The sequence below is a fragment of the Oreochromis aureus genome, linkage group 3 (assembly GCF_013358895.1).
Source record: "Oreochromis aureus strain Israel breed Guangdong linkage group 3, ZZ_aureus, whole genome shotgun sequence".
Classification (NCBI taxonomy): Eukaryota; Metazoa; Chordata; class Actinopteri; order Cichliformes; family Cichlidae; genus Oreochromis; species Oreochromis aureus.
Genome location: NC_052944.1, coordinates 5,963,880 through 6,024,827, shown reverse-complemented (window position 1 = coordinate 6,024,827; position 60,948 = coordinate 5,963,880). Strand labels below are relative to the sequence as shown.

The 60,948-nt window shown below is 42.3% G+C and overlaps 5 protein-coding genes across 8 annotated transcripts; 2 read left to right on the top strand and 3 right to left on the bottom strand.

The window, feature by feature from the left end:
* Positions 1-672: 672 nt before the first annotated feature.
* LOC116321165 (chromatin complexes subunit BAP18-like) lies at positions 673-5,238 on the bottom strand. Of its 3 annotated transcripts, none has more exons than XM_031740941.2 (5): positions 4,879-5,238; positions 3,969-4,063; positions 2,592-2,836; positions 2,333-2,440; positions 673-1,712 (listed from the first exon to the last, which is right to left on the bottom strand). In XM_031740941.2, exons 1-5 carry the CDS (start codon positions 4,897-4,899, stop codon positions 1,648-1,650), a joined length of 534 nt encoding a protein of 177 aa, XP_031596801.1. In that variant the 5' UTR covers positions 4,900-5,238; the 3' UTR covers positions 673-1,647. The 3 variants fall into 3 exon arrangements, with proteins under 3 accessions (XP_031596801.1, XP_031596802.1, XP_031596803.1); XM_031740942.2 differs by having other exon boundaries at positions 2,592-2,818; positions 4,879-5,235; XM_031740943.2 differs by having other exon boundaries at positions 2,592-2,815; positions 4,879-5,235.
* Positions 5,239-6,844: 1,606 nt separating this feature from the next.
* Positions 6,845-14,961, top strand: LOC116321171 (ribonuclease kappa-A-like). Its single transcript, XM_031740947.2, has 5 exons — positions 6,845-6,982; positions 7,101-7,257; positions 7,884-7,966; positions 13,202-13,328; positions 14,601-14,961. Exons 2-5 carry the CDS (start codon positions 7,183-7,185, stop codon positions 14,616-14,618), a joined length of 303 nt encoding a protein of 100 aa, XP_031596807.1. The 5' UTR covers positions 6,845-6,982; positions 7,101-7,182; the 3' UTR covers positions 14,619-14,961.
* Positions 14,962-15,186: 225 nt separating this feature from the next.
* On the bottom strand, positions 15,187-30,027 carry alox12 (arachidonate 12-lipoxygenase). Its single transcript, XM_031740922.2, has 15 exons — positions 29,901-30,027; positions 26,788-26,934; positions 26,298-26,499; positions 25,059-25,140; positions 24,816-24,938; positions 24,598-24,704; positions 23,456-23,628; positions 23,160-23,303; positions 21,322-21,525; positions 21,019-21,105; positions 20,768-20,937; positions 18,553-18,674; positions 17,290-17,390; positions 16,925-17,095; positions 15,187-16,514 (listed from the first exon to the last, which is right to left on the bottom strand). Exons 2-15 carry the CDS (start codon positions 26,932-26,934, stop codon positions 16,335-16,337), a joined length of 2,013 nt encoding a protein of 670 aa, XP_031596782.1. The 5' UTR covers positions 29,901-30,027; the 3' UTR covers positions 15,187-16,334.
* Positions 30,028-35,005: 4,978 nt separating this feature from the next.
* pelp1 (proline, glutamate and leucine rich protein 1) lies at positions 35,006-48,604 on the bottom strand. Of its 2 annotated transcripts, none has more exons than XM_039609240.1 (19): positions 48,428-48,604; positions 48,155-48,219; positions 46,658-46,763; positions 46,373-46,522; positions 45,968-46,039; positions 45,588-45,647; positions 45,348-45,504; positions 44,321-44,453; positions 43,250-43,337; positions 43,072-43,160; positions 42,839-42,952; positions 42,049-42,199; positions 41,103-41,256; positions 40,954-41,009; positions 39,908-40,041; positions 39,529-39,631; positions 37,670-39,289; positions 35,699-36,016; positions 35,006-35,562 (listed from the first exon to the last, which is right to left on the bottom strand). In XM_039609240.1, exons 1-19 carry the CDS (start codon positions 48,566-48,568, stop codon positions 35,470-35,472), a joined length of 3,804 nt encoding a protein of 1,267 aa, XP_039465174.1. In that variant the 5' UTR covers positions 48,569-48,604; the 3' UTR covers positions 35,006-35,469. The 2 variants fall into 2 exon arrangements, with proteins under 2 accessions (XP_039465174.1, XP_039465175.1); XM_039609241.1 differs by having other exon boundaries at positions 35,699-36,013.
* A 50-nt stretch (positions 48,605-48,654) lies between these two features.
* On the top strand, positions 48,655-51,382 carry med11 (mediator complex subunit 11). The gene is made up of 3 exons (XM_031740950.2): positions 48,655-48,895; positions 49,509-49,639; positions 50,910-51,382. Exons 1-3 carry the CDS (start codon positions 48,826-48,828, stop codon positions 51,060-51,062), a joined length of 354 nt encoding a protein of 117 aa, XP_031596810.1. The 5' UTR covers positions 48,655-48,825; the 3' UTR covers positions 51,063-51,382.
* The last annotated feature ends 9,566 nt before the right edge of the window (positions 51,383-60,948 follow it).

Here is a 60,948-nt window from a genome sequence, read left to right as displayed (position 1 = left end):
CGGGTTTGAGTGCCTACAGTGCTGAGAAGGAGCTGAATCACTTTATTTTCAGCTGCGCTCCAGTAATGAATCTTTACAAAACACAAATGAGTGTGTCATTATTTCCACTTATGTGAGCACACAGAGATGGTGCTGCTGGTCACTGTGTTCCTATAAATATGTCCTTGATGGTTCATAACTATCCCCACCTCCCAAAGTCACCATGCCAGCCTCTCGTCAATCACATCCACCGTCAGCACCTTCACAGCTTTTAGTTCAAGGGATATTTTTTAAATCATCCTTTTGCAGAGTCTTACTTTTCATTCTCCAGGAGAGAATTAGCATCACTTTTCTTAGTGTCTTAATGCGTTAGAGTGCACTCACAGGCCGGCAGATGAAAACTAAAATAGATGTTTTCTTCTATTCAGACAAATACATTTCTTTGGGAACTAAACAGGATGAAATGAAACAGGAGCATGGAGAAGATGCACAAGCACATTCAAATTCGCAGCTATTGCATAACCCCAAAAATATCCGTTTCTTTTAAGCCAACGCGTTTACGCAGCTATGCTTTGCTGCAGTTCACAGCTAAAGCACTATTATGCAAAATGATACTGATGAAAATTCCCCGTTTGCGACACTCCTGCAAAAGCAATAAAATAAATGAAAGAGATGAAGTCGAGAAAATAAAAATCTTGTATCACCTCAACTTTATGTTCCACTGACATGAATATAAAGAAAAGATTAAACTAACAGCATGCTTTCAAAAGCGCTGTAGTAACGTGAAACACACATGATGCTGTCAAATGCTAAAATAGACACAAACTGACAGTTTCTACATACAGAAAAAAATAATAACAATTAAAATCATCATTTGTTACATTGTTTCAACTTCCAGACTCCAATCTGGGATAATACCAGGAGCTTGATATGGATACTGGAGAGGTGCAATATTCAACTGGAATTCATCCACGTTGTCTCAGTTTGCTGTCATTTTGTTTAAAGGTGGAAAACCAGTTGTGTTTCAGAGCTCTAAAAAGAGGTGAGTTAAGATGTCCTTTTATCATTTTGTTACTGCCACGTCTGCACAGTCACAGTTTAACCACAGATATCTGCCCAGAATAAGACACGTGGACTTCTCAGGACACTGGGTCTTCAAAGACATTAGCAACACATGCCAGCAATTATGCTGTCACCATGACACATCGAGTCTGACATCTATTCTTACAAAGGGATTTGGAGACTTCACACTGAAGCGGAAATACAGGAGCTTTATCATGAGTTTCTGTAAATGCTTTAACTTTGTTTAAAAAAAAAAAAAAAAAAAAAAAACCCCAAACAAACATCTCCTGCGTCTGCAGTGGGACAAGTTTCGCAAAAGTTATCTTTTGTCAGTGCAGCCAAATGTAACTTTCCCATTGTCCATTTAAAAAAATAAAAAATAAAGTGGGATGTTCTAAATGTTTCTCCAAACAGAGTTTAAGGAAACAAAAATCACACATTATGCCAACTTGCCTAGAACTAATGCAATCCTTCATCACCAACACATTCTGACTGCTGTTTGCTTTCATCCTAGTGCTCAGCATCACCCGGCTACAAACACGAGTCCTGACTTTTACAAATTATTTCAAGTGTTTCTTCATTATTTCTATGACATTTACAGGAGGATCAGCGGGACAGCAGAGGCAGGTCGCTGGCGTTCATAATGAGGCTAGAGTCCAGGTTCAGGGTCTCTATGGAGACAGAAAAGAAAGTCTCATATGGTTACTGTAGATCAGAAAATGATCCAACACTCTGTGTTTGTCCTGTGTCACGGTGTAAATCTTTACATGGGGCCCACAAATATACAGGGTTGTGGGGGTTTTTTCCACATAGTTTATTGAATTATTGTAGGGTCTTTACCTTACAGTCGCCCTGAGATTACTGTGATTTGATCCTATATAGACCAAATTTAATTGAATAGTATGGTATCACCTTTCTTTATTACATGACCTCCTTTTGTGCTAGTACACAATTACATTTTTCGGATAGTTCAGATGCTCCCAACGTCACCTTTTTAAAATGTGAAAACCCAAAGTTTTCCGTGCTCAAACTCAACTTTAGCTGATAGCCACTTGCCCAAACTGCTGATGGTAAGGCAAGTGAGGTGCAGGACTCTTTTTGGACGGGGTTTTCTACTTAATTTTTTTCTGCTGAACAACAGAAGTCAGACCCGACAATGTTAAATGTTGTGTAAGCAGACGCTATCTAATCTTTTGATTTGATCCAAACTTTTCAATATCTGACAGCTTCTGTTAGTTTGTGTAAGTGTAAAACAATCCATCTGTGTTTTATTTTTGTTCATGAACTTTACCTTGATCAAAATTGTTGAGTTTTTTGGAGTTGGATCGCTCACCGAGTCCCTCGATGTCCACAAGATCGCTGTTCACATCCGAATCGTTCAGAGCGCTGAGAGTCACATCTGCACACACACAGCACTCACTTCACTTCTCGGTATTATTTGTTCATTTTTGTGTATTTAAAATGTACAAAAGGTTATTATTATCTACAACTGTTTGTTTTTTTTTCTAAATGAAATGAATAAAACTGTCGGTGGACTCGAGGAAGGAGACCTGCAGTCTTCTGTTTCTTCAGAGGAGGCTGGTTGGAGGGTGGACCCTGGAGACCTGCTGCCATGACAACCTGAGCTGTGGACACAGAGATAACAGCTGGAGCGCCCTGCGATGCTCTGGCAACAGCAAGGGTGGATTTCTTGATGACCTTCTTTGGACTGTCAGAAGTTGCAGGCGTAGCTCCATCTTCATATGGTTTCCTCTTAACTGTGCTCTTTGTCAAACTGCTGGAGGAAAGATGGGAGCTAAATGAAGCGATTCCAGCAGTTAGTCTCTGCACATGTGATGATACAGATGAATCACCTCCACACGTTCAGTCACCATTTATTTGGTCACTCATCTGACTCTGACTGTAACACTCTGTGGCTGATTCATGTTTATTATTAAAACCGGCTCACAAAGTTACATGTTTTACACCCCAGAAGTTGTTCTCATGACTAAGACGCATTCACAAGATTTTCAAAAAACTTGACCTCTGACCTTGAGATGGAGGTCACAGAGACTCAAACTTGTTTTAGTAGATGCAGCTATGGTATCAATTGGAAAATCTTATGTGACCTACAAGTTAATACATTCACAAACCTGGCGTGTGCGTTTATGACTGAGGTGTAAAAAATTAGGTTAACTTAAATTAGATTATTTACAGTATATGAAATTGCAACATGCATGCTATGCACATGTATAAATTTTGGAGTGTAGACTCTTCTAAATGCTCATCCTGTCCCAGCAGATGGTTTCCTCTCCTTAAGGGGAACCTGATCTGATTGTTGGAGTCTTTCCTTCAATATTCGGGCCTTTACCTTACTATATAAAGCAGTGACTCCATAGTGTAGTAGTTTACACTCCACAAATCCATCGGAGTTTGCATCAGAAAGGACATGTAGTAAATCTACTTAATCAAATATCCATCCACTTAGAGACCCCTTGTGAAAACGTTTACCTTACTACAGGGGTGGGTAACTCCAGGCCTCGAGGGCCGGTGTCCTGCAGGTTTCAGATCTCACCCTGGGTCAACACACCTGAATCACATGATTAGTTCATTACCAGGCCTCTGGAGAACTTCAGGACAGAGGAGGTCATTTAGCCATTTAAATCAGCTGGACACGTCTAAACCTGCAGGACACTCGAGGCCTGGAGTTGGACACCCCTGCCCTACTATATAAAGCACAATGAGATTAACTGGTGCTATAGACAGAAAATTAATTTACTTAATTCTATGGTTTATAATAAAATTAAACTTATATACATTACATCTTAGTTTTTGGCTCCAACAACAAAAACAGCTAAAGTCTGTACGAAATGCAACCACATTACTTTTTATATCATTATAGATAAATTATTATTATTATTATACAATGTGTGTGAGACTAGTGTTACCTGGCTGGACTGGACTCTGCCACTGGGTGAAGCTGCATGGTGAGTTCTCCTAGTTTGGTGAAGGCAGCTCCTGCCGCAGAGAAGATCTCGCCCACCTGGCCAACACAGAGTGGTTAAGTGGACAAGTAGCAAAAATGGAAAATGACTACGCATCATTCCACAGAGGGTGAACGTTGTAATAAAGTGATGTGTACTGTAACACGCTGCAATTAACATTTAAGTGGTAGAGCAGGTCACCTGAGAGAAGGTTGGTGGTTGAACCCCTGTCTGCTCCAATCTGATTGCCAAATATCCTTGGGCAAGATACTAACCCCAGATTATGAATGCATGTGGGTGAATGAGGCAAGTTATATAAAGCACTCTGAGTGCTCAGGTAGAGTAGAACTATATAAGACGCAGTCCATCTATCATTCTGATCCAGGGTGTTTATATGCAGTGTCCAGGTTTAACCAGTGTCCTCCTGCTTTGAGACACCGGCTGAACCTGCTGCACGCAGTCACAGCAAAGAGTAATACAACAGTATTAGCAAGGCTCTACATTGGTGCTGGGTGATAAGGCGTAGTAGGAAAAGGCAAAATGACGTCAAAGCCTCGGACTTACAGAAAAAGGTGACATAAACCTGGAGGTATACACATTCCCCCTCACTGGAAATAAGGCCCCAAAACAACACGTGGGCATAGATGATCATTTTCCACTGCTGCTTTTTAGATAACCTGTCCTAAAACTTAAATAGCGATTTTGCAATATTGTTTGCTGTTCACCTGGAAACTTTAGTCCATTATTTTGGCCCTTGTATAGAAGCAGCGGGAAGCTCAGTACACTCTGGGGTTGGTACGTTTGTGCAAGGATAACGATACTGTATTATCACCATATAATACATGCTAGATGTTCACGTGTCAGACCGACTTACTTTAGTAGAAGCTGAGGTCATTTCGCTGATCTCCGTGATAGCACACACTGAACAGTCAGTGAGCCAGACTCAATGATGTCCTCCAGTTGAATTACAGCTGCTACGATGCTAACGGCATAGCCAGGTAGCATTTGGTGCGCTTGCTAATGTAGCTCCACAGCTAGAAAGCAGCTCTCCCGCTGTCTTTAATATCGCTGCTTGGGGAAGGCAGTCTTTTTCATACCGTGCTGCATAATGCTACTAAAGGTGTTTTATCGGCCTTCAAACTTCTTTTCTACCATGTCACTGACGACAGACGGATGCCAGCTCGCTCAGCAGATGGCTCGTGCTGACTTCAGGTGCACTCGAAAATCTCAGTTTTTAAGAGCTCACTGTGACCCGGGTCAATTTCTGTCTCTAAACGAGGTAAACTTGGGGACGTTAATACTTACAAGAAAAATATATAATTGGAATCAGACTAGGAAATGATATTGACGTAACCAGGATAAAAACTGAAAAAAAAAATTAAAAAAGGTTACCAAGAAGAAACGTTTTAACAGAATGTTCAAAAACCTTTTCATAATGTTAATGTGCTGGCACACTGTTGGAATCACAGGTTATAGAACGTTCTTTTTAAATATGGCCATATAAGTCTGTCCATCCTTAAGCTAAAATCATACTGTGAAGACTATACTGAGAATCTATTTTGTATAGTCCCGACGCCTCGGCAGTTTAACACTTTGGGGCTTCTTTGGGTGACATATGGTGGTTTACATATGTTACCATTTAGGCTGTCTGTTGACAATATATATATTATAGACATTATATATTGTAGTATTTTACCATAAAACAAGTGAATTGTTTACAAAATTGAGAACTCACTACATTTTCCACTGGTGATGCTACTGTAGAAACAACAACATATGAGGTACAGCATGACAGATGGCTCAGAAAGTAGAGTGGGTCATCTACCAGGCGGAAGGTTGATCATTTGATCTCTGGCTACTTCAGTCTGCAGGTCCAAGTGTCTTTCGGGTTGTCCCGATAAATCTATGAGAGTGTGTGTGCCAGTGTATAGAAGAAAGTGCTTGTATAAATGTCTGTGAATGTTTGAATGAACCTTGTAAAACAAAAAAAGAAAAAAGCAGATAGAATTAGAAAAGCAGTACATAAGTAACAGTCTGTTGACCAAAATATATGTTCACACGATGATGGGAAGATTGGAAAAAAGAAATATGCTTATTTATGCATAACTCTTTTAAAAAGAGCCACAAGTGTACAGAAATGTATGGTTGCTGCATAGTTTACTTAGTTCTGGACAGTTCTGATCCAGATTAATGTTTCATACTGCAAACCTTTTTGCTTAAACACTCCATTTATATGCTGTAGGTTGTTTTAATCATCAGTTTGTTGACACCCCCCACCCCCCTGTATTCTCAGAAACCAGATTAACCATCCAGGGTGTCACTCCTCGTTTCTGTTACTTTGTGTTATACATTTGCAAAGTTGTGATACTGAAACTACAATATTAGGTGTTAAACTTTAAAGGACACAAACTGTTAAGTCATTCCAATTTTATTTAAACGTGGATGTCAATTCCCCATTTACTTTATGTGTTGGGCTAATAGTTTTAGCTTTTAATTGTACTTAAACTATAATAACTTTGGTCTAAATCCAGCTTATCATCAGGTACTGTTATGGTGTATCTATCTCTCACACACACTGCACAGTGCAGGCTGGTGGAAACCTATACATAATCATAATGTAGCACTACAAAGGCACACATAGATACATTACAGTGGGTTTTTTCTAAATATATATTAATTCAAATCACTTGCTTGTCACGTGCATCATCACGTTAAAGACGCGGAGTGTTTACTTTGTAGTGATACAGTACGCGTTTACCGCAAAGCAGGACGGTTCTTTTTGCACGGTGCGTTTCAAAGTCTTGTGTGAAATCAGGAAATGACTGTATTTCCAAAGGTATCTGAGCGCGGAGAGGGAAAGTCACATGACTGAGAACACTGCGGTCACGTGATTTCGTTTACGGGATTGTTACAGAAAACTTGTAACTACACGGTTTGTGTTGGTTTGCTCATGACGGAGGTGTCAGGCTGTTATAACAGTAAGTTAGGACCACATGTATCATACTGCATACTAATATAAAACACTTCATTTGATCGTTTTTTTTAACTCTTTCTAACGTCTAAACTTTCAACATTCCGGAACCTGTTCGGTCATAGTCACATGTCTGAAGAAGCTACAGTAGTCTGAGATTAGTTTAACGCTCTCCTTGTGGACTAATAAGAGTAACAGAGTGGAATCATGCGTGGCCTCATCTGTGGACCTAAACTCGCCGCCTGTGGGATCGTGTTGAGCATGTGGGGGGTTGTCATGTTGGTAAGTGCGGAGATTTTGCTTTGTAAATCACAGCGTCCTTATGCGCCACTTAGTTCTTGTTACGAATTTACTGTTCACTCAGTCAGCTGATTCCAATTTCCTAACATTGTATATTTGAATATATCTGAAAAAGGAGCCTTGACTCTTACATATACTTGTGTATGAGCCACGTGGGTTGAAATAAAGTTAGATTTTGAGTCTCCAGAATGAAAAGACTGAGGCCAAGACTGACCTTTTTCAACTTAAAACGTGATGTGCATGAGATATATGCTGTTTCTGTGAATCAGTAGGTGCAGAGACAATGTTAGGGAAACACCCTGTTATACCAGCAACTATAACAGTAGATCTATTGTTTGGATTTTCTGAGTCTCCCTCCCAGTGTTAGTAGAGGGCAGCTTAGGAAGCTCCAGTTAAAGAATAAAGAAAGACTTTAAATCAGTTTAATCTAATAGTGTATTAAATAGTAATAATAATTTTGTGTGAATGTTTAACAAATTACATTTGTGTCAAAAACATATCTGAGTCATAAAGAACGTACTTGTACCATGCTGTTATGTTCATTACATTTGGGATCACATTAGTTACTCTGAGCCACTGCTGGACTAATATATCCCTCTCTGTCTCAGGGCTTGCTGGGCATTTTCTTTACAACACATTCAGCAGTACTGATTGAAGATGTGCCTTTGACAGAGGAAGACACATTTAAAGAGTAAGTCTTGTGCTATAACACGTCGCTCCAGATCTCTGCCTGTGCAGCTGCACTCTGGCTCGATACTTGTCTGTTTGAGCTGGACTGATTCTGTTTAGGGTTAGTGTCCTGTCAGCTGCAGGTATCACGCTCTTGCAGAGACAGTCACCAAGTATGCATCAATTTTCTACCTTAAATAGAAGGAAGAAAACAGACAGCAGAAAAACACTCTTTCCCTCGTAAAATGTAAAAGAAGAAAAGTTTAATGATGTTATTTGATATCGCTGTGTTTTTTGTAGAAACACGATTCTTCCTTGAAAGTTGAAATCTGCCTCAGCAATAAACCACAGGTCACCAAATCTGTGAAGTCCAGCAGACAGAAAAGGAATCCTGTTTTTGAACATGGTACAGACTTTGGCCTCCACTAAGGAGCTAAACATGGACATTTTAAAAGAAATATAAAGAGAGTAAAATGGTTCAACCTGGCCCAGAATGAAAAACAGGAAGTTTTGGGGACTCAAAGCGTAGCAGAGCAACGTTTCCTCCCTCATCACAGTGACTTCCTCATTGGCAGCTGACTGCAGGTTTCCAACCTTATAAACGTTCTTTCTAAGTGAAAACATCCAGATGAACAGAATCAACCTTTTGGGGGAGGAGTTGCCTTGTTTACACAAATCTTGGGCTAAACGACTGTCCTGTGTTTCATGACCTATTTAATAAGCCTTACAGGCACAGCTCAGTCGAGTTCAGTTTTTATTCTTTAGCACTAAATCACAAGAACAGTTGCCTCAACTCACTTTGACAAACAATCAACACAGGACTATAGAAAGTGCAAGTGTGCAAAACTGGCAAAAAACCCAAACTGTGCAACACCAGACAGAACAGAATGATGCGCACACAGCGGTGCATTAGAAAAGTGCACATCAGTACATCACATCACATCAGCCGAGGTCAGACACAGGTCGTTGTGAGGGGAGGGGTCTTCCTCACCATCACGTCGTTCTGAGCGTCAAAGATATAAAAATAGGTTAATTAATATACTTAGATATAGTAAAAAGGGATACTATAAGAAGCAATTAGATATAAATAGGAATAATATTAAAAGATTATGGGAAATACTGAACAGTGTTATAAAACGTGGGGCTGGACAAAAGAACTATCCCAAGTATTTCATTTGTAATGACCATGAAGAATACAATATGGACGTTGTGGCAAATAGTCTCAATGAATTCTTTGTAACTGCTGGACCAAATTTAGCAAGAACAATCACTGATCCTGGGAAAGAAAAACCGATACACTGATAGACAGAAATCCATATTCTATGTTTCTCACAGCCGTCGATGAAAATGAAGTTTTTTTGAAATTGTCGAAAAATGTAAAAATCGGAAATCTTTGGATTGTAATGATATTGACATGATAGTGGTTAAAAGAGTCATTGAGGCTATTATAAAACCATTTACATACATTTGGAATTTATCATTTCAAACTGGTCAATTTCCAGACAGAATGAAATCTGGCAACAAACATTTCACAAACTACAGACCTGTCTCTTTACTGCCTCAATTCTCAAAAATTCTTGAAAAACTGTTTAACAACCGACTGGAAAAATTTATAGATAAACATAAACTACTCACCGAGAGTCAGTACGGATTCAGATCAAGCAGATCAACATCCCTGACACTATTAGATCAATAGAATACATCACAAATTCCATAGACAAAAAGCAATATGTGGCTGGGTTATTCATAGACTTGACAAAGGCATTTGACACTATAGATCATGATATATTAATAAGAAAACTGGAACGTTATGGTGTCAGAGGGGTAGTTTTAAATTGGGTCCGGAGTCCTTATGTATGGACATTCCTTGTGGTGTACCCCAAGGGTCAGTTTTGGGTCCAAAATTCTTCAACCTATACATTAATGACATCTGTAAAGTGTCCAAAGTTCTCTTTGCTGACGATACAAACATTTTTTGCTCTGGTGATGATCTGCAGCATTTATTGGAGGATATGACTAATGAAATAAGTAAAGTGAAGTTCTGGCTTGATAAAAACAAATTATCATTAAATTTGAATAAATCTAAACTTATGTTATTTGGAAACTGTAGTTTAAATACAAATGCTAAGATTCAAATAAATGGTGTTGATATTGAAAGAGTCAGTGAAAATACATTTCTGGGGGTAATAATAGATGAAAAACTTAACTGCAGAGCTCACATAAGGTAATTTGTTCCAAAGTATCACGAAGCATTGCAATACTAACCAAGGCAAAGCAGGTATTAGACGGGACATCACTTCATATTTATACTGTTCACTGGTTTCACCATACTTAAGCTATTGTGCAGAGGTCTGGGGCAACAACTATAAAACCAAATTACTTTCACTTTTTACTCTTCAAAAAAAAAAAGCAGTTTGAATCATCCACAGTGCAGATTATAGGGAACATACAAACTCACTATTTTTGCAGTCTGAAATATTGGAAATTGACGATCTAGTGAAATTCCAAACAGCACAAATTCTATTCAAAGCAAAAAATAAAGAACTGCCAGCTAATATTCAGAGTATGTTTTTTTGAAAGAAGGAAGTTATAATTTAAGGGGTTTTTGTTACTTCAAAACAGGGAAAGTACTACAAGAAAAAGCTTTTGTGTTTCTGTTCATGGATGAAACTGTGGAACAGTCTGAATATGGAATTAAAGCAACGTCCAAACATAAAACAGTTCAAAAAGAGTTATAAAAATAGGATCTTCTTGAACTATAAAGAAAGGGAAAATGTTGAAATTAAGTGAATATCTCTATTTAAAAAATGTCATGATGTGATATTATAGTATATATTATAACAGAAACCTGTTCACTATTTTTATTACAGATTATATCAGTAAGGAAGCTGACTAAATATTAACTGATAACTTATGGCAAAGGGGCGGGATTAAATAAGTGTGTACTTCTTCCCACTCCCTTTCATCATGTAAATGAATCAGAACGGTAGCAATATTGAAATGTATTGACTTTTGTATAGTATTTTCTTCTCTCTTATTCTCTTTACTAAGGCTACGTCCACACTAATGCGTTTTCTCTCCGTTTTGGCCTCCCGGCCACACTGAGACGGCGTTTTCCTCAAGGAAAAACACACTCTCGAAAATGCATACATTTCAAAACGGAGCTGCCCCGTCGCAGTGTGGACACTCGAAAACGCAGACTTTCTAAAATGATGACACATTTTAGTCATGTGATGCAGTCATGTGACCAATGAAACAAAGATAGCGGAGGGCATTATACAGCAGTTGTTTTGATTGCTCTCAATTTTGACAGCCCTAAAAAAGATTATTACCAGTTTGTTCATGCTCCAGATGGCTTTTCTTCAAATTCTTTAATTCTCACTCGCTTTCACGCATGTGCAGGACTGGAACGTAAGCGTTTTGGGCCGTTTCAATGTGGACGCACAACTCTGTGAAAACGGCTGAAAACACTAGTGTGGACGTAGCCTAAATGTACCTGTATATTGTTTACATGTTTGAAATAAATCAACAAACAAACAAACAAACAATCAGTGCATAGAAGTTGTTCAGTGCATCTGGTACGGAGGCGTCACCCTCACAGGCAGGTGTTCCTGTAGTGGACTGGATGACTAAGAACCTTCACAGAGTCTTGGTAATTGGCCATGGAGAGTCCGGGTTCCCCACTGAGCCATGAGCCTCTCTTTCAGCTACACGTGCCCTCAATGCCTTTAATGCACAAGTTGTTCTTGGGACTTAGTGGGTGGGAATGACAATGATATCTCCCCCCCTAACTTGATGTCCTCCAGTGAGCACTGGAGTAAATAATGTGGAAAGAAAATCATTCCACCATAAACTGGCCACAACCAGGTGCTCCCACATACACATCCATCCATCCATCCATCCATCCATCCATCCATCCATCCATCTTTTTCTGCTTATCTGGGGCCGGGTTGCGGGGGCAGCAGCCCAAGCAGAGAAGCCCAGACCTCCCATTATACCCCATTATCTCTCTAGCGTGTCCTGGGTCTGCCCCGGGGCCTCCTCCCGGTGGGACATGCCTGGAAAACCTCACCCAGGAGGCGCCCAGGAGGCATCCTTGTCAGATGCCCGAACCACCTCAACTGGCTACTTTCGATGTGGAGGAGCAGCGGCTCTACTCTGAGCCCCTCCCGAATGGCCGAACTTCTCACCCTATCTCTAATCGAGAGGCCAGCCACCCTTCTGCCGCTTGTATCCATGATCTCGTTCTTTCGGTCACTACCCACAGCTCATGACCATAGGTGAGGGTAGGGACGTAGATCGACCGGTAAATTGAGAACTTCGCTTTTACACTCAGCTCTCTCTTCACCACAACAGACCGGTGTAGCATCCACATCACTGCGGCCGTTGCACCAATCCGTCTGTTGATCTCCTGCTCCTTTCTCCTGTCACTCTTGAACAAGACCCCGAGATACTTAAACTCCTCCACTTGGGGCAGGAATTCGTCCCTGACCCGGAGTGGGCACTCCACCCTTTTCCGGCTGAGGACCATGGCCTCAGATATGGAGGTGCTGATTCTCATTCCCGCTGCTTCACACTTGGCTGTGGACTGTTCCAAGGCGAGCTGGCATACAGCACTAGAACCCTTCATATAATTGAGGGAACAAACAATGTACAGAGACAAAATATTGAAGAAGAAATACTCAGAAACTTTGTTGCCTTCTACCAGACAATGGATCCCAAACACACAGCCAAGGAAAGTCTCGTTCGATTTCAGAGAAAGAAAATAAAGCTGCTAGATTAGCTCAGTCAGTCACCTGACCTGAATCCTACTGAAAATATATGGAAATAACTAAAGGTCAGAGTTCATAGAAGGGGAACCTTCAGGATTTGAAGACTGTTTGTGTGGAAAAATGGACCAAAATCACACCGAGTAATGTATGTGACTAGTTCGTCCATTCAAGAGGCATCTAGAAACTGCCCTAAACAACAAAGGCTTTTGTACGAAGTATTAAATATATTTCAGTACTTTTCCCTGTGTCATTTCTCATTATAACGTATAATTTAAAGACATCTGTCGTTTGATTTCTTTGCATGTATGAATGGGATGTGTTGTTCAGATCTGGTCAGAATTCAATGTCAATAGCACCTTTAAAAATATATTTACTTAGAACATTGGTGATGTGTTCAATACTTATTCTTCTTGCTGTGTATCTGCAGTAAATGAATCATTTATGAGATATGTAACTTTTCTTTTGCAATGTTTCTATTTTCTCAGTTTAAATCCACCCCAGAGGGCCTATGATGTGTACCAAAAGGTGGGCTACAACTGCTTCATCGCAGCTGCTATGTATGTGGTGTGTGGACTGTTCTCCTGGTGCCAGATGAGGCTCAATAAGAAGAAGGTGAGGTCTTTTGTTTGTGCTTTTGAATTTCATGCTTCTGACTTTTTACCTTGCACTGCAGTTGAATTTTCTTTGGAGATTCACAGGATCTCGATTACAAGAGACTCTATCTTGTCAAGCTATTTGCTCTCAGCCAAACAACATTGTTCAGTTCAACAATTTGATCCAGTTAGTTTCTTTTGAGGAAGTACTGGAGATTGAGATGGGTCATTCCATGAAAAATCCATGAGTGCTTCCTGTTTAACTCTCCCAGACATCAGCTTTAAAAAAACAAAGGCCATGGAAAAAGACTTTTGGGCATCCTTGAAGTGATTCTGGTAAACTGTCAGATAACTCTGATAGCCCTGACCTACCCACACAGTACACACTGCAGATGGGGCGCTGCTGGCTTCAGTTGAGAAATACTGAAAGAACCTCTTTCATTTCACTGACACACCTTCCATAGAGGAAGCAGAGTCTTTGGACGAGTGTGACATCACTGGGGGTGACATCACTGGGGGTGACATCACTCAGGCAAGTTAAACAACTTCAAAGGATGTGGTCGGCCGGAGTTCATGAAGGCTCTGGATGTTGTAGGCCTGTCTTGGTTGGCGCACCTTTGCAATGCTGCATGGAGATCAGGGGTGCTTCTTCTCGATTAAGAGACCGAGGGGTTGGTTCCCATCTTTAAGAAGGGGGTCCGAAGGGTGTGCTCCAAATATTGGGGATCACAGTCATCCTTATTCCCCTGGGTAAGCTGGAGAGGGAGGTCAAAGCTTCTCTGCTTAGGATGCTACATTCGTGACCTGGCTCTGGATAAGCAGAAGAATATGGATAGTTTGATTTTTGTTTTTCCTTTTTTTCTCCTGCAGCTCTCTGCATGTCCTCTTTGACAACAATCATGACGTTCACTTTATCAGTTATTCCTCTTCTGCACCTTTCTTTTCTACTTTTGTGTCCAAACAGCTCATCTGTAGCCAGGTGTACGTGCTTTGATTTTATGGAGATGATGGAAGATAACTAGTTCAAAATTCATTTGAAGAAGTAAAACAACGTTGATCACTCTAAATGGTCAAAAACAAGCCAGAGATATGAGTCATGATGAGTTTATGGTCTTTCTCTGGTTTTACAAATTATTGAATGTATTATGTCAATTAAACAAATAAGAATTCTATTTAAGGTCAAAGAGGAGGATTAACTATAGTTTGCTTTCTTGTTTAATTCATAAACTGATGGTTTATTGTAAGTTTTTGCTACAGTTTCTCATTTCTGCTCCTCTGTGTTGTTCTTCAGGAGTATCTTGTGCAGTAGTGCCACCTGGTGGAAGGATAACCTCCCAGCAGCCCACTGCCAGCGGGAGGGACGTGTTGATTCTCACCTGTTCTCTCAGGATTTCAGTGACCTTGTCAAAGGGGACGAGATTGGACACTTTGAGAACATGAAGCAATGTGATTTATTAATTCTAAGATTAAAGTAATTCTACCTCTGATTACAAGTGTTAGAACTGTTTGATTATACTGCTGGATTGTAATAAAAGCTGTAAAACACTTTTGTGTACTTCTTAAATCAGAGAGTATATTTGTAATCCTTGTCAGTGACCATGTGACTGTGTTGGGAATGTTGATAATGAAATTAAATCATTTCTGTCAGCGTAGTTCGTCTGTCTGAATAGCGCCTTTTAAATCCTACATTTACCTTTTCTATCCACTGGAAGACGTCCAGCTGTCTGCTGTAAGCAGACTTATTGTATCCGGTGTGTTCTTCCTATGGTGAGTGTCACAGTAACCCACTCTTTACTGTTACCTGATGAGTCATGCAGTGATGCAGTAATCTTACAGTTTTCTGATGTACTGAAGCCACAAAGTACGCAGACAACGGATGTGGCGTCATTTGTTTATTTCTCAACATTGTAAGCACATGGATATATCAGGATGTGTTGCTTTACAGTTTAAGCTTCATTATACGTTCATACGTTTTAAGTAAAAAAGTTACATTTAAAATATTGAAGTTATTCTGTCAAAAGTACTACTTACTGATTACCTTCATGTAATCCAGGCTGGGCAAACTTAACTATAGAAGGAAATATCTGTGCCGCAGTAATAAATTCATATAATTAATGCTAACAATGACTCAACTCTCCAAACATGGCACATGCAGGTTTATCTCTAATCTGACCAGTCACCAGATCTCAAGCAGCTGCAGGGAGATTCTGAGGAAACTGACATGTCAGACACTTCATATCACTTGCGTGCCCGGCCTTGACATGACACATCAAGTCCAGCTGTTAGTGGCTGAGACACAAATAAAAGGCTTCCAGAAAATGCAGCGGCTGGAGCGCTGGAGGTGGAGCAAGTCATCGGCTGATCGGAAGGTTGGTGGTTTGAAATATGCTTGGGCAAGATATGAACCCAAGATGCATCCATCAGAGCATGAGTGAGTGTCAATATTAGACAGAAAACACTTAAGCATAAAAAAAGTGCTCATGTGAACGAGGCGTGCTGTATAAAGCGCTGGGTGCTCTGGGAGAGTATAAAAGTGCTATAATTAAACCGCTCCATTTACAAAATATTTTTATAGTCTTTGTAAAGAAAAGTTTTTCCCTCCTGATCATCTCCTGCATCCAATCAGTCTATTGTTTTTTGTTTGTTTGTTTGTTTTGATTAACTTTTGGTTCATATTTAAAGATCAGAAAAAAAACTCACATAACACAAGGACACATTTCCAAAGTTTAAGATTTAAGATAATGATCTAGTCCAGTATTTACTTGGGCGTGACTTAACCAATTAACCAATACCAACCTGTTATATGTCAGCTGGTTTACCTATGAAGTTGTGATTGGTTAATTTGAATTTTATTCTGTTTCCTGCCTTTTATTTAAGCACACTTCTACTATGTGCTACTATGACCCTGATGAAGGCCACAAGCCAAAACGCGTTAAAGTAAAGTTGTTCCTTTTCTTCAAGTGTTGCTGGAGTTCCTGCATTGCAAAGTTTAAGACTGACACCACTCAGCAGTCTGGGAGTATTTCTATATCGTGATGCTGTTTTCTATGCGACTGGGCAGGAGAAAAAGGTACTGCAGCTCCAGTCCTTCATTCTCAGTCAGAATGTGTTTCTCTATCTCCTTCAACTCCATTCTGAACCTGTCGATCACCTCCAGAGCTTTGGGCTCGGTGAAGTGGTCCTCTGTGTACTGGCCCAAAGGAATCTGAGCAGAAAAGACAGAAAACAAACAATGTGAACCGTAAGTAGCTGAGAAAAAAGGATCAATTCCATTTTTCGTTACAAAATAGGATTTATTTTTAGTGTCAGTGCCGGATGATTGTCAAATATTTGCATTATGTTTATAAACATAAACCATCAGTAAAGAACAGATGACTCGAGTAACTATGATATACACGTATCAGTAGATACACTGACATTAGTGTTATTGTATCTATTTATATTAGTTATTTAATATAAATATTGCTGACATTTTTATCTCTGTGTAGAATTTTTGTATATTCATATTTTTAACGGATCTATCGCTGCATTACATGTGTATATTATGTGTATATTATGTGTATATATCACTTATAAACTGTATCGGACACAGTATGGTAATGAACTCGGACTCACTGCATCTGGTTGCGCCCGTCCCAGATGCCATGTGATGGCCATCTGTACACAGGACTGGCTGACATCAGGAAGCGTGGCCATAATCATGTCCATGGTCACAGCATCTTTGTCTGTTGGTGGCGGTTGTCTCATGGTGCAGGGGGTGTTGGGAACCCAGGCACACCAGTCAAACTAAAAAGAATCACAGAGAAACGTTTGCTGTAGCCCCGTGGTTTCATACAGCTGCACTCATCATATTATCACTAAATTCCAGTTCATTTCTTATCTTAAATAAGTCTCCCCAACAAACCAGCAGTTTGACTTTCTGCACCTCAGTGCATCTTGTGTAACAGTGTCGACTGTCTTTAGGTGTGTGTGTTCAGCACCTGTCCATTGTTAGTTGCAGCATGCTGTGCTGTGCTTGTGAAGATAGCCACTGCCAGCAGTGTGCAGAGTTCCTCTGTGCTGCTGAGTTTACTGGGCAAACCTGGAACACATGAAACATGAAGTGGATGGCTCACATACACAGGCTGTCCTGCTGCTAACTGGAGGTGATGTGTCTGTATTCTGAAACTATGAACGTAATGTGGATGTGGACACAATTTTTGCCTCATGCTGGCAATTGCTTTGTTTTTATAATCTTATGCAAATATATGAGAGTTAAATTTCACATGGTCATTTGTTTTTAAATGAAATTAACAAACCAAACTGTGAACTCTGCATTACAGTACATTCATATTTTGAACTTAACTGCATATAGTTACAGATAAATGATCAAGTAAAAGAGAGTTTGAGACCAGATCCAGACTGATGTGTTAGCCATCAACACTCATCAACAACAGTTAATACATATGGTGCTGTGCAAAGTCTTGAACGCCCCTCATTTACTTATATTTTGGTAGGAAAATGGGGAACAGGCCCAATGATTTACTGTCACGTGCAAACATACAGTGCATGGCGTCTTGACAGCCACCCTTCCACTGAGACCAGTTTAGAGCAGTAGATGGATCAACTGAGGGGCCAGATGCATCTCTCAGGTTTTGTGTCACATCTTCATATTATCTTTATCTCTCTATATAATATATAGAGATAAAGATAATATCTATATATAACATATATCTATATGATACAGATAGATATCTATCTAATCTCGATATCTAATATATATGTAGATATATCAGGGCTGTCAGGGCTTCGGTTAGAGATTTCAGATGTCTCTCATCAACAGCTGGTTTATCTGTGCTGCCAGACGCTCGTGGAGTGCAGTCAGCTTCTTCAGCCAGTAGGCGTGAACTTATGTCGGGGCTGGTGCAGTCCAGTTCTTCATACTGGTGACTCTTTCTTGGATCCTGTCCAGAGATGTTGCTGTGGTCTGCTCTCAGATCCTCTAACCACTGAGCGTTGCTGTAATGGGTTGCGTCCCTCTCCCGTATGCTCTTTGGAGAACTTAAGAGGAACTTTTTATTCTTTAAATCTACTTTTGGCTTTAAACATTTTAACAATTTATGAAAAATGTCATAAATCTTTTAAACCAGCAGTCTGAGCCTAGTATCTCAAGAAAAACTTACCCTCAGACCTAATAACATTTTAAGCAATCAATAAATGAATAACTTCCTATACAAGTGCAGGTGATTACATTAATAACTGACCAAATTTGGGGAGCTCTGTGAAGCCTTCCTCGACGATGTCTCTGATCCAGGCCTGAAGCTCCAGGTCTTCTTGCACATCATGGTCTGACTGGTAGTACAGGCTGACCATACTGGAGACAAAACTGGAGGAAAGGTAAAAACTTTCTAGTTATTTATAAGAATACATTGTTTAAAATAAATAGTATGGACATTCAGAATGATATTCAAAACATGTAAAAATATCAGGCTTTAGTAGCTTTTGCTGGTGTTATCTGTGATTTCCCTGATCACTGGGAGACAAATGCAGAATATTATATTTATGTAAGATAATATATTTTTTATTGTAAAACCTCGTTGAAGACATTTAAAAACTAATAATAAGGCTGTTAACATTGCTACTAATTCAAACATCTTGGCACACCAATATACAGAATATCATCACTTATGAAAATGAAAGGAAGCATTCAAAGTGAGAGGGGCACTTACTAAAAACAATCATAGAGAGGTTGTAATAGTATTATTTGGCAGTCATATTATCAGCAGGTGGAGGTTTTGGTGTTTTAAACTACACGAACATTAATCTCTGACTTTAACACGTATGATTTAATAAATGAAATTATATTGAGTGTTATTTAATTCACTCGATCACAAAACTGTGATCAGCAAACACAGTTTTGACGAGAAACAGTGAGAAAAAGTAACTGGATTAAAACGATCATGTTTAAATGATTATCATGTGGTTAAATCCTGTTAATGTTAAACAGGAAGGAAAGTTTACTCATGTGTGATGAAATTATTCATGAACCATGTTAAAGTACAACATAGCAAAGACGTAATGAAGTGATTTTAGGGTTTAAACTATGTTTTAAATCATGTTGAAGTTTAGAGACAGAGAGGAGGAGAAGGTGTGGCTGGACATCAGGTGACTGAATGTCATCAATTATGATTGGATGTCACACTGAGTGTGATGTCAGAGCTCATCTCAGATATATATGTTTTATGTTTACACACCTCTCTGTATTTAATTATTGATTTGGTTCTGCTGGAGGTTTCTTCCCACTGTCACCAAACTGTGTCCTCATAGGAGGTCATGTGATTGTTTGGTGTTTTCTCTGTTTTCTTATACTTACAATATAAAGCCATTGTTAAAACTGTTGTTGTTATTTGGTGCTATATAAATAAAATTGAATTGAACTTGATTGAATTTGACATCCAGACAGAAAGCGGGGAGAGATGAGGACCCGGCATGAATGCAGAAGAGATAATAGGCTCTTCCCTTTGTCTTCTGTGAGATAAGCAGTTCAGAAGATTGGATCTAAGAATTCCCAGTTGGATATTCCAGCAAAGGTGCCAGAGGCATCAACCGCTGCCTGAACTATGGACTTACAATTCGGTTTGATAGTTTTTGTTTTTTCTCTGCTTATTTTTGCCGTGTTAGATTATAAATTTAAGAGAATTTGGACTTCCAAGGAATTCCACTGTTTTCCAAAGTATGCTGCTCTTCTGCTGGACTATTATTATCAACATGGAACATAGAGATAAGTGCATCTTCAGGCCTGGATGTCTCCAGTCTCTTGTCAACAAAATCAGCATGAGGTCAGAGTCGGTTGATTAGACCAGTATAATTCAAGTAGTTTGATTCTGTGATGATTATTATCTGATTTGCTTCCGATAAATTGCTTTAATAAAATGTCTTGCATTAAGAAAGTCTACATTGCGGATATTCGCTTTTTAACCCTGTGTGAAGCAGTAAAGGTAAAAAGCTGAGTACTAATAGAGTAGAAACAGCTCGTACAGGTTACGCCAGCCTTTTAAAGTCACAGACTTGGGGCTTAGTTTTCCAAACCACTAAATTAAACCCAGTCGTATTCCAAGAGCAATGATGTAGAGCTGCCACAGCAGGCCTGCACGGCTACTCAGGGCCAGTTTTGAATCAGAGTAAGCAGTGTAGACATCTGGAGAATAGAGGCAGTTAGAATTGGCCATCAGCTCTATCCGAGCTCTGCACTGCCTCCTGGGTAATGCTCATAGGATCAGAGAGTGGACTTTTTAAACACAGAGTTGATCCATGCTTCCTGTACTCAGGTGCTGGTTCCACACATCATCGGTACCTTGTAGAACTACGCAGGAACAAGGACAACATGCAAACTCTTTAAGCCACCAGTTTGCACCGCCGAATAAATCACACCCAGTGGTTGCAGCAAGATGTTAGCACAGCACAAGCTTGCTATTGTACCTGTGTATGGCCTCCCACAGCATCAGACTATGGTCTTTGTAGAAATAGTTGGGGAGCTGGGACACTCCTCTGTCACGGAAATCATACAGCGGCTGAATGGAGCGGTAGGTCAACACCTTGTACTCCCTCTGGGCCAAAATTAACAGGCCATCGCCACCTGTAGACACAACCTACACAACAGGAATATTAGGAATATTAGATCGGAATATTGAAAAGCTCAGTAATATTAAAGCCAAGTGTGCTGGGTATACTCGTTTGAAGATGCCATTTGCAGAGATGAGCTGAGTGCGCCCCCTACAGTTGATCTCTAGAGTGTAGCGTTGATGAGGTGCCAGGAGCTGCAGGAAGAAAAAGAACATTCTGATTATTGTTGGAAATTTAGATTCTACTGGATTTATGTTGCAGAAAGGAAATTAAATGAAGGCCAGGTTCCTAAAAGTTTGTTCAATATTAGACCTTCATCTCTTTGCTTTTAAACCAATTCATATCAGATAAGATAACAACAATGACCAACAATGAAAGTGCTGAATGATACGACTTATATTAATATTTACCTTGTAAATGGGGTGTACAGCAGGCAGCTGTCTCAAAGTGGCCACACAAAACACTTCTACCACCAGGTGAGTCCTAAGTAGGTGAGACAGGAGCTGGAATACCTGGAACTCAGAGTGACGCACCCACATCTTAGCCAGCAGCCAGGCCAGAGGGGGATCTTTAGGCAGGAATATGGGCGTGTCCCGGCCTGGAGTCTGCTCGAGCTGAGAAGGTGAAAGAGAGACTAATGAGCTGTGGCTCAAGAGGTAGAATGGGCTGTCACTTAACTTGTATGGCTAGAGGTGCATCTGCTCTGAAAGTCACAGTGTCCTTGGGCAAATATGTGCAAGCAGATAATAAAGCAACGATATAAGGCCCTGTTTGGAATTACACTTTGAGTCGTCACTAAGATTTGAAGAGCTCTACAGAAATTTTCAGTTCGATTCAGTTCAGTTTTATTTATTTAGCACCAAATCACAACAACAGTCGCCTCAAGGTGCTTTATATTGTAAGGTAGACCCTACAGAGAAAAACCCAACTATCATATGACCCCTATGAGCAAGCACTTTGGCGACAGTGGGAAGGAAAAACTCCCTTTTAACAGGAAGAAACCTCCGGCAGAACCAGGCTCAGGGAGGGGCGGGGCCATCTGCTGCTGGGGTGAGAGAAGGAAGACAGGATAACCTGTCAGCATAACTAAGGGAGGTTTAATACCCACAGCATGCTCTAATCACGGTTATAAAATCCTATGGTCAGCATTATTTAGTGATGATCCACTTGGAGCTGAAGCTCAGACACGTGTGTCAATAAAATCAACACATTGCTTCAGAAGCACACGGCTTGGTTTGTCTGAACAGAGTCACATGACCGAAGCTTCACTTGGCATGTCGCTGCTTCAATACCTGATTCTGTCATTTATGAAGAATTGAATCATTGGCGGTGATTTTGTGTGACAGAGAGCAAACCAGTGTGTGACATAATGACAGACATGGAGCCAGCGAGGAAGAGAGGACTTTCTACCCCCAGGTCTCAAACGCACATAAGAAATAGACTATAATATAGTTATAAATACATATGTTATAGTATGTTATATATAAAACTACATGCCCACTGGTTCATTACACAATCACAGGGTGGCAGACGCCTTACAGCACAATCATACTCCCAGCTTATAATAAGACTCTGTTGTATATTATTGTACATAGTGTATTTTATCATTTTTATCACAAGGTCACAAGCATGGGGAGAACAAATAGACATAACATTATTTTTTCACCCCCCAAAAATACATGTTCAAAGCTCCACAACAGCCTGATATCACACAGAACTGTCAGGGTGTACCCCGCCTCTCGCCCTAAGACAGCTGGGATAGGCTCCACCCCCCTGCAACCCTGAAGAAGGATAAGCAGAAGTGAATGGATGGGCATTAATTAATGGCAGGACTTCTTTGAGCAGTCTTGTAGGAATGGGGTCTAATGACACGTTGATGGTTTGGAGGAAGTAATTACTGAAGTTAACTCAGTCAACGGCGCTCTGACGTTTCTCAGCCTGGCTACAGTGCTGAAGAGAAACCTTGGGTTGTTCTTGTTTTCTTCAATCAGTGATGAGTGTTAAGATGTTTACAGAGGGCTTTTTAATAGAGCAGCAAACTGGCCTTCCAGGCTAATTTAGTGAGCTTACTCATTATCTGCTCTAAGGTGTGCGCTTGAGTTATACCAGGAAGTCAAGCACAAAGTCAAACTCAGGACCTTTTTGTTGTGGGTCAGCAGTGCTAAACACCCCGCCACTGTGCTGCTGATAAAGTCCCAGCAAATGAAATTTGTCCCTGTGCTTCTGTGTATGCATGTAAACAACATACCTGTATAGCAATAGGTATAAGTCCTTCATCTGGGTGTTGGTACAGGAGACAGATTGGAGCAGCGATGTACTGAGGGTTTCCCTTGATTGTGTTACTGGGAATCCCATCCATGATGGCATAGTCTAACAAGTATATGTTTCCTGCCTGGACAAGAGTGTAAAGGAAATTTAAGATATGTTGAAAAGCATGGAATAGAGACCATGAAATAAACACCACCAGTGAGACAATAACAGCGTGTACATTTGTGGCGTTCCTTTTATTTTATTATAAAAACCAAAGTTGTGCTTTTTCTCAACCTTCAGTTCTTTGTCCAAGTTGGTCCTGTCAGCCATGGAGCTCTGCACCATATCTGCGGTAACAGGGAAGTTCTCCGGCAGCTTTTTGCACCTCTGGATCATCCTGGGGTTGGAGCCATTTAGACACTGGTAGCCAAAGAACCAGTCCTCCTTCCAGTGCTTCATACAATACTCTGTTGCATACCCACAGACACACAGGCATCAGTTTTCTGTCATTGTTCAAAGGCCTTTGGAACAGAAAATACTGCCGCAGAGAACAAGTTCAGCCCTACCACTGATTACAATGGAAGGGAGAGAGAGAGAAATGCTGTGCTTGAACTGAATTGAATATTACCCACATGTTTTTATGGATCATCTTCAGATTACAACAATTAGAAAGTCAGAATGGAACATGGATCAAAGGCTTTCAAATAGGCTGCCCTCACTGTCTGCAATCATCTAAAGATGGAGGTGAAAGGGTCAGAACTGGTAACGATGGGAAAGTTGATAGCAACAGATTTCTCTGGCACAACTTCACGTACTCCCAAGGTGCATGGAGAAGACAACGATCTGATGACGTGGAGACTCCAGCGACACGACAAGTATCAGGGAACAACTTTATTAAGTGACCAACTTTATTTAGGGAACAACTTTATGTGACCAACGCGTTTCGGCTTGTGGCCTTCATCAGGTAACGTCAAACAGTTTGTGTTTAAATAAAAGTGGGCAACAGGAAACCAATCACACCTTCACAGAAAAAACAGCTGACCAATTTACATTTAACAAGGTGCTATTGGTTAATTGGCTAAGTCCAAATAGATTCTAGACTGAACCACTACAGATTAAAAGGGGAGAAGCTGTGGCTTAACCAGTTAACCAATTGGACAAACTACCTTGTTAAATGTAAATTGGTCAGCTGGTTTATCTGTGAAGGTGTGATTGGTCCATTTGGATTTTTTTTCTCTTTCCTGTTTTTTTTTTTTTTTTATAAACACAAACTGTTTGACATTACCTTACCTGATGAAGACCACAAGCCGAAACGCGTTGGTCACTTATTAAAGTCGCTATTTTCAAAGATCTTTTTTTTTTTTAGTTATCATTTTGAATTTGCATGAAGCTACTATTAAAGCTACAAGTTTTGTGTGGTATGCTTTTTTACACACCAGCTATGGGACTTTTCAACTTCCAGAAGATACGTTTGAAATCTTCAAGGTCATCCCAGGACTTCCCAAACCGGATGGTCAGCTTCTTCAGAGATAACTCTAACAAACTGAGGAGAGGAAATGAGGCGTTTGTTGTTTTTAAATCAGATTTGTTACAAATGTGTTGAATCATGAACTGTGTGTGTGTGTGTGTGTGTGTGTGTGTGTGTACCACCTACGCGTAATGTAATGAATGTTCGAAGTCACTCCTCTTCTCGTTGTCAAAGCGGGCGTCTTGGGGTAAATCTGCTTCTGTTTTGGCATCAATACATCTGGGAATCCCTGGAGCCCACGTTACCCATCTAACACAAAAATATCCAATGCTTCAAATCTATGTGTTGTTACAGAATGTGTTTGGTCAAATGTGGCTTGTAGTTTGTACAGTTTAAAAGGTTTCATATACCATAAATGTGAGTCCCTACCTGTAAGTCTTCTGTCTCTCCTGCAGCTCTGTTTTCCTGTGTTCCAGCAGCTGCAGTGCGGAGTCACCTGTCAGCGTCTTTGCTACAGGAGAAACAGACACTTGTAAGTTATGCTGTCACATTATAGAGTAGGGCAGCGATACTGTTGAAATCAAGCACAAACAAAAAGGGTCACACATGAGATAACTGAAGGAACTCTGGTTACATGTAACACTTGAAATATATCTTTCTTGTATGGTCTGATGCTTACGTAACGAAAGTCTAAGAGGAACCTGTAAACAAATATGATGCAAATGCAAAGCAGGCACAGCAGCCCAGCATTTCACCATTTTTGCATGAAAGACACAGGCCTCATTTACACCTTGTGGTCTCATCTTGATTATATTATCTGATACAGTGTCTATATTTATGTCTCTGCTGCACATTTCTTAGGCGGTGATGGCAACTTGTCAACAAAGATGATGTGCTCCAACTAAAGAAAATCTAAATCACTGATCATCATTATTACACCAGCCAGCTGCTGCTCTGTAGTTTTTGCTGAGCATAGCGGCAGGTTCTAGCTTGGGTTTAGAGCACAGGTGTCCAACTCCAGGCCTCGAGGGCCGGTGTCCTGCAGCTTTTAGATGTGTCCTTGATCCAACACAGCTCATTTAAATGGCTAAGAGGCCTGAGAATGAACTAATCATTTGATTCAGGTGTGCAGACCCAGGGTGAGATCTAAAACCTGCAGGGCACCGGCCCTTGATGGCCTGGAGTTGCCCACCCCTGGACTCAAAGGTAGTACAGCAACAGTTACACATCCCCAGTGTGCTCATGCATGGGTGGAAGAGTAGCCTTAGATAGGCTTTTAATCTCACCACCAACTGCTAAATGTGATAAACTGACTGGGACTTTTAACCTAACATTCACACACCGATGGATTTATCAGGGGCAACTTGGGGTTCGGTATCATCTACTAATCTGCTGCTGGTTTGTTCTGCAGCTCCTCCTGTCTGCTCCAGCCCAAAGCATCCTTGGACAAGATACTGAACCAAGTTACTCTCAGATGCATCCATCGGAGTATGCATGTGTGTCAATGGGTGACTGGTGCATGGTTTATAAAATGCTATATAGGAATCAGTCTTGTACTAAAAAAGAACCTGCATAGCTTTAAAGGGAAATTTGCACCTTTGCTCAAAATCACCTCAGGACTTTTACACATGTAGGAATTATAAAGGAAGGAATGAGACTCTTTCCTACCTGTTCCTTCTCGTATCTCCATCTTGACATTGCCTACAAACCATCGGTAACAAGGGAAAGTCAGCACTTTACCTCCATCTGGAGGCTCTACAGCGACATATCGACAAAACCAGTTATCTTCCACCCAGTATCTTTGTTTCTCTAGTCTGACCAGTAGCACCGAGCCTAAAGGTGAAGGACTCATCACCTTGTACTGGTCAACCTGATGGAAGAATAGAAGAAGAGAAATACAAAAAAATTAGATCCTTTCTATCTCAGAGTGATGCTGAAAAGCTAGTTCATGTTATTCTGTCAAGTTGTCCTGAAAACTACTTAAAATGTGTTGAGTGGATCTAAAATGCTGCAGCAAGAGACGGGGACTAGAAAGTGAGCCCTTTACAAACCTGCTGTTAAATCCAGAATTGAAGTTAAAGTCTCACATGCTGTATTTAATGTGCAAAAAAAGCTATCCAAATCTGGACAGCAGAAGAAAAGCCAAAACTACACTTACTGCTCCTCGACAGAAATCCAGTCCAGGGTTGTCCAGTTGAGTGCGCTCGCTCTCCCCTTTCTCCCCCACAAGAGTCAGATAAATGTAGTTGTTGGTGCCTGAATACTCTGAAGTACCAGTTGCTACTGTAACCGTGTAGACTTCCATCTAAGAAGACATGCACATACATGAAAACACGCAAGTGTTCAGCTAGCAACATGTGTGCACTTGAACACACAGGAAAAAAACCCATGATAAACTTGCAGCTGTCTTGGCTCAGTGATGTCACCATGGTCAGTGGAAGATTTCACAGCGCAATGCTTCAGAGTGAAAATAAAGGGTGTAGCAATAGGAAGAGGTCTGAGTTCAAAGTCACAAGGCTTTTGCTTTTTAGACCTTTTTAGACTCTGCTTGTCATAATTGGAAAGTCAGACCTGCAGAGCTGAGTCTCTGATTCTTTGCTTTAAATCTGCCTGCAGAGCAACAGAAGCTTCATGCACATTTCAGCCGTTTGTATTTGTAATTTTTAGTTTATCATTTAGCCCAGAGGCTGTGACAGCTTCTGTTGGCACCTCATCACCCAACATTAGGATGCGTCATTTGCAATAAGTAGGATTACTCAAACCAAAACTCTTTTGCAAGAGTGTCCTGGGTTCAAAGTTGCTGAGAGACAACAGTACTAAGCATCAGGTCACCATGGTGACTGACTTTTTAACTATGTTTTTATTCTCCAAGCTGTGGATATAATCGTAGAGCCGGAGTAGATTTGTGTGGGTTTTTTAATAAGCAGTGTCCTTGGATGTATTTGAAGTTATATATGATCATATTTGCATCTTATACAAAGTCCACAAGTTTCTCCAGGAAATCAGGTATTTTTGGTGATTTTGCATGCAAGATATTGTATTAATATAAGAGGGACCACACTCTTAAAAAGATCACACACTCTAAAGCTCAAACTGAGTGAACATGTTTTTTCCTGGTAATTATTTAAATATTAACACTAACCAAATGTTGAAACCACAATGATGCAAATGAGCTGATAAATAAGAGATATGTGGTGTGACACAGCATGTGACAGATAACTGTGGCAGGATATGCCAGTGACACGCAGCTGTGGGAACGACACTTGTCTGGACTGTGTTACATTATTGTAGCACATTTAATTTTAACTAACACACACACACACACACACGCACACACACACACGCACACGCACGCACGCACGCACGCACGCGCGCACGCACGCACACACACACACACGCACGCACACACACACACGCACGCACACACACACACACACGCCTTTGGAATGGAAAAAAAAACAGGTATATATTTCAACTCAGTTAAATTTCATTTATATGGTAAATGGACTGGTTCTTATATAGTGCTTTTCTACTCTGAGCACTCAAAGCACTTTATACAACTAATTCATTCACCCAATCACTTTTCCTGTCTGACATTCACACTCCGATGAATGCATCGGAGAGCAACATAGGGTTAGTATCTTGCCCATTTGTCATGCAGACTGGTGCATGCCAAATGGATTGAACCGCCAACCTTCCGGTTAGTAGCTGACCGGCTCTACCACCTGAGCTACAGCCACCCCATATCTTACTAAATCCCAACAACAGTCACTTCAGTCTATTGTTGGGTAAAGAAAAAAGACGTTACTGGTAAAGAGCCTCCTGTAAGATTAGTGATTTATTTTGCAGGAAGGAACTAAGGAAAAGTATGAACATCTCAACTTCAAACAAACTGTGTGTTACACCTGACCATCAATATGTATCTATAGATAATGCAATCAACAACATGCTACAGCTTCTTTTATAATCCAGACATTTCATTTATCTTGCATTTCCTCACTGCAGCTTTTCTGTGTCACTGTCAGGTAACAACGCCTCCCAGCTCCAGCCTGTCTTACTCAAATCTCTGACACCGAGGCGCTGCGCTCGTCTCTGCTTTTGAAAGATTTGCTAGCATTATAATCAACTCCTAACACTGACAGCAGTATATTGTGATATTTAAATCAGTGGTAAAAGTATAGAAAGTGTGTCTATCAGCTATCTTTGTGCAAACTAACCAAACCTTTGCTGTGTCAATATAAACATTTGTTTCTTTTTACTTTGTCTCCACATCTGCACAGACAACCGAGTACGATCAGTGTAAAGTGAGATTTGTGCTGCTGATGCTCTGAGGTTTACTGCTGTGTGCATGTACACAATTAAATCAACTAAAACCAACATTATGGTTGATTCCCTGCACAGACAGAATACTGTTCATACACTAAACAGTATACTGTTACTATAAATTCAGTAAATTAATCTAAGCATCATTAACTTGAATACAAACCTGACTCTGACCATGAACACCACAGCCATACTTTACATTTCACCACACTGCAGCATCCTGACCTGTTTATCTTGCATTGAACTACCTTGTATTTGAAAAACACAAAGTTAGAACACCTTTCTTGGCTTTGCGTGAAAAACACACAGATCCAGTGTCTGATTTTAAACTGAGGACATCCTCCCACCTGACCAGGCTGCACGGTGAGGAGATAACATTCATAGATTCTCTAAGAGTGCAAGCAGAAAAATCAAAGCTTTGTTTGTCCTTGTATTGAATGCCGCACTTTCTATTCTATAACTTTTCCTATTACATAACCCTTCCAGACGATGTATGGCGTGATTCAGAATGAACTACCGCTGCTGCTGCCTGGTAAAATGACACAATCTCGCACACACTCTTGCGTAAAACACTTGCGTTTGTTGGCATGACTGAAACAGTAAAATGCACGTTTCACCTGTACTGAGCCGTCACCGTGACTTTTCCAGCTTATTAAACTGGTGCAGGGTGCAGCGAACAGGTGCGCTCAGTGACGACATTCCGGTACTTGAGCCATAATATTATTTTCACCACACGCGCTTGTAACGTTGAGCATTTACTCTGTGGTATATATGAACGCTGAAAAACAAACTTATTCCCAAAAACAGCTTCTGTAGTTTCACTTCTAATGTTGCTTTTGCCAGTGGCAGCGTGTATGCAGGACACCGCTATCACAGGCAGGAGAGATTCTGACAGTCAGCTGTGATGGTGAAAATCAGGAGTTTGGAAGAAGACAGAAAAAGACCCACCTTAGTCGCGCGCCGTGTTCCCAGCGGAGTGTTGCTTTGCGTGGACGTGTCCTGTGGCTGTCGGCTGTTCTGACGTCCTTTTATTTGCTCTCTCTCTCTCTCTCCCTACACTCTTGCTGCACTCTCTACACTTATGTATTCTCTCAACGTTTCTATATCAAACAAGCACTTTTCTGTTTCTGTGGTCAGTATATTTAATAATAATGAGCCTCACTCATACCACAGCGAGGATGTTCCACATGTTTTTGGTTCGTTTCTTTTACCTCCTCATATGTAAAACATTAGAGATGAAACCGGGTCGTTTCTTTTTCACGTAACTGTTCGAATATTCTTTTTATACATTTTGTAAAAATGTATAAAAATCTGTAAATATTTTAAAGATAACCCACCTACACTACTTTTACTTGCAGTATTTTTTCCCCCGTGGCTTTAAAATTATTGTAAATTCTTTGGGGAATGAAAATTGATCTTGTGGCAGTCCTACAGCACGTGTGTGGTGTTGCAGTGTAGTTGTGTTGGACTTTGTTGTGTTTATACACCCGCCAAAGACCCAGACTTTTAATTCATTTGAAAGCCTGATGCTTAGCCTCGTCCACCCCAGCTGTAACACTCAGATCTTACTTGTTATCATCTATCGTCCACCTGGGCCTTACACAGAGTTTCTCTCTGATTTCTCAGACTTTTTATCTGATTTGGTGCTCAGCTCAGATAAAATAATTATTGTGGGTGATTTTAACATTCATGTAGATGCTAAAAATGACAGCCTCAACATTGCATTTAATCTGTTATTAGACTCAATTGGCTTCTGTCAAACTGTAAAAGAACCCACCCACCACTTTAACCACACTCTAGATCTTGTTTTAACACATGGCATAGAAACTGAACATTTAACAGTGTTTCCTGAAAACCCTCTGCTGTCTGATCATTTCCTGATAACATTTACATTTACAATAATTGATTACACAGCAGTGGGGAGTAGACTTCATCACAGTAGAGGTTTTTCTGAGAATATGCCACGCACATATTAAAGAAATATGTAGGACTGCGTTTTTCCACTTGTGCAACATCTCTAAAATTAGAAATATCCTGTCTCAGAGTGATGCTGAAAAACTAGTTCATGCATTTATTACTTCCAGGCTGGACTACTGTAATTCATTATTATCAGGATGTCCTAAAAACTCCCTGAAAAGCCTTCAGCTGATCCAAAATGCTGCAGCAAGAGTCCTGACAGGGACTAGAAAAGAGAGCATATTTCTCCTGTTTTGGCTTCCTTCATTGGCTTCCTGTTAAATCCAGAATTCAAAATCCTGCTCCTCACATACAAGGTCTTAAATAATCAGGCCCCATCTTATCTTAGTGACCTTGTAGTACCATATCACCCTATTAGAGCTCTTCACTCTCGCTCTGCAGGCCTACTTGTTGTTCCTAGAGTATTTAAAAGTAGAATGGGAGGCAGAGCCTTCAGTTTTCAGGCCCCTCTTCTGTGGAACCAGCTTCCAGTTTGGATTCAGGAGACAGACACTATCTCTACTTTCAAGATTAGGCTTAAAACTTTCCTTTTTGCTAAAGCATATAGTTAGGGCTGGACCAGGTGACCCTGAATCCTCCCTTAGTTATGCTGCAGTAGGTGCAGGCTGCTGGGGGATTCCTGCAATGTTAAATTCCCGTGTGTGATCTGTACATGTGGTGTTTGACAGTAATGCTGACTTTGACACAGTGATGTGCAGTTAAAACTTACTTTTGTGTTGCATATGAACAGAACATTGACTAAGAAGTGTTGAGGAACCTCTGTGGTTATTGTTGCAAACAGAAGATGTGTTGTACTTCTTTTTCTTTTTGTGAGATCGTAGTGGTTTCCTGTGTAGTAGCCCATCATCAGCGTTCTTGTTCAGTAATTCAAAAAGTTCCTGATGTGCACTGATCCTTCAGGGAACAACTGGACACAAACACTGACAGCAAAATGTGCAATAAAGCGAATCAAAGTAACTGGACAACCTCAGATTTCAGGGTCTTCTATTTTTCTCACCACTTGTACACAGATGTTGAAATGAACACAATATAGTAACTTTCCATTAAATCTTCCAGTTTTAGTAACAGTGTAAGCCGTCGACAAAGCTTTCACAGCTGTTTCCAGTTGCTGAAGGTAATTCTTGGGTATTGAGGGTGTAGTATATCCTGCAGACAAACTAAATAGTTGATATCCATGCTGCTAAATGTTTGAAGCTGTTGACAGACGTTAAAAAAGGAGCTGCTGCAAAATATTTTAATCATCTCCAAACAGCTACGAGGAAAAGAAAACGTGTGCACTAGATTTTTACATCAGTCTGTCTTGTTCTGGGGTTTTTCTCACACTTAGCTAAGTGCGACATTGTGAAGTTTCAGTTGTGTCAGTTTGTAATTTCCAAAGAAGACAACAGTTAACTGAGGCAACAGCAGCAGCCTGAGCAGACATCAGGGACGTGGTTAGCATCTTGAAGCATCAGCCCAGCCCTGAAATCTTTCACACTCTCAGTCGGTCACAGCAAATTTTAAAAATGATTTATTAGAACTTTTTAGTGAAATTAAAATAAAACATCAGACACTTTGTCTTCTTGCTTGATATTTTCTCTTTATTTCTGTTGGACATCTGTCACGTCCTCTTTAGTTTTTACTTCTTTATTTTCTCCTTTAAATGTTACATCGACTAATTCCTTGGATTCAATTATTTCATCTCATATATGGAGAGGTAAACGCCCTCGACTGAACAAGGTTCAACTCCAAAAACCCAAGAGTCATGGAGGCCTGGCACTGCCTAACTTTCGATATTACCATTGGGCAGCAAATATGTGCTACATTATATCTTGGCTCTATTTCCAAAACAAAGGTAATTGCTCATCCTGGGTGCTGACAGAGTTGAACTCAACCACAGGCTCATCTGTCCTGGCCCTGATTGGATCTTCACTCTCCCTTCCCCCCAAACAAGACAATTGATAACCCAGTTGTCTGGCACACGGTGAGAGTGTGGGCTCAGATGAGGAAGCATTTTGGCTCAACGGGCTTCTCCCTTCTGAGTCCAATTTTCTCTAGCCCTTTCTTTCAGCCATCACTATCCGATCCTATATTTGGAGATTGGCATGACAGGAGCATTACATGTTTCCAGGATCTGTTTTTTGACAGTAACTTTGCATCTTTTGCTCAGCTTTCTGAAAAGTTTAATCTCCCACATACACATCTTTTCAGATATGTGCAGATCAGACATTTTCTCCAGATTCCAAACTTCCCGGTAGCACCAGCTGCAAGCCCAGGGGATATGCTCCTTACTCTAGTTCCAACACGTGAAGGGTTTATCTCTCTTATTTATGACAGGCTTCAACGGTTCTTTGATGGATCGGATTAAAACGGCCTGGGAACAAGATTTAAATCAGTCATTGTCTATGGATACATAATACTCAAGTTAGTTAATTCCACACTGTCTTCTACAATTTAAGGTTGTGCATAGGGTCCATCTCTCCAAAGTCAGACTATCTCGTATCTATCTGAATGTGGACCCCACTTGTGATAAGTGTGGGAGTGCGGAGGCTTCCCTTTTCCATATGTTCAATTCAATTCAATTGAATTCAGTTTTATTTATATAGCGCCAAATCACAACAAAAGTCGCCTCAAGGCGCTTTATATTGTACAGTAGATAGCACAATAATAAATACAGAGAAAAACCCAACAATCATATGACCCCCTATGAGCAAGCACTTTGGCGACAGTGGGAAGGAAAAACTCCCTTTAACAGGAAGGAACCTCCGGCAGAACCAGGCTCAGGGAGGGGCGGGGCCATCTGCTGCGACCAGTTGGGGTGAAAGAAGGAAAACAGGATAAAGACATGCTGTGGAAGAGAGACAGAGATTAATGACAGATATGATTCGATGCAGAGAGGTTTATTAACACATAGTGAGTGAGAAAGGTGACTGGAAGGGAAAAACTCAATGCATCATGGGAATCCCCGGCAGCCTACGTCTATTGCAGCATAACTAAGGGAGGATTCAGGGTCACCTGGTCCAGCCCTAACTATATGCTTTAGCAAAAAGGAAAGTTTGAAGCCTAATCTTGAAAGTAGAGATAGTGTCTGTCTCCCGAATCCAAACTGGAAGCTGGTTCCACAGAAGAAACAGTAATTCATTATTCAAACAGTGAACATTCATTTATAGTAATCCTCTTTATGTTTGGAGCCATATACATATGTAGTATATTATATTACCAGGTTTCCACTGAGGTACGTACATCTGACATTGTTTATTTAAAGGCATGAGTGTTTATTAAAAGGGGGCGTTCCCCCGTGACCGTGGGTACTCACTCTTGTGCACTAGCTTAGGTTCAGCTTGAAATCAGTTGCGTGAGAAAAAGCATGTGAGACAGTGTGGGAAGTGTGACTCAGTGTGAGCCGGCAGCTCTGACAACAGTAGTGAGAGCCGAGCCCGTCCCCGCTTTGGTTATCGACCCTGCAGCAGCTGCGTCTCCGCCTCGTGCCTTCCTCATTTCAAAAGCTTGCTCATTGTTGAAGTGCGCTAACAACCTTTATTTCCACGGAGCGGCCTTTAAGCTGTCGCGGATAAATACAACTAAATAAACTGATACGACCAAGAGACCAACTGTGAATTCACTGTGTAACTGTAACTTTATTAGCAGCGTCCTCCTGAACGACACAGAGTAACATCCCGATGCTCTCTGGTCGCTATGGTAACGCGTAAATAGTTCTTTCAAAATAAGACACAAAACTACAACACGGGAAAAGACCCCGGGAAACCGAGTTAAGGATAAAAACCCTGAAAACCATCAATTTCACTCCCGAGCCTCAACTGTCGCGGCCCGGTACCAAACGGCTCTGGCCCGGGGGTTGGGGACCGCTGCTGTAGCAGATCAACCTGCGCTGCAACATGTGCGGGAGTCCTGCGGGCTGCTGGATGCAGTTTATTGGCTCAGTTCTTAAAATGAGAGCAGATGGGTCAGACGGGGATGCGTTAGCCTTGCGGACCTCCAAGGCTAACGAAGCGGCTGGCAGAGATGCCCACACAAGGGCACAATGCAAGTAGACCTTAGACAAAACCCCAAAAAGAACCCAAACAAAAGAAAACATGTAATGGAAGTACATTATTTTATTTTTTTAACAAAACATATCACACTGATGCCAAACCATGAGAGCAAAAAGATGCATACAAACAGAAGTAAAACTGCAAACTAGCTGGAAGATACTGCTGCTGTAAAGAACAACAAAGTCATCTGGTTAACACATTTCAGGGAGCTTTGCCTCCTTGCTGGGAGGATAGTGGGTGGACTGTAGAAAAGAGTTCTCTTACACCTGACAGCCAATTATAACCCGGGGATGTAACGATCACGTCGAACCAGCCAGAAATGGTCCCGATGGTTAAAAGACTGAACGCCATATTAAACCGCTGTGATCTGAGTGACACGCGATGTAAAACATGATGTTTGAGGTAACTAAACCTTGGGAATGTGACTAACGATACATGTTTTGCCAGATTCTGCTCACAGAAGCTGGAGATCAGTGTTAACGTCAATTTCAGTTCAGGTTGGTAAATATTTATGAGGCTTTTGATCCAGAGGCACCGTCTTCATCATCAGGTGGACACGCCACAAAATCAGCCAACATTGACGCCATGGCTTCGTCGTCCATCTGAAAGAGAGCGACGTCACACAGTTTAAAGCGCACACATTCATACAGTCAGGTCATCACTCTGACTGAAGAAGCTTTCAACTAGCAGACAAACAGTAGTTATATCTGCATCTTAACGAGGGATTAAGAGCAATACCTTTTTCTTCTCCGGGCTTTGCCCCACCTCCTCTTTTCCATGTCCTTCCTCCCTCTTCCTCTTCACTCCCTTTCCCTCCTCTCCATTACTCTCCTGCGCTCCTCCTCCTCCCGTCTCCGGCTGCTCTGCCTCCTTTTCAGAGCTCTTCTCAGTGTCTGCTTCCTGTTGCTCTGTCACATTTTGTTCTGTTGAGTTTTCAGAGTCTGCCACTGCTGTCGAGTCTCCTGCCTGAACAGCTTCGGGCTGTTCGTCCTCACAGCTGGGCAGCTGGTTATCGCTCACACTGGCTTCCTCTGCAGGCTCAGCTGCTGACTCCTGCTGAGATAGACAGAAAGCTTTAGGTGGTTAACTTCAGTTTCCTTGTAATATTCTCTTTATTTATCATATATTGGAGAAAAATACATTTATAAAAGAGGACTGTGTACTAATACTTCATGTGCATTTGTACAAATATATGACTGAGGTCTTGAGATAATCACAATCACATTAGAAAATAAGGCTTTTTGTGAGAAATTCATGTATATATTGCATATAAGGCCTTTGCAGCATAACCAAGGGAGGATTCAGGGTCAGCTGATCCAGCCCCGTCTCTTTTGAATGTTTACAATGCTTGCATGCTTTGTATCGTGAAGCCCCATTTATCATAAGAGCACATTTTATTTTCAGTTATGGAGTAAATGGTAAATGGCCTGTATTTATATAGCGCTTTTCTAGTCCCTAAGGACCCCAAAGCGCTTTACATATCCAGTCATTCACCCATTCACACACTGGTGATGGCAAGCTACGTTGTAGCCACAGCCACCCTGGGGCGCACTGACAGAGGCGAGGCTGCCGGACACTGGCGCCACCGGGCCCTCTGACCACCACCAGTAGGCAACGGGTGAAGTGTCTTGCCCAAGGACACAACGACCGAGACTGTCCGAGCTGGGGCTCGATCCGGCAACCTTCCGATTACAAGGCGAACGCCCAACTCTTGAGCCACGATCGCCCCATGAAGAAAAAAAAGTTATTCAGATATAACTTGCTTTATCTTATATCTCAGTAACAGTTCCTGTGCACGTTTTTCTTTTATACTGAACTATCAAAAACCGTTTTTTCTAGTCCCACTTTTACCTCATCTCTTATCTCATCTCATCAATTTGCCTGTTTTTTTCTCCTGTCCCTCACACATAAAGGCTGCACTGATGGACTCACTGCTGCCCAACACACTGTCCTTCATCACCTACCTGTCCAGCTGCATGAAGGATGGAAAAGAGGAGGATGGGGGTGAGTTTGTCACTCTGTGGCCACATGTGACAGTTTAAGAGCCTTTGTATTGCTGTGTTCTGCTATGAAGCACACGAAGATGTAATTAGCTTCTAGCAGGTGTGTGTGTGTGTGTGTGTGTGTGTGTGTGTGTGTGTGCAGGGATCGAGCTGGGCAAACTGGATGTAGAGATGATCAAGCTCTTGGCCTATCAGAGGATCCAGCAGCTCTTTGCTCCCAATGTGCCCAGTACTCAACCTCCCCCCACCACCAGCACTACCCCAAAAGCCTCAGCACCCCACCCAAACAGTAAGACACCTTTGCACTACAATTTAGTCTGTTTACTTGTCACTTTATGAAGGAATACAAGGAAATATCAAAGGCTAATCTTACCAGTAGAGGGTGTGTTTCTTATCTGTCCTACTTTCTCAACAGGATACTGCTGAAAGCAACAGCTTTATTTCCATGAAACGTGTCATGGATATCAGTGGCCTTGATTACACTGATAAACCTTTAAATCCTTTATGCAGCACCACCTGCTGTTGTTCTTCAAGACACCCTTTCCTGTTTCCCTTTTCCCGTCTTTCCTTAAATCTGCTGGTCCTGTGGAAGGCCCACTTACACTCTGAGCTACTAAAGCCTCATTACATTGTCTAATGTATTCAGCACTCTGAGCTGTGTAATGCTGTTATTCAACAGTATGATTCACAAAGCTGCAGGATCTACCTGTTGACTGTGACTGGCTGGTTGTTCGGACTCGGCTGCCTGCGGCTCGTCCTCCTTGGCTCCCTGCTCCCACGTACACTCCTCCCCTTTCTGCAGCTCTGCTCCGGCTTGCTCCCTCTCCTCCTCGGCCTCCTCCCGCTCCTCCAACGCTCCTCCGGTGACGCACAGGATCTGTGGCATGGTGGGGTCATCCATCCTTTCGTTGTCCTCCTCTTCTACTTCGCCCTCCCGAGCCGCTTCGAGGACTCCGATGCTCTCCACCTCCTGCACCTTCATCTTGTCCTCTCCAAACAGCGCCCTGTTAGTTTGGATCTCCTCTATCCCTCCTTCTGTGCGTTCCTCCACATTAAATCCAGAAATCCGTCCCTCATCCAGCTTCCCCTCCTGTATCCCCGACCCTCCGTCTTTGTCTTCGACTCCCTCCAGAGGTGGTATGTCGCCATCCTCTTCCTCTTCTTCCTCATCTTCTTCCTCCTCCAGTTCTTCACCGTCTTCTTCATCCAGCTCCTCATATTCCTCCCCATCATAAAAGTCATCAGCTAACTCACTTACATCCTCCTCTTCGTCCTCCTCATCTATCCCCTCCTCCTCCTCGTCCTCCTCCAGCTCTTCATCTTCATCTATGTCCTCATCATCTTCCTCTTCATCATCAGTACTGTTAATATTGATGACAGCAGAATCTTCACTGCTGGCAGGAGCAGCTGGTTGCTGGTGGAGGTGCCGTCCCTGCTGACTTAATTGATTCTGCAGGTGCATCTGGAGCGGTAACCCCATGGGCCCAGCCTGGCTCGGCGTGGAGGGCTGCATAAGCATCTGCTGGAGCTGCGGTCTGCCAGGCAATGACTCCCCCAGACCAACAGGTGGAGCTGTAAATGTGCTGGAGTTCAAAGGTGGAACCAGGGAGACCACCGAGGCACTGGAAGGAGGAAAGGAGTTGATGGAGGTGGTGGAAGCAGTGAGGAGGGGGGAAGAGGCAGCCAGGTCGTTGGGCAGAGAGACCCCGTCTATTGTGGCTGTGGCTGCCGTAGTTGGGACCATGGTGACAGATTCTGCACCTGGGAGGGTCACACCAGTGCCACCCGGTGCAGAGGAGGGCATGCTCTGTGAGTTCGCCGCTGTGTCGTCCTGCTGAGTCTCCATGTTTAGCATACCCGGAGGAACGATGACCACGCTGTCGTCCGAGTCACTTGCCAGAGAGATCTCGACGTCTTCGGCTTCCTCTTTGTCAAAACGCACAAACACAGGTCTCTGTCCCTCCGGAGGGCCCAGGCCTGCAGGATCAGGCTGGTGGTGCGTATGTGGGGACAGAATCATGTCTCCTGAAGTCGGGCCCTGGCCTGGCAGTCCCGGAACCAGAGAGAGATGGTTCTCAAAAGAGCTCAGAAGGGAAGCAGGACCCAGGTTGAGAGAGTGACGGGTGGGAAAAGGAGGACCAGGGGCAGGACCTCCAAGCAGGGTTGGCAAAGTTAATCCAGGGGCAGGTCCCTGGGAAGAGGGGAGGACCGGAGTGGTGGAGGAAGGTTTCATGGTGAGAGGTGGTAAAGGAAGGGCGATGGAGGGAAAGCGGGGATGAAGGATCAAGTTACAGATGGTCAAGGCCTCCGCGCAGAATGAAGACACCTGAGAAAGGAAAACAGTGAACAGACAAACACTTGATGTTTTTGCCAAGTCTGAAACTGTTAGGTCAATCTGACCTGTCGCCTTTCTAACAGAAGACATGAGGCAGACTTGTGTGCATCATCGTCTCCATAATTATTTTATTTCAACATCACAGCAAGAGAAATGTTGATCCATCCACCCACTACACGTTGCTACATTTTTAAAAGCTTTTTGCAGTGTTTCAGGTCGTTAGGACTTACCTTAACATTCCTGTCGGTGCGTCCGTTACTGAGGATTGACACGGCACAGGTCAGAGGTGGAGGCCAACAGGGTGAGGGGACCAGGACCAGGGCCAGCAATAACCTTAAAATTCATACAAGTGAAACAGCTCCTTCAGTCCAACATAAAGCTAAAGTGAACTTTAGCAGCTACAGAACAGACAGACCAGTTAGGGGCCCACAGTGGTGCTGGTGCTAGGGTGGTGTCAGACTGGGACCAGTCTGAATAAAGCACTGTGTGGATATTCCTTCAATGGTCGGAAAATTTAAACTCAACCTGAACAAAAAGCAGGAGGAGCACAGCAACACTATTGAAACACTAATGTGTGGTGAAAGCTCATCGTTAACATGAAGATCGTACCTGTACAGTTCTCGTCGAGTAAGAGCACTGCTGTACTGCCCACTCGCACTCCCTGCAGATTCACATGCATTGCTGCTGCAAGACTGCTGCTGCTGCAGGCGCACACACAGCGGTAGAACCACCTCATGCAGCCGCTGGAAGAAATCAACAGGACACAACAGTGAAATCGCTCACTATTAAAAACAATCAAATGAAGCGACCCTCCTGCAACACCAAAAATGCTATATGATGGAAAAAACAAACGAAAGCCTTTTACTTTACAATATAGCTGCAGATCATCACAATATGGGAAACGTGTCTTATTACATCAGAATCAGTATTTTAACCCTACGCCACAACTACTAACCTGACGTGGACCTGCTGAGACATGTAACTACACGGCGACGCTAACCACAGCCACTTACAGTTACGGTTGAGTAATCAACACTGAAATTTATGTAATTGGATAATAACAAAAACCAAAAACCAGAGCTAATAATGTGGTAACTGCAGGGTAACAAGGCAGAAACAAGAATGCAATAATGTGCTAATGTCTATGTTATTACTACTCTATTACCTGCGGTAGGTTCTGTGTAATAAGCAGGAAACAGCTGCATCAGTGATGGGCACCTTCATCACTGATCGAGCCTCTCCTGCAGGGAGCAGCAGCGAGCTGCGAGGGGTTACAGCCTGTATACTGACAAATTCGATGTTTTGAAAGAAGAACAAGGTTAAAACAAAGATGATGTCTGGCAGCTCTTTAAGCAACAATTTCATGTCCTCTAGTAAAAAATTCATCTTCCTTCCTTCTCTGGCTAAAAGACCATAGTAGAACAGGTTGGAATATTTCATGTGGATCATTAGAAATGCACTGTGGGAGGAGGAAATCGTTGCTGAAAGAACTGCCAAACATCACGTCTGCTTAAACACGGATCTTGTTCCAAAGCGGGCGGCTCGGTGCCACTCGCTGCAGCAGAGGCTGATCTGTGGATGGTTGGAGACGCCTGTACAAAGTGTCTCCCTCTGCTGGCTACTCTTTTGTTAATAATATTTTAAATCACATTTACCTTGTGAATGTCGTCCTTCAGTAGCGTCCCACTGGTCTGTATGATCTGTCTCAGTGCTACAAGGATGACAAGGATCAGTCTGGTATCAGAATATCATATGTAGTAAACCAGTACACTCACAGTAACATTAAACTCGGCTTGCATCTCACCCCTGACAGCTGCAAGGCAGGTATCTTGATTGGCTAGATGGTCTCCTTTCCTCTGCAGCGATGGCCCGACTGTATCTGCCATCACCAAATGCTTCGTCCTACGAGGACCGGGCTTTCCTCCAGGAACAACATCGGCCGATAGTCCTGCCCGGAGCTGGAAACAGGACACCCCACGCACAGGAGCAGGAGCAGAAGAGAGCTCAGCACATACTTCCCAACAAACCACTGGTTCCCTTTAGTTTCATAAAGGTCAGAGCTTGAATTACATTTTCAACATTTAGTGCTCATCACTGATCTGTTAGTCGACTAACTGTGGAAAAAAAGACTAACTGATGAGACTCGGATATCAAGTTAGATTTGATAACTCTTTAATGGAAAACCTCCAAAACTAATAGCAAAGCATTTTAAACAATTAATTACATTCATAGGTTCTCTGTTTGAAAATTCATGACCACGACTTCATTTTCAAAACTAAAATAACAAAACAGTGAATCATCCAGCGCTTTTCTTCTGCTTATCTGAAGTCAGGCTTTGTGGCAGCAGCCTCCCTCTTACCACCTCCCCCAGCTCATCTGTTGAAACGCCGAGCCTTTCCAAGTTCAGCTGATAGATGTTATCTCTCCTGCGTGTCCCGGATCTACGCCGGGGCCTCCTCCGAGTAGGATATGCCTGATCGGAACACTTTAACAGGAGGCGACAGCCTTGGCGTTTTCCTTTAGATGTGGAGGAGTAGCGGCTCTACTCTGAGCCCCTCCCGAATGACTGAACTCCTCACCTTATCAGTAAAGGCGAAGCCTCTCTTTTCTCTTTTCTAACAGTGTTAACAAAACTATGAGGCTTAGATGATCAGATTTATGGCATTTCTCAACACTGATGCGCCATCTGGTGGCGGTACATCTGATACCGACTAGTAACGACGACTAGTCCAAATGCAACTCTCCCCTACCTTGATAGACTCTGCTCCTGGTGTGATGTCCCCAAGCAGGTGGTTAAAGAGGAGCTCTGAGTGCCCCGGGCTTCCCTGAAGGATGTTAGAAGACGCTCCAGCAACCTGGACCCAGAGCTCCAAGGTTCTGTACACGGATACCCGCACTGCACTGTGGGAAGGAGGAGACGCAAGAGATGAATCTACTTGATAACGCAGTATTAAATGTTCCCCAGTGCAGCAGCTCAGACTGTCCCCAGTTTGCCAAAATGTTACTAAAATAAGCTCCTCGATCCCCACACAGTGTTTCATTTCATCTACTTTGTGTCGCAACAGATCAGTTAAGACTTTCTTTCTTTTCTTGGTACTAAAAACCTCTAAATGGTCATCATTCACTCATTTAGACGCTGGTCTGTGAGCAGACACGGCGTGCTGTCTGAGGACGCTTTGGGACAGCGACGAGGACAATGATCCTGCATCACAGCCTCTCTGAGGAAACCTTTGTAAAGATTTTGTTACTATACTTCCAGTTGTTACAGTACTTGGTGGTTGTCTTGGTAACCACTGGCTCTGCTCCACAAGCAAACTTCATATTTTCTTTGTTTCTTAACAGGAACACACGGCGAACAGTTAATGCATGTAAGGCTCTCAGGGGGCAACTGTAGGTTGTAGCTACATACACGCTGCACACACACGATGAAATATAATGCAAAGCTGATATTAGGTGTGTAAGAGGTTTCCAGCTGCAGGCTGAACTCGCGGCCTCAGTCAGGAATAATCCAAACAGGAGCCGTGCGAGGCTGTGAGTCACCTGTAGGCCCTCTGCTGTCCCACACTGGTCTCAGGTAGGGGGGTCCAAGCAGAGAGTGTTTGAGAAAACAGCCTCTGTATTACTGCAGCGTACTGAACCATGCCGACCCGCACTCTGTAACACACAGCACAAATCCAAGAGTCAGGCTTGTAGGAAATCAAAATGTGGCCTCCTGTGTGTGTGTGTGTGTGTGTGTGTGTGTGTGTGTGTGTGTGTGTGTGTGTAGTACTCACGCAGTGATCAGACTTGACAGGACTTCCAGGGTGTTGCTGTGTATGATGGGGAGGACCAGCAGCCTCACACTTCCATCTCCTGTTAAATTCTGACACACAAAGTCAAACATGCATTAAGATCAGTCATGTTTTTGACACAGTCTCTGTTCATTACATGTTATTCTGTGTGTGTGCTCACTATGCTCTTGGAGCTGACAGCAAGGGCTCGGCACACCAAGTTGAGTATTGGCCTGACGGGCAAACGCACAGCTGAGGCGGGATCTACTCTGATGGAAGGAAACAAAGGAATGCAATGAGTACCAGAAACAATGAAACCTTTACTGCTCTGACAGGTTTTTAACACAGTGTTTATTGAACAAAGGGGCCTTTGAGTGTATTTGTGTAAATGTTACAACTATGCTAAAAAGCTGAAGTTAAGGAATAAGAGGCACGACTGATTCAATTTGTTGTTTTCCAGATAGTCTATAATTTGTATTTGTTTTCTGTATCCCAGTTATCCTAATACCAGTAAGACATCTGATGTCCGACTTCACTCCTAAACTGAGCACGTCGCAGTAGTAAAGTCTAAGTCTTTGCTTCTTAGTAAGGAAAAGCAATCTGTGCAGAAAATACTCCAACCACAGCTGCAGCATGTTCATGGAGACAGCCTGAGCACAGATTTAAGGTTGGTCAGGAGGGTCAAGGAGGCCATTTACGTGAAAAGGGAACGAGCATCTCTGAGTTGAGGAGGGGGCCTAAGGGTACATCTGTCACCATCCTACAATGCTGTGATTGAAACGAAACGTTTCTGTGACTGAAAACATCCAGATGAACAGAATCAGCCTTTTGGGATAAAAGTTGTGCAGTTTAAAAACTGTTAAGCTCACGGCCGCAATCAGCTGCTCTGACTTTCTGAGTTGGAAATCCAAGTTGAGGGGCACTCCAGATGAAACGTCTGAGTGAGAAGTCACAAATTCAGACTGACTTCACCTGGAACGCTCTAGAAGTACCGCTTTTATTAAAACTATAGCTCACAATGGTATCACCATTCCAAATATGAACACAGAACATGGCAACCAGTGATATGACTGGTACTGAAAACTCCATCTCAGGCTGTCCTGAATCATTTTGGTCCTAATATGCAAATTCCTGAGAAGTCAGTGAATGAAAAGTATCCAAACGGCTCGAGAGCCAACCTACAACACAAACCTTTGCTTTTGCAATTCAAGTGAACTTGAAAGGTGTGTGTGCTTGTCTGCATGTGTTGTACCTAAGTGTGTGTTTGAGTGCGAGGCAGACAGCAGTGTATCTGTGCTGGAGCTGCAGAAGCAGCAGGGGATCGGTTTGGTCGAGGTGAGGAAAGGCCAGCTCCACCCCGGCACCTTGATACTGCATCGCTCCATCTGTGACCGCAAGAAGCAATCGAGTCTGAGTAACCTCAGTAACAGTAAACAGATACAATCACATCATCATGTCACGGCACCTTCAACACTGACAGCTGTTCACTGTACGGTTCACTGACTGATTTACTTGGTAAAGATGCATTTTATGTATAAAAGTGAGGAGTGAATACACAGTGTTTGGGGCCACAGTGAGACAAAAGAACATAACTGCACCATTTTAAACAAAATGTGTGGCCAGCAGGAGAAGTTTGCATTATCGAGTTAATCAGGCTGCATCAACGTCGAGGACGACGAAAACAGGACTTTAAGATTCAATCAAACTGTTTTTATTAGGTTTTAGTTTTAGGCTTTCATATCACATGTAGGGCTGCAGCTCGAATAAGAAATACTTTTGTCTTATTAATAAACAATAATAAAGAATTCAAAGACAAACAACAAAGAATAAACTGCTCATTGTTTTAATCTGTCAAAAAACCAAAACTGAACCATCTGATTGTGTTTCTGTATGAAATGACTGAGTGTGTCTGCTTTGATGAAGTTTCTGTGGCGTTAAAAACAACATGTTAGAATTAATATTAATCATAAGTCAGTGTCCAGAGTTTCACTGGCCCACGGATATTTAATGGCTTATGAAAAAGCTTTTATTTTTATAGTTTTAAATAATGATTCATTTTAATTAACACAATGTTTCATATTAGTTGGATGGAAGGAGACAGATTTGAAGTTTATGAAATACATTCAGTTAGCATATAAAGATTTCACTGTTTGTTAAACTGACGTGTTTTTGTTTCTTTATACTAAAAAACGTAATTTGTAGAAAGTCTGACCGTACATGGACGGAGACAAACACACAGACGCCAAATGTAACCACTGCTCACAAAGAAAACAACACACCTGTTTCTGAACCTTGGTAGAGCTGAGCCAGCAGGCTATTGGCAGAGGCCAGTAGGCAGTGAATCTGATTGGTCCAGCCCTCAGCTCTGCCAGCCCCGACACCTCTGTCCAGCACGCCGCCCAGGCAGGGCAGACGACTGTAGCACTGACAGGCCATCTGACAGAGTAACAGTGAAACAAACGTTCAAACAAATCTTAAAATAATAAGAATAATTTTTAAAAAAAGACTTTTTGTCAAACCTCTTGTGTTTTCCTGTTTGTGCTGTCCATTTTGGAAAGGAAATACGCTGCCAGCTTATCCTTAAAAACAACAACAAACAGGTGCAGGTTTGACACAGAGGCAGCAAGTAACAAAGTACAACTTTAATGACATACAATTACAGAATACTGCTAAAGTAATACTGTAGTAACATTAAACTATATAGTGGTTTAAAATATTCCAAGTATAAATTGAATGTTTTTAGTTATTTTGCTGACAATCTGTCAGAAGTGTGCGACAGCAATGACTAATAAATAATATATAATAGATACTATGTAACAATAATAATAATAATAATAATAGTAGATGTGTAATAGCACCACGATAAAAGTTCAAACAGTCTCAGGAAGGAGTGTCTCACCCTCAAGGATCCACAAGCTCTCGGATAGTAGGTCATACAGGCCGTCATTCCCTCCATGGCTGCCAGCTCACACTAACATCAAACGGGAATAGAAACTGTTATAAGGCTAGTTAGAAGGTCGCTATCTGAGCTGAAGCTAACTGAATAACAACAGATGTAACAGAACAGATACAACGATACATAAAGTGTTACATTGTAACTAAACAGAATTGAGGGCATTCATTTCACCCATCCTCATCAGGGTTGTGGGGCGGTGTCAGAGGCAGGGTCGCCAGTCTGTGGCAGGGCTAACACTCACATTCTGTGGGCACTAACTGCGTGTCAAAGTACCTGGATACACACTCCACCAGAGGGGCTCCAGGGCCCTCCTGGTGGGCCCTTCCACTCACCGCCTTATCACCTCACCTCTGACTTGAGACCCAGCAGGGATGTTAGGATGCCCAGGATGGAGTTGAGGCCAACCTCTCTGGCCAGCTCTGCTAGCTGAGATGAGTATTGCAGCAAGTCCTTCAGAATGTTCACTGCTAGCTGCACACTCTCAACTGGAGCCTGAGACTAGTAAAAAACAAAAACACAGAAATTATTTTTATTTTTTATCCTAAAATGAAACAGAATGCAGGCACGCCAACCTTTAATTTTTAAACATTAAGATAAAATGGAGAAAATAGCCGCCATGCGACTTTATCTTACCTGTATGACCTGCTGCAGGGAGCGCAGCCACGACAGGCAGTGTTGCTGGAATAGATCACTGGAACTGTCTTTAACCAGCATGGAGAGCAGGCAGAGCCCCTCGAACCTGCTCACACACAGAATCATGTTCACATCACTTTAGTCTCGCCTCAATCATATGTTAAAAACATACAGTATCATTGTTAATCTGTGTAGACTGTGTGAAATTATCTTCACATTCGTGACATTGTATCAACAGGAGATGTTGATCTAAAGGTGAGTAAACAAGGGTTTAAAAACAAAATGCTACTAAAACTGGACATTTGCATGGAGACTCATCAATTCATCAAGAATGAACCGAGGTTAATAAAACACACGTCATACCCTGTAGTATAGCTGATAATTTTATAAAAGCACAAAGTGGACGTAGTTTTCAAGTGTTAAAAATAGGAAAAACCAAAAGAGTATTGTCATTAATGCTCACTTCAATTCAATGTTATTTATACAGCGACAAAATACAACAGTTGCCTCAAGACGCTTTATATTGGAAAGTAAAGACTCAACAATCATATGTCATTAAAATGTTAAAATCACCCACAATAATTATTTTATCTGAGCTGAGCACTAAATCAGATAAAAAGTCTGAGAAATCAGAGAGTAATTCTGTGTAAGGCCCAGGTGGACGATAGATGATAACAAGTAAGACTGGTTTCTGAGTTTTACAGCTGGGGTGGACGAGGCTAAGCATCAGGCTTTCAAATGAATTAAAAGTCTGTCTTGGTCTTTGGTTGATTAATAGACTGGTGTGAAAAATTGCTGCCACACCGCCCCCTCGGCCTGTGCTTCAAGGTTTCTGGTAGTTAGAATGACTCGGGGGTGTTGATTCATTTAAACTAACATAATGATCCGGCTGCAACCAGGTTTCTGTAAGGCAGAGTAAATCGATTTGTTTCGTTATGTAATAACAGGGACTAAGAAGACAGAGGGCCAATGTTTAATAATCCACACTTCACTGTTTCACTTTATGGCACAGTTGTGGATACTGTGTTTCTTTTTTTTCTTTAAATCATTTTTGCTGATTGTTTGTTGTTTTAGGAGACACAGAGGATGGGGATGGGGTTTGGGGGATAACAGGAGGAGAGGAGCTGCAGAGAGGCGTGTAAGACTGCACGCCTTCTTCCTGGTCCCAGCACTGGATAGTCAGGTTTGGGGAGTTTAATAAATGTGGAAGATTTCTAGAAATGAGAGCTGCTCCATTCAGAGTGGGATGAACACCGTGTTCTCCTAACAAGTCCAGGTTTTCCCCCGAACGTTTCCCCTTATCCATAAAGCCCACATGACTTTTGGACACCACTCAGACAGCAAACTTAAGAAGAGGATGTGGCTAAACACCTCCCCCTGGTCCAGGTCAGGACAGTGCTCAGGTACTGGTATACATCTTAAAAATAAAGATTTAACATTAAAGACTGTAGTATGATCAGTCTATGACAACAGCTGATTGAGGTACTCCTTTCTCACCTGGTCTTGCTCGAGCCCAGTTTGGCATTGCTAAAACCCACGAGACCCCCAACGGCGCACGCGCTCTGCAAAGACAAGAACGGTTTTAGAGGACAGTGAAATCAAAACATTTAAGAAACACGGAACCAGCTCGGCTCCTGCTACACATGGTCCTGCCATATTTCCAGATGTCAGCCTACTGAACAACAAAGCCTGTAGCGGCTGCCGCACAGCGAGAGCAGGCTAACGCTGAAGCAGCTTCCAGCCGCGGTGCTCGCTCGGGCCGGGCCCTACCTGTGTCTGGAACACGCCGTGCTCCCTGTAGCCTGCTAGCAGAGCGGGTAGATGCTCCGGACGCTGCTCTTTCAGAACAGACACCAAGCCCTCAGTTAGTCGCATAGCAGATGGGCCATGCAGCCAAGCCGATGTAGCCATCTTTCCTCTCCGCCAAGCGAACGTCACTACTGTGCGACTCTGATGACATCATATTTCAGTGACGTCAGTTTTTAGGTCTTTGTTGTTACTCTGCCCTCAACCATAACGCATTAGTGTCGTAAAGTTGCAGGGACTGTAGTAGTTGTAAGTTTCCTTCCGTTTAAACTCGATTAAGTGGCTTTGGGTCACACCGTGGATCGCTGTGCAGTGGAGCTGGTCCTCGGAGAGCGGCTGCTGTGGCTGCTTCCCGCCTGCCGATGGCTAATGACAGGCTGAGAGCGCTGGAGGATGTGGAGAAGGAGATAGCGATGGTGCTGCAGTGTGCCGGTGAGAAAGGGTCTTCTTGCGGCTGTTACGTCAAAACGTGCATCGTTGATTACTTTTGATTGATTTTCTGATGCTCTTCATCCGACAAAAGGACAAGTACCCGAGAGATCCTGTAAATTCCACTTAGCTGTTTCCAACAGATCGTTGCCTGATCATTATTCTCTGTACATATTAGTCGCTGTAAAGATTTGGTTTTCTTCACACAGGGAAAAGTGTATTCAATGCAAAAGTCTCGACTCAGCCCCTCGTTTCGTTCGCAGCTTCCAGACTTTCTGAAAGTTTTTCTTTCGACATTTGAGGATTTTTCACTCATTTTCAAATCAGTCCTCAGACCTCTTACGTTTGAAAACGTTTTTGGCTTAATAAGCCATACACATAACAGGAAACTTACCAAAGAACCCATTTTCAATATCCTTAGACACAAAGCAAACAACACAATTTGTTTCCATTTGTTTGGCTGACTCTACAACAACGGACAAACCTCAGCATAGCACAGTTCAGCATTTTTTGGCCTTTACTAAAACGAAGAATCAAGTTTTCAGTTAACTCTCTGTCTTTGTGTCTAATCAAGTCTTTTTAAGTCATGTTTCTATGTTTATGCTTGACCTTGCAGGTAATATTGTTCTTGAACTCTCCAAAGATAAACACAATGCCAGCTTCCTGGACAGACAGCTCATCCAGTTCCAGAACTCAGTCAGCCGAGTGGAGAACGAACTAAGTGCCCAGATCCGCTACCTTACACAGGTTAAATCCACAGCTGCAGAGCTGTGCCACCTGCTCCATGGACACAGTTTATGCTATCTATCTATCTATCTATCTATCTATCTATCTATCTATCTATCTATCTATTATGGTTGATGATACCTAGATAGAGCTCTAGCAGCAAATCGTCCCACCGGCTGTTTAAACCTGGGTGTGTCTGCTAGTTTTTCACAGGATGACAAAAAAAATGTTAAAATTATAGCTCAGCGGCTAAATCTCAGCTGTAATGTCCTTCAAAGTTTCTAAATCAGCATATGTACATATTACTCAAACATTGCAATACTGCAAATACTGCAATACTGCACTTACTGGTTAATTTGGAGTATTATGGTAAAGTTTACAGTTACACAGTATGGTGGACTGCTGCAGGCTTTGGTGTTCTTAGTCAATGTAAAGTTTCATCAAGGGTAACAGATATCAGTTTATATTTAGGATGATGATGCTGTTGAGATTCAATCTCCAAATTCCACCTTTTATACTAGCTTTATAGTATCTGTTTAGCTTATGAAACATCTACTTACATTTTGCAGATCTCATATTTATCACACTGATTTGTAATTCTTTTCTCCATGGCAAATTTCTCCCACCTGCTAAATCCCTGTTAAATTCAGAAATTAATTTAAAGTCTTCATTTACAAGGTCTCAAAATATCAGGCTTCATCATATCTTCAAGATTTGATATCATCCTAACAGAGTATTACTGGCTGAGACTGCAGGCTTACTTGTGGTTCCTGGAGCTCCTAATAGTAGAATGGGAGGCAGAGCCCTAAGCTGTCTGCTCCAGCTCCCAGTTTGGGTTCAGAAGACAGAGACCCACTCTACTTTTAAGATCGGGATTAACACTTTCCTTTTCAATAAGTTTAACTTTATAGATAGGGCTGCATCATGTGACCCTGAATTCAGTTCAATTAAATTTATTTATATAGCACCAAATCACAACAACAGTTGCCTCGAGGCGCTTTATATTGTAAGGTAAAAGGTCTACAGTATGTTACGTTCAAAGTGCTTGAGGTCGTCTGATTGTTTTTATCTGTACTACTGTAAAACTGAAAAGAAAAAGGTTTTAATTAAGAGTTATTTAGGAAATTTTGAAAATCATAAATCTAATAGAGAGATGAGGTTCACAGATACAAACTGATGCAGTTTTTCTTTTAATTATTATTATTTATTTTTTATAAATGAAGAACTTACCTCCATGATGGAAATACTGTGAGCAGTAGATTCAAGTTTTTTCTCCTTTTTCTCTCTCCAGGTAGCGACTGGTCAGCCGCATGAAGGTTCTACCTATTCAGCCAGGAAGGACTGTCAGATGGCACTGAACCGAGCCGAGTATGCCAAGGTCAAATTGGGAGAACTGGGACGCACCTGTGAAGTCATGCTGGAGCAGCAGCAGCAGCAGACATGAGAGTCAGCTGGTTGCTGGGATTGAGATCATTGTGCTTGGACTGGCACAGCACTTTCAGATACCTAATGCAACAGCATTTCTACGTATTCCCTTCGTGTGTCACCACCGCTCAAGTTTTCACAGCCCTTCTCACTGTTGTTAAAATACTGACGTGTCCCAACAAATGTAAACAAAAACTCAAGGAAAGAAAAAAGCGTTTTTATACGGGGGTCTGTGTATGTTGTGTTTCTGGGTGATTTTGTTATCAGTTTAAGGATCAGCTCATATGTAGAAACTGTCGATACTTTTAATAAAACAACGAATCATCTTTTGGGGAAAAACCTTTGTTGTGGTTGTGATACAGAACCTCATACATTAATCTGAAGGTCCACGGTTCAGTCTGTGGCTCCTCCAGTCTTTGAGAAAGATGCCAAACAGTGTCCCCGTGAGTGTGGTCAGTAATGTGCTCTGTGCATAGGATTAAATGCCATATTCTATAAAAGTGAACTAAAGACAGGTATAGAGATAGCTCATCACATGTAACACAGATGTTTTTTTCAGCTTTACTACAGTAAATGACAAATGCACAGGTATTTATATTGTGCTTTTCTAGTCTTACTGCCCACCTTAAAGTACTTATAATATGATGACCATCTACTAACATTTATACAAGTATTAAGCAAGTATTCTATAAATGTCAGTTTCAGGTATAGAAGCTTAATGTAGCAAACATTTATTAATAGTAATAATATAATATGGACAGAAAAACAAGTACTCAGCTGAGACACTGTAGAGTGCTCTCATTGTAACCAGCATGTGGATATTTTTGTTCATTGGTTTTTGGTTGGACACTTATGATTGGATGAATAATAACAAGAAATTAATGGACTAATATATTTAACCTAATTTTGTAACAATGTTTCCATTACATAGTTTAGCAACCAGGTTATATATAAAATGTATCATTTTAAAAATTTCAAAAAAAACAAAGTGTCAGTTTCTAGATATTTGACTTAGGCTGACATCAGAGAGATACATTGCTTTTCAAAAGATCAGCATGGAGGAGAGGAAGACACTCACATCACTTTTAGTAATGACAACAACATTGTCATCCTTGCAGCAGACAAGGAAGGAAGTGGTTACAGGAAGAGGGTGATAGACTGTCCGAAGCAGTTAGAACAAGACAATACTATTGACCAGACCTCATACCACAACTTGAAATTCAATCAATTTCTCCATATTTTTCACCTGCCTCCCTTATCTATTCATCACTGCCTATTAAAACATCTTCTGTTGCTTCAAATCCCGTAGTGCTCTCTACACTTAAGATATGGTTTCAGTTCAGGTCGCATTTTAAATTCATACCCCCCTCTACCAGATTACCATTGTTAAGAAATCATCTATTTTCCCCTGCCACTACCAATGCTGTCTATTTGATTTGGCACGAAAGAGGCATAAAAACCATGAGAGCCCTTTACAAAGATGATGTCCTTCTTAGTTTCTCAGAGCTATCCTTAAAATTTAACCTACCCCCTTCTCACTTGTTTCTCTATTTGCAAATTAGACACTGTGTCTCATCACTGTTTCCATATTTCCCAATTCTCCCTACTGATCCACCATGGGTTGACCTTCTGGTTGTTAGGCCTAATCAAAACTCACCTCTATCAAATATATATCGTACGCTTGTGGTGACCGAATCTGATTCATCATGTAAAAACAGAACTGCCTGGGAGCATGAATTAGGTGTTGAACTGTTTGAATCATGGTGGGATAAGGTGAATCTCATCATACGTTCAAGTACACCATGTGCTAGGCTACAGCTTATACAGTTTAAAGTAATAAACAGAATCCATTTCTCAAAATCCCATTTATCTAAAATTTTCCCTTCAATTATAGACCAATGTGACCTCCCCTTGCAATCTAAGCCATATGTTTTTCTTCTGTCCAAGTTTGAACAAATTTTGGAGTGATTTCTTTTCCATACTTTCAGGGGTTTTCAGAATTCAGATCCGAGAAGATCCTCTAATTGCCATATTTGGAGTTCCAAAGACCCCTCTTAATATATCTCCCCAGCAAACTGAGTTCTTGGCTTTTTGTTCCCTTCTTGCTAGACGCTGTATTTTACTTCTTTGGAAATCTCCCACACCCCCATCTGCATCGCAATTGCGTAATACTGTCCGGGCATTTTTGAGGGTGGAGAACATCTCACTCACAGTGAAAGGTAGTTCTGCAAAATTTATCTGCAAGTGGACACCCTTTGGGGAAAATCTCAAATCTTTTCCTTAATATATAGAACAATGCAATTTACCCACCCTGCGACTAGATTGAAAAGAATTTGAAATTTACTCTTATTTAATGTAGACATAGGATTTAAGCACCCCCCCCTTTATTTATTTATTTAATATTTTTTTCCAATTCACTAACCTTTTTCTTCATTTTTTTCAGTTTTCTGTTCTTGTGTTGGAATTATGTTTTTTGTATTTTAATTTGTCGTTTGTTTAACAAGAAAAGTTAAAGTGTTTGGGAAAAAAGTTTGTGAAAATATGTCATGTAAGATGCATACAATGTATATAAGTTTGTATAATCTCTTGATAAACAAATTAAAGAAAACAAAAAAACAACTCTGTTTTTTATAAGATAGTTTCCTTATGTTAATGAGCTAGTATCACCTATGTAACCTGGTAAAACACACAATAACAACAGAAACTGTCAGTCTTACCTTACCCCCATACACTCCATTCAACTTAAAAACCAAATGAGCATAAGTGCAAAAAATAACCACAAAAAGCTTTCTTGTTATTATTAATATGACGTCCTACTGCTTTCTACTTCAGAAAATAAATGCACTCGCTTTATTTCATCACAAAAAGGTGAAAGAACAAAACCAATATGAACTAATAAAAGTTAGATGTTCCTGTTAATGCTCTTCACAGCTGTGATCACCTCCTGAATATAACTAGCCTTGCTTGCAGCAGCAGATATAATACTGATACCCACAGAATGGAAACTGTGTAAAGTAGATACACTGTTACCAAAAACATGTTCATGTAATTATTAAGCCCCAACCATACCCCTGGCCATTTCCCCTGTTCATGTACTAACATACAGTGTAAGAGGTAACACATTAAAATCTAATACTTCCTATGCAATGACTGTCTCTAATGCCTTGCTGTTCCTAAATGTAGTAATCCAATTACAGTTACTTACTTATAAAACCATTATGTCATTTGGGGGGATAGAAAAAATAGGAATGAATTGATTAGCACTTGATCTGTCGATCAGCACCCCGACGCGTCTGACTCAGCTCTCTGTTTAAAAACTTCTAACCTCTGATCAGTATTGCTCAGCAGGACACACAGAGTTCAGATGAGATGATGAGTGAGGGGACTCGTCAAGTTCTAACTGACCCTTTTTCCTAAAATCCAGGGCCTGAGTAACCTCGTAGGCTTGGTATCTATCAGCCATACCTGCTGCTGCAGCTCCCCTCTAAATCGGTGCACTTGGAATATGACCGAGTTTAGTGGCCTGAACAGCAGGCCGCAGGGGTCTGTTCGTTTTAAAGGGCCAGAGTAACCTGTAAGAGCTATTCACAGGGTTCATACTCGGGTTTTTACCTGTACTGTTTCACTAAGGGTTTAATAAGGGAATGTCCATTATTGGAGAACATTTTTATTAAAGCATTTAGCAGGAGCAGAGCGAAGGCAGTGTTGGATCGCAAACTTTGAAGTCCACAACGATGTGGAGGTCCAGCTTTTCAGATCCAATTAACATCAAATCAGTCAAAAAGATCAAAAAGAGTAGAATTCTTGAAACAGAGTTTAATAACCAGAATCATATGAACAGCAAGACAACACATAGTAAAGCAAGCAAAGCAAACTCTGGGGTGTAGAGCCTTAAGCACAGACAGCAAAGAAGCCCTGATGGCGCCTCTGGCACATATTCTGGTTCTGCCGGAGGTTTCTTCCTGTTAAAAGGGAGTTTTTCTTTCCCACTGTCGCCAAAGTGCTTGCTCATAGGGGGTCATATGATTGTTGGGGTTTTCTCTGTATGTATTATTGTAGGGTCTACCTTACAATATAAAGCACCTTGAGGCGAGTGTTGTTGTGATTTGGCGCTGTATAAATAACATTGAATTGAATTGAGTCTTTTATAGGGACCAGTCACCCCTCCTGTCATGGTCTGGGTGAGTCACAGTAATTTTTCCTGCTCTCCTCCTTGGGGTGAAGCCTTCACTGCTCCTCCCAGGATCACCACCTGAGACTGAGGCAGCAGTATTTAGGACCAGCGTTCTCAACCAGCCTTCACCAGAACGTCTGCTACCCCACACGAACATGTTCGTTGCTTTGGTACTTACCTCTGAACTCCTGTCTTTACAGTTGCCTCCTAAACCAACCATCAAGCTTGCAATAGCCACCCTCCCTGGAAACGTTGATCTCTCTGGTAACCATTCAGTCTGTCCCCTCAGTCTCACTCGCCTGCCTCCCTGCCCACTCCTTCTCTGCGCTCACCCAGGCCTACTCTTCCCCCCTCCTGTTTCACTCCACCTGCAAGACACTAAGACTGTTTCTGATCACTGTTCTGGATTTTTCCCTGCCACACTCTCAGACCACCCTGACTCTGTTCTCCATGTGTTGCGGTCCATCTCCACCACCGACTATCACACCACCTTGCCAAGCCTCGCCACTCGTAGCTCACGTTCCTGGACATTCTAGTTTGATATTTTCCCCACAGTTCATGTTTCACAGTCACAGTCAGTCATTGTCCATGTTCATAGTGCCTTTTAATAAATAAACTTTGTCCACATCCTTCAGTGCCTCTGTCTTGAATCTGCTTTTGGGTCCACATCACGCTTGACTTCATCCGTGACACCTCCTCCTGCTGCTGGGTACATTTCCATTTGTCCTCCAGCCAAAAACAGCAGCTGCATGGTCAGGTACAGGCCAAGGACTGGCCAGAGTCTGGCAAGGGCCCATATGCATATAGGCAACCTTTGATTAACCCTTTGTTTTGCCTTATCACAACAGGTCATAACATGGTTAAAAGTCTTACATTAATCCTAATTATTAAATCTTACAGCAAGCAGTATGCATCAACAGGTGCTCATACAGCAAGTGGCATAATTTATGATATGTGTGAATAACACTTGAGCTAAATATATGGGCTACATACAATTTAAATATATATATCCATATATATATATATATATATATATACCCAGCACGCCCCTGCGGGCGGTTTATCCTTCAAGCTCGGGTCCTCTACCAGAGGCCTGGGAGCTTGAGGGTCCTGCGCAGTATCTTAGCTGTTCCCAGGACTGCGCTCTTCTGGACAGAGATCTCCGATGTTGTTCCGGGATCTGCTGGAGCCACTCGCCTAGCTTGGGAGTCACCGCACCTAGTGCTCCGATTACCACGGGGACCACCGTTACCTTCACCCTCCACATCCTCTCGAGCTCTTCTCTGAGCCCTTGGTATTTCTCCAGCTTCTCGTGTTCCTTCTTCCTGATATTGCTGTCATTCGGAACTGCTACATCGATCACCACGGCCGTCTTCTTCTGTTTGTCTACCACCACTATGTCCGGTTGGTTAGCCACCACCATTTTGTCCGTCTGCATCTGGAAGTCCCACAGGATCTTAGCTCGGTCATTCTCCATCACCCTTGGGGCATCTCCCATTTTGACCTCGGGACTTCCAGGTTATACTCGGCACAGATGTTCCTGTACACTATGCCGGCCACTTGGTTATGGCGCTCCATGTATGCCTTGCCTGCTAGCATCTTGCACCCTGCTGTTATGTGCTGGATTGTCTCTGGGGCATCTTTACACAGCCTGCACCTGGGGTCTTGCCTGGTGTGACAGACCCCAGCCTCTATGGATCTGGTACTCAGAGCTTGTTCTTGTGCTGCCATGATTAGTGCCTCTGTGCTGTCTTTCAGTCCAGCTTTGTCCAGCCACTGGTAGGATTTCTGGATATCAGCCACCTCCTCTATCTGCCGGTGGTACATACCGTGCAGGGGCCTGTCCTTCCATGATGGTTCCTCGCCTTCCTCCTCTTTCTTGGGTTTCTGCTGCCTGAGGTATTCACTGAGCACGCTGTCAGTTGGGGCCATCTTCGTGATGTATTCATGGATGTTTCTTGTCTCATCCTGGACTGTGGTGCTGACACTCACCAGTCCCCGGCCCCTTCCTTCCGCTTAGCGTACAGCCTCAGGGTGCTGGACTTGGGGTGAAACCCTCCATGCATGGTAAGGAGCTTTCTTGTCTTTATGTCAGTGGCTTCTATCTCCTCCTTTGGCCAGTCTATTACCCCAGCAGGGTACCTGATCACGGGCAGGGCGAGGTGTTGATGGCCCGGATCTTGTTCTTACCGTTCAGCTGACTCCTCAGGACTTGCCTGACCCTCTGCAGGTACTTGGTGGTTGCAGCTTTCCTAGCGGCCTCTTCATGGTTCCCATTCGCTGCGGGATCCCCAGGTACTTGTAACTGTCCTCTATGTCTGCAATGTTGCCTTCTGGTAGTTCAATTCCCTCAGTTCTGACTACCTTCCCTCTCTTTGTTACCATCCGACTATACTTCTCCAGTCCGAACGACATTCCAATGTCATTGCTGTATAGCCTGGTAGTGTGTATCAGTGAATCGATGTCTCGTTCACTCTTGGCATACAACTTGATGTCATCCATGTACAGGAGGTGGCTGACAACCGCTCCGTTCGTGTAGTCGGTATCCGTAGCCAGTCTTGTTAATGATCTCACTGAGGGGTTCAGGCCTATGCAGAACAGCAGTGGGGACAGAGCATCTCCTTGGTAGATCCCGCACTTGATGGTGACTTGTGCTATGGGCTTGGAGTTGGCCTCTAGTGTTTACGCCACATCCCCATTGAGTTCCTGATGAAGGCTCTTAGGGTTCTGTTGATCTTATATAGTTCTAGGCATTCCAGTATCCAGCTGTGGGGCATTGAGTCATAGGCCTTCTTGTAATCAATCCAGGCTGTGCACAGGTTGGTCAGTCTGGTCTTGCAGTCTCGGCTGACTGTTCTGTCTACCAGTAGCTGGTGTTTTGCGCCTCTGGTATTCTTGCCAATCCCTTTCTGTGCCCCACTCATGTATTGACCCATGTGCCTGTTCATCTTAGCCAATATGATGCCTGACAGGAGCTTCCATGTAGTACTGAGGCAGGTTATTGGTCGGTAGTTGGATGGGACCGGTTCCTTCTTGGGGTCCTTGGGGATCAGGACCGTCCGACCTTCGGTTAGCCATTCTGGGTGTCTCTCGTTAACTAGCAGCTGGTTCATTTGTGCTGCCAGACGTTCGTGGAGTGCAGTCAGCTTCTTCAGCCAGTAGGCGTGAACCATGTCGGGCCCTGGTGCTGTCCAACTCTTCATACTGGAGACCCTTTCTTGGATATCTGCCACTGTGATGGTTACTGGACCCTGTTCAGGAGGTCGCTATGGTCTGCCCTCAGATCCACTAGCCACTGAGCATTGCCGTTATGGGTTGCGTCCTTCTCCCATATGCTCTTCCAGTATTGCTCCGTCTCCAGCCTTGGTGGTGCTGTTCTCTTATTGTTCCCTTGCCACTGAGAGTACACCTTTGCTGGTTCTGTGGAGAACAGCTGGTTTATTCTCCTGCCTTCTATCTCTCTGGTGTACCTCCTCAAGCGGCTGGCCAAGGCTGTGAGTCTTTGCTTGGCAGTTTCAAGGCCTCAGGTACGGACAGCTTGCTGTATTTCTTATGCACCTTCTTTGTCGCGCCTTTCTGCAACTCCGTTAGTTGGCTAACCTCCCTTCGTGCTACTTTGATCTTGCCCTCTAGCCTCCTTCTCCATGGACGGTACTGCCCCTTGTGGCTGTTCAACTTGTAGCCAAGCATCTCACTGATCACTGCTGCCGTAGTGTAGATCAGCTTGTTAGTGTCGGTAATCGTGGTTGTAGGTATCGTCCGTAGTGCTGCATTAACATCATCTAGCAGACCTTCTGAGGGTACTTCACGTAATCTTGGTAACCGGCTACGGGGGATCCAGGTTTCAAGCTTGGCCATGATCCTATCTTTAAGGTCAGTTCCTCTCGCACTCAACGATCCTTTTCCTATCGCACTTGGGGCTATGTACCCAATCTCGGGTGGGGGTGATGATATCTCCCCCCTGACCTGGCGTCCTGACTCCTCCTTGCCGTAGCATTTATGTTGTACCTCGTCAATCTCTAGCTGTGATAGCAGTCCCTTCTTTCGAATGTTGGAACACTGAGCTACTAGTTGTTTCGCCGTCATTGTGGATGTTGGGTATCGAAGAATCCATAGGCCCCTCATCCTATATAAGCAGCTCAATGGTTTATTGAGGTATATATATATACCTCAATAAACCATGGTGCCTAAGAGTCTACGCACACATTACAGTATATATGTCATCCAAAATCCACGACAGCAGAATCAAATAATAACACTTACACTCACTTCTAATAATCAGATCATATGAAATAAATCTTATCTAATTAACTTACTCTGAGCTAGAATAGAATAGAATAGAATAGAATAGAATAGAATAGAATAGAATAGCCCTTTATTGTCATTGTACATGAACAACATGTACAACAACAAAAACAATAGAAAGGCACATAATGGAAAGTGCTTAGAGGTGGTGCAAAGAAAATACTTGGTCTGAATCGAGTCCTTATGTAAGTGGTCTGAGTGATGCGGGTTATTCAGACCATGGCTCAGATTGGTGAGGTGAGTGGGTAGAGGTGGGGTCTGGGGTCTGGGGAGGACAGTGTTTGTTAACAGTCCGAATGGGCCAGAGGAAGAAGGTGTTTGTGAGTCTGGAGGTGTGAGATCTGATTGACTGAGACGCTGATCAGAGGTCACGGGTCAAACAGGCAGTGGGCGGGGTGCAAGGGGTTGCCTGTGATGTCAGATTTGAGGAATAATGAGGATGGTGAAGAATTCACTTCTATGTATCTTTTGTCTTTCTTCTCTTTCATGCGCTTCCCCATTGTGGGCATAGTTTACATCTGTTGGTTTGTTGTCAGTCAGTCACTTAGTCCTTATTTTGCTCTGTTATTGTTTAGCTTTTGCTTTCATTGCCTTTTTGTCCAGCAAACTCTGTGATTTTGAGTTTTTTGAGATTACATCATTTCATTTCATTTCATATAGCTCCACAACAACAGTTGCCTCAAGGTGCTTTATATCATAAGGTAAAGACTTATGGAGAGGAGTTGAATTGCTGCCCCAAGTGGAGGAGTTTATGTATCTCTGGGACTTTAAGTGAAGGGAGAGGGGAGCAAACGTTTGATAGATGAATTGGCTGCAGTGATGTAGACGCTGTCGTAATGAAGAGAGAACTGAACGTAAAAGCGAAGCTCTGAATTTACCAGTCAGTCTATGTCCTTACTCTCACCTACAATCAATACACAGAGCTTGTGACCAAAAGAACAAGTCTGCAGGTACAATCAGCAGAAATGGGCCTTCTTTGAAGGGTGGCTGGCCTCTCCCTTAGAAATAGGGTGAGGAGTTCACCCATCCGGGAGGGGCTCAGAGTAGAGGCTCTGCTGTGGAGTGGAGGAGTAGTGGAGAGCCAGTGAATTTCACAAGGATGAGCAAGGTGTCTGGGGCATGTCCCACCAGAAGGAGACTGCAGGGCAGATCCAGGACACGCTGGAGAGATCTTGGCTGGAAATCCTTACGGGTTCCTCCAGATAAGATGAAGGTTTCTCTTCTGGTTAGGCTGAATGAATGAATGAATGGATGGATGGATGGATGGATGGATGGATGGATGGATGGATGGATGGATGGAGGGAGGGAGGGAGGGATGATGGATGAATGGCTGAATGGATGGATGATGGATGGATGGATGATGGATGAATGGATAGATGATGAATGGATGAATGGATGGATGAATGGATGATGGATGGATGGATGG

What these genes read in the sequence shown, in the direction of transcription:
- LOC116321165 (XM_031740941.2), bottom strand. Translation starts at nt 4,899, where the DNA reads ATGACCTCAGCTTCTACTAAA. An exon ending in TGACCTCAGCTTCTACTAAA is followed by an intron (nt 4,064 to 4,878) that starts GTAAGTCGGTCT and finishes TGTGTTGGCCAG; the next exon opens with GTGGGCGAGATCTTCTCTGC. An exon ending in ACTCAACAATTTTGATCAAG is followed by an intron (nt 1,713 to 2,332) that starts GTAAAGTTCATG and finishes CTGTCTCCATAG; the next exon opens with AGACCCTGAACCTGGACTCT.
- LOC116321171 (XM_031740947.2), top strand. Translation starts at nt 7,183, where the DNA reads ATGCGTGGCCTCATCTGTGGACCTAAACTCGCCGCCTGTGGGATCGTG. An exon ending in TGTGGGGGGTTGTCATGTTG is followed by an intron (nt 7,258 to 7,883) that starts GTAAGTGCGGAG and finishes TCTCTGTCTCAG; the next exon opens with GGCTTGCTGGGCATTTTCTT. An exon ending in GAGGAAGACACATTTAAAGA is followed by an intron (nt 7,967 to 13,201) that starts GTAAGTCTTGTG and finishes CTATTTTCTCAG; the next exon opens with TTTAAATCCACCCCAGAGGG.
- alox12 (XM_031740922.2), bottom strand. Translation starts at nt 26,934, where the DNA reads ATGGAAGTCTACACGGTTACAGTAGCAACTGGTACTTCAGAGTATTCA. An exon ending in ACTTGGACAAAGAACTGAAG is followed by an intron (nt 23,304 to 23,455) that starts GTTGAGAAAAAG and finishes ACTCTTGTCCAG; the next exon opens with GCAGGAAACATATACTTGTT. An exon ending in GACGGGCGCAACCAGATGCA is followed by an intron (nt 16,515 to 16,924) that starts GTGAGTCCGAGT and finishes TTTTCTGCTCAG; the next exon opens with ATTCCTTTGGGCCAGTACAC.
- pelp1 (XM_039609240.1), bottom strand. Translation starts at nt 48,568, where the DNA reads ATGGCTACATCGGCTTGGCTGCATGGCCCATCTGCTATGCGACTAACT. An exon ending in CAAACAGGAAAACACAAGAG is followed by an intron (nt 45,505 to 45,587) that starts GTTTGACAAAAA and finishes TTACTCTGTCAG; the next exon opens with ATGGCCTGTCAGTGCTACAG. An exon ending in CTGTCAAGTCTGATCACTGC is followed by an intron (nt 42,953 to 43,071) that starts GTGAGTACTACA and finishes TGTGTGTTACAG; the next exon opens with AGTGCGGGTCGGCATGGTTC.
- med11 (XM_031740950.2), top strand. Translation starts at nt 48,826, where the DNA reads ATGGCTAATGACAGGCTGAGAGCGCTGGAGGATGTGGAGAAGGAGATA. An exon ending in GATGGTGCTGCAGTGTGCCG is followed by an intron (nt 48,896 to 49,508) that starts GTGAGAAAGGGT and finishes TTGACCTTGCAG; the next exon opens with GTAATATTGTTCTTGAACTC. An exon ending in AGATCCGCTACCTTACACAG is followed by an intron (nt 49,640 to 50,909) that starts GTTAAATCCACA and finishes TTCTCTCTCCAG; the next exon opens with GTAGCGACTGGTCAGCCGCA.